Here is a 72,089-nt window from a genome sequence, read left to right as displayed (position 1 = left end):
ATGTACTTATAAGTATACGTATCACAATCTCGACACCCAAGATAATTACTTTCATGCAATCTGGTCATGCCCACCTGTTGCTGCTTTCTGGTTTAACTCAACTGCCAAGATATCAGGCTTCCTCGGATACAATATTCCTACCATTCCATCTCAATGCCTCTTAGGGGATCTCTCACATATAAACTTTCCCATTGAACACACAACCCCCCTCCTTCTGTCTCTAGCTACCGCCAAAAAAAAATATTCTGGTCAACTGGAAAAATAAAGGTCAAATTTCAATTACACAATAATTATAAATGTTAAGAGATCATGTCACTTAGGAGAGACAGGATTCCTCTTTTAAAAATGAACTGCATACATTCACACAACACTTTCCTCCACTTCTCATACCTTTAAAAATTAATATAACTTAGTTGGTGAATTGTATGACCCACATATCTCTTTTTCCCTGTATTGGCTTGGCGTGGATGTCTAGGTCCTTTGGATCGGGTGTCAGAACAGCAGGGGCGCCTGAAGATCAAGTGGAATGCCAGACCACTATATCTGGATTTTAAAAATAATTCAGCTAGGCAAACACCAGAGGCGGTAGCATCAGCAGACCACATACAGGTGGCCTGTGGGTGCGTGTCTTCACATCTGGCCCTAAAGGACATTGGAGCCAGATGCCCAGGTTGCTAAGAGAGACAACATGTTTGGGAGCCTGTGGGCGCGGGGTCTGTCTGTATATGTAGATGTTTTCTTTTTCTTTTCTGTAGTAAGTTGTATAAAAATAAAAATTAATACAAAATAAAACAAAAACAGTAATGGGATGCTTAAGAAAACAGAAGACAAAAATGCTGAATGAAGTAGATATTTACTCACTTTTCATTGAAACAAAACCTGAAGGTGCATTCAGTCTTCATGTGCGAGTGTGTGTGCAGTCTGTGAATGATTGTCTACTGCAGGTAAAGACATTTTCTAAATAAAGGTGTATCAAAATACTAACATTACATGAAAGCACTTATAATTACCAAAAATTGTAGAATCCAACAGAGTGCTTCGGAGAGCATGTTGAATATTTTGGGACTGCTTTTGCAGCCGAAAGTCAAGTGGACTGCGAAGTAGAATTGATCATGCCAGCGAATGACGAACAGATGCCAGAAATCGGGGTGAATGGGCATGACTTTGGGGGGGGGGATTTGAAAGGACCAGTCATGAATCCAGAATCTATTTCTTTGTTGATGAGGGCTTCTACTATGTTGGGTTTGGCTGTTGTGGACTGCAAGTTGTTGCAGATTAAACTGGAGTTGGGTAGGCTTTCCAGGCCAGGGTCAAAACCTTTTTCAGACCTGAAATGGGGAACTGGGTGAATTTTTTTTTTTTATCTGGGTGATTTTCTAGTTCAGTTGCTAAGGTGGAAGCAATAATTTGAAATTTTTATTGAGATTAGCAGAGGAGCGATGTATAGGACAAACAGAGTGGGCATGGGCTCCACCACAGAAATTACAAATGTGGAGGAAGCGGCACTGTTGTCCGGTGCAGCCTTAGTTGTTGAAGCTGTTGCACACTTGTCCGCCTGAGTTAAAAATGAGATTCTGGTTGCAGTCACTCCAGGAATAGGGGATGTATGAGGTAGACTTAGGAGCTTGAGGTGTTGCTGGAAGGGTTGGTGGATCTGGGTTGATTTGGGGGCATAGCGAAGTTGTGTGAACTATGGATCTGCAGATGGCGCAAGAGAGGCTTCGACATCCTAAGAAAACTCTATTGTAGAGTTCTAGGTCGAGTGCCCCCCCAAGATGGGCATTGATTCCAATGGGCAACACGAGCGGCACATTTTGCTGTGAAAAGCTTATGGTATGTGTTAAAGAGGCTGCCTCCAAGGGAGAGGCTGCGCTCTGCTATAATGGAGAGATAATAATTTAGCTCCTTGCGTCTAGTGGGAAAAACAGAGCATATTACTTCGGTAAATCTACCAAAAACTATGCAGAATTCTGCGAGAGCAAGCACTCGTTTGGTAGAAGGGGTTGAGTTTTTAAGATTGATGGTTAAGGGGCTGCAGTCGAAGGAAAGATGGGATTCATTAGTGGGGACTGATGTGAGCAGAGTAGGAAGATCTACGTCAGCACCTGATAGGATTAGGGAGCGGAGGTGGGTTGAGACTGGAGGTGGTTCCATGGCGACTGCGTGGTAAGGAGCTGGAAAAGTAGCTGCGGAACTGAGTGTATGGCCTGGCAAGCGAGCTGGAGCTGTAGAGGAGAAAGTAGGGTAGGGATAGAGGGAGGGAGTCTGAACAGGAAGCCTCCTTGCTGACAGGTCTTCAGCGTGCCCGGTAAGGGTTGGTGCTGGAGGAAGGAGGGTGGGGTAGGAAAAAAGGTGCGGTGAGACCGTTTGGAGAGGCGTCCTCGAGCTAGGAATAGCACCGTAAACATCTGAAGTGGAGTGTAAGGGGGGGGACCATTTGCGGAGGCAGCCTCACGCTAGGGTCTGCTCCGTGATAAGGGTTAGGGAGAAATGTAGGAACAGAAGGAAGAAGAGTAGAGTGTGTTGGAAGGTGGGCAGGACCACTTGTGGAGGCAGCCTCACGCTAGGGTCCGCTTTCTGCTTAGATGCAGAAGATTGAATGGAGAGGGGGAGCGGGGGAGTGATAGTTTGCGGAGGCATCCTCACGCTAGTGTCAGCTCCATATAAAGGATTGGAATTAAATGGAAAAACAGAAGGAAGAAGAGTAGAGTGTGTTGGGAGTGCTGGTTCTTGCCTGGAAATTGGAGGAAATGACATAGAGGGGTTGGAAAGGGCTGGATTCGTAGCAGAAATATTTTGAACGGCCGCTGTTTTGGGCAGGGAAGAAAGAGCAGTGGACGAGGAAGTGCGAGCGGCTGCATCCAGATTAGCTCACTATGAATGCGAGCTTCCCGAGCGCCGAGATGGGAGGGAGATGGAGGTGGATGAGAGCTGAGTTTTGCTCTTAGGAGGAATGTTTGGACGGTTATGGGAGCTTGTGAGAAGTTCATATAGTTGGATTTTTGAAGATCTGCGGGAGAAATGGATTCCGGAACTGGAGAGGGCTTGACGTAGGCTGTTGACAGACCAGTTTGAAATAGGGGGACATGGAGTAACAGCAAGAGAATGAGGGGATGAATTCCGGGCAGATGGGGAACGAGACACGGTTGAAGCTGGCTGTCTTGAAGGAGGAGGAGAGAGCAGTCTTCTGGAGCGTGGGTTGTAGGAGCGGATTGGGTTGGATTTTGCGGCTTTAATGCTCGGAAGGGCTATCCATGCTTGCAAAAGGAGGATCCAATCTCGCATGAGAGGAGATTGTTGGTGTGTCAGGAAGAATGGAGAGTTTGTCGTCTGACGGGAATAGCTGGATTTCCGGGAGGACGGACATGTTTCCAGGATGGAACGACCGGATGCTGGAAACAGCTGAGACTGAAGAGAGGTAAACAGCTGCTTACATACTCTGGCTGTTAATTGAAAGATTAGATGGACTCGCTCCTCCCAAACTTACGTTTAGGACTTTTTGACCATCGCTATTATAATTGACTGCATAAAGAAAAAGTTCCCAGACATAAGACTTAGATGACGCAGGGGGCATCTCTCTTGCAGCTTGTTTTCTCCGCTTGCCATTTTGCCAACTAACTTGTGCAGAACTGTGATGTCATCAACTGATTTAACATACTAACAGTTAATAGGACATCTTCTCTTTGTAGAAAGCTGACCCATGTGAAACACAGGAGTGTGTCCATCTACAGAGACATATAGGTGCATTAGCGGAGGTTACAACTGTGCATATCTATTTGGCACTTTATTTTCTTTGCCAAACTGTATGATCCAGATGCATTATTAAACTAGAGATGAACCGCGGAGCAAATGCTTACCGAACCATGGTTGGCGAACCATATGGTTCGTTTTTTTTTTTTTACCGTGAACCATTACGCCCCTATTAGAAACCTTCACTTTAAGGAAAAGTGGGTGTGGATATATGAGAAAGAAAACACAGCATGATTTGACGTGCGATAGGAGCAAACACACAATGCAAGAAGCATCATCTTGATGGTTGATTGGACCTCATGCATTGAAGTACTTGTGCGTAAGGACGTGCATGAATATTGGAAACTACTTCCCCAGTAGGAGAATGCTTAGGCATGCAAACACTGTGGTAACATTTGAGAAATGTGCACCTGTGCCCATGTGCCTGAAAGGTGTGGCCGCCATGCTGCAAAACGGACAATCACCTAAAATGATCGGTGAGAACCGAATGCTCTAGTAAAATGAATATCGCTGCTTGAAGCGATATTGATGCATTATAAAGATTAAGAAGAACAGAGGATTGAGAACTTTGGAAGCAGAAAACCTGAAACCCAATCTACCACCAGCTATTTGCATTGATGGTTGTTCTCTAAAAGAAGAATAGACTGAGGACTTCACGTATTTTACCGATGGAGACCGGCTGGTGAAGAGCGTGAACATCAAAGTGAGTGATCATCCAACCTGAAGCGACTGTTGCTTGGAGAAGCGAGGCATAATGTGTATCATGATGCGTAACATTCACTCTCATGTGCGTGAGTCAAAACACGGAAGTTTTCAAACAATGAGAGGTACCTGGCAGGCTTATAAAGCGAAGGCTGTATTGTGATTGGATGTGATACCTGATGAATGAATCCCAAGATCTTCCAGCTAGAACTGCACTTAAAACGCTTACATTTCTGATTAAGATAGTTGACCAAAAGAGGCTGGCTAGATAAGCTAGTTAAGAAGCCCCTTACAAAAAATCTAGTTCTGGCAAGCTTGCCACAAATTTGCCACTCGTTATTTCAAATGCAAATGAGCTTGTGATTTGCACGTGTTTGCCAGAAGTTTGCAGCTCTTCACTGGTAGTGGTGAACCGGCAGCAAACAAATTTGCCTCAAGTTTGCAGCAAAGCTCATTTGTATGTGAAAACAATCAGTGCCGAATTTGTGGCAAATTTGCAATAAACTCACAATTTTTGCATGGGGCCTGACACCTGGTAGGAACTTTAAGGGCATCCAAAACAGAACATACAGTATCCTTGTGTCATGGTCCTGTCACTCTCTCAGTTTGGGTTTTTGTCTGACAGGATCGTGGCATCATTTTCCCGTGTCTGTTTTGTGTTTCATTGTTTGTCTTTGTGTGAGCGTGCGGTTTCGGTTGAATTCCACCCCACTTTCTGTCTGTGTCGGACACGCGTTGCACTCGTTTGGCGCTGCGAACTGTCTTCACGTTGTGCTGAGGTTCGGTCACTCTGGTCTGAGATTTTGGGTTTGTGTGTGGCCAATCTCTCGCACAGGTGTCCTGTCTTGTTTTTGTTGCCTGTAGCGTGCATCGCGTGGCATTTGCCTCGTGATGTATGCTCAGGTTTTGTTTAGGGTGAGAATGCATGGCATCACTTTTTTTGGCGTTGCTACGCATTCTCTCGTTTTGTTTGTCGGTTGGCATGGGCTTATATTGCCTTATTGTCTTGGCGATGTGTGCTCATGCTGTTCGAGTATTTTGTTGTCTTTTGAGAGCACGTGGCTTTGTTTTGTTTCTGCATTGCTGCGTGTCTCTCTGTCTTACGTCATACCCCGCCTCCTTGTTTGCTAATTATTTGTTAATTTGCCTCACCTGTCCCCTGTATACCCATTTGATTTCTCTCCCTATTTTAGCCTCATCGTGTTTGCTGTCCAGTGCCAGTTTGTCTTGTGTACCTAGTCGGTCTTGTGTGTTCAGTCGGTCAGTCTAGTATATTCCCTGTCGGTCCTGTTTCCCCTACCTGGTTCCTGTTTCAGTCTGCCCCAGCCTGAATTACCCTTTTCCCCCTTCGGGGTAGTTTATTTTTGTTTTTTTATTTATTTTGTATTAATAAATGTTTATTTTCACTCTGCATTCGGGTCCTGAGCCTCATTATTCTTTGCTAATCCTGACACCTGGTGACTAGCAATGGTAATATTTTCAACAGTCACTGAACAGAGTTTAAGTAATAGCAACAATGCTAACAAACTAAAAGAGGGAACTACACATTTTTCAGTAGCATTCTGTTTTCCAAATGTAGCTTTTCCAGTAACAAGCCAACTTTTTAACTAGCAGTTAAGCCTGAAAACATCGCTGTCATGTGACACGGTATTGTGCATGCAGCCATATCACCAAGCTAGCTGAGATAAAAGTCAAAGATGCTCTTCTCTCCCTGTATTAGCAATGGGAAGTCCAATACATAGTTCATTTCAATGAACCAATACATTAGAGTCATCTATCAAAGGTGTTCCCATGTTTCCTACATTCACATTACATTGTATCTTTTATAATTAATACTATTAAACTACTTTAAATTATGAGTAACTTGGCAAGCTATAATTTCAAAATAGCTTCCCCACCGCTAATAGCTGTTTTTGACTAACTTTGATTAAGTATAACATGTACCTCATCCTGAGTAACACAAGTTAAACTAGTTTAACTATCTTGAGAAAGAAACAATGCAATAAAACTAAACCTACTGCACACCACCAGGAAACTCAAAATCTCATGAGCTGAGAAATCATCAGCTGTGTAAATACATACAGGACATCTTTGTGGAATGGAGGCATTTCTGAAACTTGGCTCTAGAGGAAATGTTCTTCTTTTGGATAATACCCTTTTCCCTGGATCAAGATGTTTTTATTGGCGTTTGCCATTTATAATATTATGTTTCGTGGTTTCCCATATTGTCGAGGGTTGTAGTATGGTTTCATCAGAATATTTTGCAAGAGAATTATGGGCCTCTCTTTCAGGATACTACTGGCAACATTATTGTAATCTTACAGTTTGTATATATATTGTTACATATGAGAATGATAGAGGCACGACCAAATAACAGGTATATCCAATACACTTTTTTTTTTCTTTTTTTTTTCAACCTGTAAAGATTTTTTGCTTACATGCCCCATGATGCTAGGATGTTATGGATGGTTGTGAGGGTGTTGCTATGCAGTTGCTTGGGTGTTCCAAGTGATTTGATGAGTGTTGTTATACAGTTGCAAAGGTGTTAAAGTGTGGTTGTTATGGCATTCCTAAGCCATTGCTAGGGTGATCTGGGTAGTTAAAGGGCAGTTCATTCAAAAATGAAAGTTCTGTTATCACAACTTCTTAAGTCTGAATGCATTTCTCTCCTCTGTGGAACACAAAAGGAGATGTTAGGCAGAACGTTAGTTTCAGCCACCATGCACTGTCACTACATTTGTTTCTCCATACAATGAAAGTGAATGGTGACTGAAACTAACATTCTCCCTAACTACTATAACTTTAAGAGTACCAGTCAATACTCACCAATTACATACATGGAGATGAGAGATTAACAGGTGTTTCAGAGTTTCTCTTCACCCTGCAGTAGGTTCCCTTCACCCAAAGTAGTTCTGGTAGCATTTTACACAAATTGCCTTTCTTGTCAAATGTGCTGTTTTATGACTTTGTGAGGGAGCGCCACAATAGACATCAAAACTAGATCCTGCGATGTCCCACGCTTGCAACATTTACAGCTTTGCTTTCTTGATTATAAACAGGAACGATAGATTTATCGCATCACTCGCTTACAGAGACGCGTTGCAATGGCATTTGCATATTGAATCTTAAGTTCAGTAATATGCGACATCCTCATGCTTGCTTGCGTGCTTACACTAACCTCAACAAGTGCAATGAGCTGCTGCATGAGAGAGGGAGAGAAAGAGGGACGCGGAAGAGCTGATTTACTTGCACAAATTCTGGAATTACATTTTGATACAAACACAACATTATTGATTTGATTTGTTCATCTGTATGGATTGGTTTGCCAATGCTCAGCTACATGTTAAAGTGAATAAAGATGTGTGGAAATTCCTCACATTATGATCATGGGACACATACGGGAATGATTAAATTTGCACGAAATGGCCGCAATCCCGTGCTGAATTTCAGGTCCTGCAGGTATCCTGCTTCTCAGTTACAGAACACACTCCTGTTGGACTGCTACACGGTGATGTCACTGTGAGTTCTTGCGTGTATTTGTGTGTATGAGGTAAGGTCCCTTTCGTTTCATACCAGCCATATTAAAATGCGCGCAGTGTAAAAAGCCTGCAGTTGACTTGGGCTGGCAAGCATTACGTTGTGTAAAATCTCAGCAGCGGTGCTCATAATTTAGCAGCGGTGGTGTGCTGCTGTTGAATGCATATAGGGGAAACACTGTCTTTAATACTGTAGGAGTTATAGAAACCATTGGCATACAATGCAACAAGGGGTGCTGTAGTTTTGCTCCAAAATCATTAGTGAAAATAGTCATTTTGCCCCCCTCTACAAAAGAATGAATTACTCTTAATATTGAAAAAATACTTAATATTGATCCATGGAATTTAATATTTTGCCTTTCATCATCATTTATTATTCTTTAGAAAAAGTATTAACAAAATAAATAAATTCAGCTGGAGAAGTTTCTGAAATTTGGTTGATTTGACATGGAATAATCAAAGAAGCATGAAGATCAATGCCAAATAGAAACCTCTCTCTAGTTATAAGTTAACACTTGATTTATGGGTGTATCAGGCAGTACAGACAATGCATCCATGCTATCTGAATTAAGGAGATCTACATACATCAGTCTTATGATAAAACATATGGCTTAGAACTGGCACCTCTTTGCTTTGACCTGTTCAGTCTTGATTGATTAATTTTGTTTGGCTTCCAATGTTGAAATCAGTTGGAATTCTTTGTTGCTTTTAAAATTTTTACCTTACCATCACCAGGGTTGGGGAGTAACGGAATACATGTATAGGGATTACGTATTTAAAATACAAAATATAAGTAACTGTATTCCACTACAGTTACAATTTAAATCATTGGTAATTAGAATACAGTTACATTCAAAAAGTATTTTGATTACTGAAGAGATTACTTTGCATTTTATTGTCATTTGTTTCATTTAATATTTAGTTCTTTCAGATGGAAAACATTTATACATATGAATGATGCGATCCAAAGTGCATTTGAACAGCGGTGAAACACTTTCTTATGATGTGTTACATTCATACGAGCAGACAGAGAAGTAAGTTTAAAGTAAGTTTGGAGCACAAGAAATAGAAATAAACCTTGTGTAAATTGTCAGCTTTACACTAAGCTAAAATGCTATTTCTAGCCATTTTACATGCACGTTACCAGGCACGATCATATTTTTTATCAAGAAAATTCACATTGGATCATAATTTCTTTTTTTCTAGTAAGACCTTTGAAATTAGGGCAAAAATTGTATTCGTGATTATAATTTTTGTATTGTTTTCTTGTAAAAATATCTTAAAATCCTTAAAACAAGATCAATTTGATTTATCTTGTTTTAGAAACAACACTGCATAAGATATTTAGGTTTTTCAGAGAATGTATTTTTAACGTGTATTTTGTCTTACTGTACTGGCAGAGTTTTTATAGTCAAAACAATGAAAAAATCTACCAGTGCTGAAGAAGTAATCCAAAGTATTTAGAATTCAGTTACTGACCCTGAGTAATCCAACGGAATACGTTACAAATGACATTTTACAGCATGTATTCTGTAATCTGTAGTGGAATACATTTCAAAAGTAACCCTCCCAACCTTGACCATCACCTCCATCTTTCTCTGTCTTAATTTTCATTTATGCTTGACAGACCAATGTGCTGCCAGTTCGGTGGGTTTTACGGTCAGCTAAGGCTCCAAAAGATTGGCACACCTTGACTTGCAGTTTATAGTTGAGTCTGCAGGAGCCATTATGGCTGAATGGACTGGCCAGGGCCCAACAGCAATGCACAGAAGATCAAAGGCTGTTATGCAATGATGTATTTTAGTTCCTCACAATATTTTGATCTCTCTTTACCACTCACCGTGATGTTTTGTCTCTTACAAATGTGTATGAAACATTAGCTGTTGTCTCTTTAAGATGTGGGCTTTAGATGTGGACCCTAGATGTGGACCAGGTTGGTCAGTTGTGTGACAAGAGGCATCTTAAATGCTGTAACAGACTGTTTGAGAACATTGAACCCCAGCAATGAACTGTATGGAGTGAGTTTATGGCTAAAGCATGCTGGAATACCACGAATATGACCAGCCGTCCCCATTGACAGAATTTCACGTGTTATCATCTTACTGATCACTTGCAGAGGGACAGACGAAATGAAAAAAGTGATCGCTGGGTGAAAAGTATCTTGTTCCTTATCCTACCATGAGGTTTACATTGATTCACAGTCTTGCTATTATTCAACATTACATAAGATGCTGCTAAACACCTCCCTGGTTTCCATGGTAAGGTGTCTCCAAATAAGATCTTCTTGTTTCATGAGCAGCGGAGTGCTAGGAAGCACCTGACTATCTTTTTACGCGAGGCACTGTGACAAAAGTTCTGGTTTAAATTTGATTATCAATCAGTTGATATTGCCATCACCTCACAATGACAACATATTACATAACAAAACATGCAGCCTGCTGTGTATCTATATCTCCTCAACATCTGTCATATAAATTATTGTCATCCTGTTTAACGCTTCCTCTGAACGAAGCTGGTATTTCAGTTATGGTGTTTACAACAGCAACTATATCTTCATACACATACAGCAGATATAGATAAATAGCGCTCATAAAGCTGCCAGGGTGATGGCATGTTTTAGAATTTGTTAAAATGTTTGGATGAATGCTGGACTTTCAGCTGCCCTCCAATTCAAGGACATTGGAAGCCAAGCAACACAGAAGAAACACGCAGCCTGCACAGCATGTAGCATGAACATTGCTTTTGCAGGCCCATTCGCCACGCTGTACTGTCTTTTCCAAGGGCGCCTGTCCAGTGGAAATGTTATCTGCACAAATTCACAGTATACATCAGTCACATGTAGGTCTCGTAGGGTGATCATAGGGTCTCATAAGAATCTTTCTTAAATTATGAACCATTATAAAGCATTTCAGTGTAGCTTACAGTGGGGGATACTTGGACTCTAACGGGCTTCAGTTGGATTCAAGATTTTTATGTTTGAGGTTAATAACTCAACAAACAGAACAATTCTTTGAGGAAAACAAGAAAACAAGCCAGGTATGTGGTGCTTCTGGATCATGGATGTCTGAAGCGTAATGGAGCATATTCTTCATATACTATAACTTAAGGGTGTTGTGCTTTTCTACAGAGGGTTCTGTGCTGTCCTTCAAGAAAACTGTGGGTTTCACAACAGTTTGTAAACAGTCTTCTCACGTGGAAAGAGGTGGGATCCATCAACATTGAAGCATGAGAGTAGGGAAACGAGAGTGTGAGAGAAAAAAAGAAAAAGAAAAAAAAGGGGGACCTCTCAAATGCTTTTTTCCACAGGAAGCAAAGTTCATTTAGGTGTGGCTCACGTGCATCCTTCAAAAGAAGAGTACTGAAAAATCAAAATGGAATGTTTTGGATGCTACAAAGGAGACCCAATAGAGCCAAAGTCAGTCACAGGCCTAATAAAGAACCTGTGGAGTGGAAAGACAGATTCCACTCCATCCAAGACCATTTATAACAATACACACAATAGATCGTTTTTATTATTATCTTGAATTAGACATGACTGAAAATAATGACTTTCTGTCAGGGGTGGAGCCAGGAGTTTTTCACAGGGGTGGCCTGGCAGGGGCCAGCGATCAGTCAGTAGTGGCACAGAAATTTCAGGCAGCATTTCCATGTCGTCGGGGGGTGATACATTGACACCCGGGACAGAAAGGCGCGGCGACCTTGGTGTGCGCACATGTTAAGACTCCTGTGTGTTGCGGTTGTACAGAGACAGTTCTACCTCTAAAAACTAAATTGTGCCCAAGACAAAAAATGACCAAAGCGGCAGTTGCGAGTGGGGTGGCCAATGGTTTCTGTTCAATGAGTAAGTCAATTCTGGTTCCGTTACTGGTTTCTTAACCTTTTTTTACATATATATTTGAGGAACCACACCCCTAAAAAGAAAAGAACTTACTCATTTCTGTTCAGTGAAAGTCAAAAACTGGTTCGAATCTATGAGTTTAAGACCATTTCTGATTTCTTTTGTTTTTTGTTTTGACCGATTCATTAAAAGAATGAGAAAATCGGACTACACTTGCTGTGCTATTTATTTGCTATTGTGTGCAACCAGCATGGGCAATGCTAATAGAAAAAGTTTTTATTGTCTTTGTATTATTTCACAGCGCCATTTTTCTTTATCATTTTCAATTCAGACTGCAAACTCACAACTTAAACTTTTATTATAAAATATTATTTTGAATGTAAATATAAAAGTTTCAGTAACAGTACAGCACCATCGCTAAATATTTTAATTCAGCCCGCATCGGCACAACTGTCAATGGAATAAAACTTCATGTTAATCATTCCAGTATTTTAAAAAATGCACCCTGGTGCAAATAATTTTATATGCTATTTTCACCCCAGTGCAAATTGTGGCAGATATTATTTGCACCCCAAACCTTTTGCAAATAATAGTAGAAACTAATTGCACCCTGGTGCAAATAGTGTCAGATACTATTTGCACCCATATTTAAACACTAACATGCAATATATGCATCACTGCAGTGTGTTTATTGTGTTTATTTAGAGTCCCACAGACACACTACATTAACCCCTGCCCCTAAACCTAACCTTACCCTAGAAAAAAAATCCTTGGTTTTACTACAGTAGCCATGGCTTCATGTGGGAACGAGTGCAATCGACAGACCCCGCCTCCAGATCAAACCCTTCTCTGCACTCCTTGACATTCCCCGTGACCAAATCACTTCGATGAAATCAACATTTATATGAATTTTTATCTATTATTTTAAGTAGTATTAACGGAAATATTCATAGTGGAAACAGGAAATCGGATGGGAAAAAGAGTGGGACACTACACATTCACACACCGTATTTACACCCTACGCCACTGCAGCGACATCTATTGGTTAGTTTGTTGTATATTTCTTTGGTTCCAACAGACTATAGGGGTACAAATAGCTGTCTTGTGTGGCAGATGCTGTTTACACCGCGGTGCAAATAGACACTCTGTAATTTTTGTTTTGTTTATAATTCTCAATTATAGTCGTTTTTTTTATTCCCAATTCTAGTACCAAAGTGTGCTCTGAGCCCAAGCTGTTCAAAGTGCATGACAAACTTAGCATTGACATCATTGGAAATGCAGAATAGTTTTAGTGTGGTTTCCAAACAGCTAATACACACTGGAGCATTTGCTTTCCTTGCCCAACCTTGGCAGGCACCATTTCTACATTTCACCCTGTCGTATTGTTTACGCCAAAGCACCCCATATTGTTTGGAGAGACCTGAAGTATTATTATTCATTGCTCATTAATGTAAAGTGGTTACATGAATGATTGTTAACGAATTATGGATCGACCAAAAGCAGATGGCCAAAAAAGGAAGTCCGGATCTTACTGCTGTTTCTGGAATTTTCCAGGCTTATTTCTTATTAACAGAGCATTAATGATGTCCACTGCTCAGCCGTCCCTTTGCTGGAAACAAAACCAAAACAAAATAGCGAAAAACGAAGAGGAAAACATTTATTTTCCTGCTCCCTTCCCAAGTCATTTAGGGAATCGTGCTGGAAAACCAAAATAGTAACTCTGCTCTCTATGTTTATCACACATTTGATACAACCCAGCCGAGGACTGGTTAAATACATTGAAACAAACTTTCCAGCTGTGCGTGGATGGAAATGTAATCACTCTGAAAATAAACATTTGATCTGGGAGGCAGTTTTAGAGACTTTTCTGTTCCCTTATCAGGGTAGATGGCCATATTACAAAGGCGACATTGCCAGCTGCCTCAAACGTCACTGGTCTTTGGGTTGGAGCTGCCTTACCATGTAATCTCCCTGCTTCAATGTGGTTTCAATTACTTGTCCTCTTATCGGAATATCTTAAGGCTCAGTCTGATGTTGTGTTGTGCTATGAACCGTGGAACTGCAGGGCAATGGGGCCTAGAGTGGAGGGGCCTGAAATGTTAAACTGTCACACACAAAGGCGTCCTGAACATTCTTGTGTGTGCCGTAGGGTAAACCTCACACTGAGATAAATCAGAAGAGGTTTTAAAAAAAAATTTAATCAAAGTGTTTGTCTTGAAAGGCATGTAAAGGGAAAACAGGAGAGAAAAGCAACACTTCAGCACACATTTTTGGGTCTGATTGATTATGATTTATTATTCTACCTTGTGTTGAAATTGTGTCACTGTTTGAATGCTTCATCTGTCTTGGCATTCACTGTTAAAAAAGTGGTTACCGTCATGGTTACTTTCATAACCTCCATTCCCTGATGGAGGGAACGAGATGTTGTGACAATGTACTGACACTAGGGGTCACTCTTGGGAGCCCCAAACACCTCCGCTTTTTTGAAAAAAGGCCAATAGGAATTGGCGAGTGGAATTTGCATGCCACTCCCCCAGACATACGGGTATAAAAGGAGCTGGTATGCAACCACTCATTCGGTCTCACTCACAAAACCACTCAAGGTTTTATGCTGAGGAGCCGAGACCAGGTCCCGGCAATTTCAGCGGGTAGTTCACAACGTCTCGTTCCCTCCATCAGGGAACGGAGGTTACGAAAGTAACCATGACGTTCCCTATCTGTCACTCACTCGACGTTGTGTCGATGTAGTGACACTAGAGGTCCCTATAAAAAACGCCACAACTATCTGAACTGTGTTACGTGAACTGGCGGTGCGAGACAGGCAGACCGCTGTGTGCCTCGTAGCCAGCGCGCCAGGCCGTCACGTAGCCTCCCCCAACACTCTTATGAGCGTCGAACGGTCCTTCAGGAACAAGTCGACTGCCCAACAATAGGGAAAGGCTAGCCCAGCCGAGGCCTCTTTTCCTCTTTTTTCTCCCCAAAAAGAGTGGAATTTGTTAACTGACTGAGAGCCATAAGTGTCTACGTTGGGGGCTGTCCCTCCCAAGGGGAAGACACCATGGAGACCACACCCCGCCCAAAAAGGGGGGGGGGGTATTTTGAGTGGAATACATCACATGGTCTTACCAAGTCTTGTCGGAAGTATGTCATGTGGAGAGGTCACATGGTAGGTCCTATCTGAAGGGGAGTTTCTACAAAGCATGACGACCAGCCTCTGCCCAAGGAAGATGCAGTTTACCGACAGGGAAATGATTCTGCAGAAGATATCACATGGGGTCACCTTCAGGGAACCAGCACATGTGGAGCACCTACCTCAGTACAGGGCCTCATTAGCGCAAGTACTGGGCCAGCAGCGAGTTTCTCCGCAAACTCAGCTGCCAGAGGGCTAAGGAGGAAATTCATCCAGGGATCACAGTCTGTGAACACGACCGGGAGTCAAGATCGCACGTCTTCACCTCAAGGGAGGGGAAAGGCGCTATGCGCAAACAGTACACCTGGCCAGCTGTGCCGGAACTTACCTGCTCGTGCCTGCCAATACACGGGAGGAGACCGACCCAACCCAGAGATTGTAGAACCTCGCAAAGGTGTTGGGTGCTGCCCACTGCTCTGCAGATGTCTGCCAAAGACGCGCCACTGGCCAGGGCCCAGAAGGCCGCCACGCTCCTGGTAGAGTGGGCTCATAACCCTGCAGGGGGTGGCACATCCTGAGCCTGATATGCCATCGCTTTGGCATCAATGACCCAGTGGGCGATCCTCTGTTTGGAGACAGCACTTCCTTTCCGCTGTCCACCAAAGCAGACATAGAGCTGCTCAGAGCTCCTAAAGCTCTGTGTGTGATCCAAATAGATGCGTAAAGCTCACACCGGACACAGCAACGCCAAGGCTGGGTCTGCCTCCTCCTGGGGCAGCGCTTGCAGGTTCACCACCTGATCCCTAAAAGGGGTCATGGGAACCTTGGGCACATAGCCCGGTCGGGGTCTCAGGATCACATGAGAGTAACCCGGACCAAACTCCAGGCATGATTCGCTGACAGAGAACGCCTGCAGGTCCCCTACCCTCTTCATGGAAGTGAGCGCAGTCAGGAGGGCAGTCTTCAAAGAGAGTGCCTTAAGCTCAGCTGACTCCAAGGGCTCAAAGGGAGCTCCCCATAGACCCTGAAGGACTACAGAGAGGTCCCACAGGGGGACGAGGTATGGTCTGGAGGGATTCCACCTCCTAGCACCTCTCAGGAACCTGATGATCATGCCGTGCTTCCCCAAGTACTTACCATCTACTGCATCGTGATGAGCCGAAATAGAGGCTACATACACCTTCAAGGTGGAGGGGGACAGCTGCCCCTCCAGCTTCTCCTGCAGGAAGGAAAGCACCGATCCGACTGCGCATCTCTGGGGGTCTTTGCATCGGGAAGAACTCCACTTAGCAAACAGACGCCACTTCAAGGCATACAGGCGCCTCATAGAGGGAGCCCTAGCCTAAGTGATCATGTCTACCACCGTGGGTGGTAGGCCAATTAGGTCTTCCACATTCAAGGGCCAGTGGTGGAGATTCCAGAGGTCTGGTCACAGGTGCCAGATGGTGCCCCGCCCCTGAGAAAGAAGGTCCTTCCTAAGGGGAATTCGCCAGGGGGGTGCTGTCGTGAGGAGCGTGAGATCCGAGAACCACGTCTGGGTGGGCCAGTAGGGTGCTACTAGGATGATCTGCTGTGGGAGCAGCAGTGGGAGGATTCCTGGGAAGCAAACAGGTCTACCTGTGCTCGACCGAATCGACTCCAAATCAGCTGGACCACCTGGGGGTGGAGTCTCCACTCTCCCCTGAGTGTAACCTGTCATGACAGCGCATCCGCTGCGGTGTTGAGGTCACCCGGGATGTGAGTGGCTCGTAGCGACTTGAGGCGCTGCTGACTCCAGAGGAGGAGACGGCGGGCAAGTTGTGACATGCAACGGGAGTGTAGACCGCCTTGACAGTTGATGTACGCTACCATCGCTGTGTTGTCCGTCCAGACCAACACGTGCTTGCCCTGGATCAACGGCCGGAACCTCCGCAGGGTGAGCAGTACTGCCAACAACTCTAGGCAGTTGATGTGCCAATGCAGCCGCGGGCCAGTCCAGGAGCCGCGGGCCAGTCCAGGAGCTGTGTGCCTGTTGCATACAGCACCCCAGCCCGTCTTGGAGGCGTCTGTTGTAACCACGACGCGCCTGGAGACCTACTCTAGGGGAACCCCTGCCCATAGAAATGTAAGGTCAGTCCAAGGACTAAAGAGGCGGCAACAGATCAGCGTGATGGCCACGCGATGTGTCCCACAGCGCCATGCCCATCTCAGGACTCGAGTCTGAAGCCAGTGCTGAAGCGGTCTCATATGCATTAACCTGAGTGGTGTGGCCGCCACTGAGGATGCCATATGCCCCAGAAGCCTCTGAAAAAAATTCAGTGGAACCGCTGTCCTCCATCTGAACGCCTTCAGACTGTTCAGCACCAACTGTGTGCGCTCGTTCATGAGGCGCGCCGTCATCGAGACTGAGTCCAACTCCAAACCAAGAAAAGAGATGCTCTGAACCGGGGAGAGCTTGCTCTTTTCCCAGTTGACCCGAAGCCCCAGTCGGCTGAGGTGCCGGAGCACGAGGTCCCTGTGTGCACACAGCAACTCTCGAGAGTGAGCTGGGATTAGCCAGTCCTCGAGATAGTTGAGGATGCGGATGCCCACTTCCCTTAGCGGGGCAAGGGCTGCCTCTGCGACCTTCGTGAAGACGCGAGAGGTCAAGGACAGGCCTAATAATAGACCTTTTTCACAGATTGTGATGATGCGTTTCTGCTTTATGTAGCAGTGTATATCTGGGGGGTTCGATTACAGCTGCTGAGAGTGTGACAGTAAATTTGGTATCTTCTCCCATCTGACTTGCTTAATCCACCATTCTCTATTTTTTCCTCTTCTGGAAAGTCATTCAAATATAATAGTGGATTTTTTCTTTTGCTGTTGGAGCAAATGGGTAAGTGAAAATAATATTTGCTCTGATCTCCCATTCACCGCTGTCAAAGTTTACCCTACAAATGTGTACTTCCGTGTTCCAAAACCAAGAGTGTGAAAAAGGTCTATTCAAGATGCACAGTGAAAGTGTGCAACAATTATGGTTTAATTGAACGGCAAAGGTGATATATTAATTAAAACCATTGTGTCACATGTGAAGGGGGAGGAGAACGTGTGCATCAGGTGCTTCAACCAAAAAGACTTTCACATAGGATTCTCCTGTTCTTCCTCGCTCAAGCATCCTCAGTAAGCTTCCTCCATCCTTGCGGTGCATTTAGAGTATTTATATGTCCTTCATAATGGCAGACTTTGATCGGTTTCTGGGTCACTGGCTTGAGGACGGAGGAGCGAGGAAACGAGGATGCACAATTTAAGAAATGAGAAGCATCCTGTGTGTTGTAGTGTGCATCAGTGTAATGACTCTGGGCGGACACATTGCAAAGGTTCTGCCCTAGTCCCACTAGTGTTTTTGCTGGTTTATGCTTTATTAATGGTAAATGCGTTAATCGTGATGAAGAAAAATGAACGCGTTACATTTTTTAATTAATCGCATGCGTTAACGCATTTTGTTCACGGTTTCTCCATGATTTTTTTTTTTTTTTTTTTTGCAGTTTATTATTTACATTTACATTTACATACATTCATTTGGCAGACGCTTTTATCCAAAGCAACTTACAAAAAATTATTGTTAAGTAGCACACTGACATAGTGATTGATGTGTCATCTTAAAAGCAGACACCCTCTCCTCGATATCCCAACACTGCAAAGAAAGAATGAATGGCCTATGCCACAACAACAACTGTGTTTACTTAATAATGGAAGTAACACTCACATTTCATGCTAAGCATCACGGGACATAGGGGAAATGGTGGATAGTGCCATTCACAATACACATTGTTTCAAAGCAGCTTTACAGAAAACAATGTTGTTATGTCTTTAATGTCTTAAAGTCCTTGTTCAGCAGTTTCATTGAAGAACGTCATTTAAAAAAAAAAATACGCCCCCAGTGAGCAAGCCAAATGCAACTGTGGCAAGGAACCCCAAACTCCATGAGATGTTAGATAATGGAGAAAAAAAATATGGAAGACCCCAGGCTCAACTGGGGGAGCCAGTTCCCCTCTGGCTATACATCATGAATATAATGCCAGTAGTCGTTGTCTTTATGTGGGTTTCCATCCAACAATTTTTATGTGCATTTTGAAATTGTGCATAAGATATCCTGAATGGAAATGCTTGATATGCGAATAAACTTTCTACATTTGCTTAAAATGTTATGTGCTAGGAAGAGGTGGATTTTCTAGAGTTTCGCATTAGTTAAAATGCGCATTAAGTTAATGGAAATGGTTTATTTTGCAAAACAATGACGTGTTTTGACCATTTGTGCATGTGTTATGAGTGTGCGATAGCTTGAATTGACTAGCCCACTGAAAGGTCTGACCTTGGCACACAATATTTTGAACATAGCGCTTGTCATTCAGAAGTGTTTAACCCACAGCTGGTCGATAAAGTGGGTCCTCACAATCCACCAGAACAGTTTTGAGAGCGGGTGCTCCCAGATATGCAGAGACTGGTAGTGTGTGGGCATCACAGCTATTTCAGCCCACATTATATCAGATATTACACTTATTCTGCAGTGTCTCATGGATGCATTTAATAAAATGAAATATTTGCTCCAATCTTGCAAATAAAACTGTCCCCAAAGCAGGGAGAGGTCATTCAGCTGCTCCATCATGACGAGGTGGCTCCCTCATGAAAATGTGCATTACATAGTGGATGGTAACATGCAACAATTCATATTTTCTTAAGCTGAATTTTTAGAAATGCGCTTAAAAAAAACATTTTGAATGGAAACCCAGCATATGTGTAACACAAGCAAGTGATGAGTGTGTGAGACATGGGTTCTGGTCCCACGGAAACCAGGAAGTAATTGCGTTCATATAAACAAAGGTAAATTTGATTTACAGGTTGCATTTTCACCTAAGATTACGTTTTTACTCCACTGATGATTGGGTTTAGGGTTGGGTTTGGGTTAGGGTGTATGGCAGACATCATATGTTAATAATTGTGACTCAAACATTGCTTATAAAACTGATCTTATCTCACTACTGATTTAGATATGTTGTTAATTTTCTAGCTTTGCAGTAAATAGATTATTTCACTGGTAGCTTCCTGTGTTGGAGATTTCAGCTGCCTGGTACAATAACTACACTCGTTCCTTCAACAATTAGTCAATCTCTCCTTCCCCTGCTGCTTCTCTCAATTTTCCTTGTGTGGTTTTGTTAAGGTCTGTCCAATTATTGGCTTCCCCATTCCATAATTTACCTCAGACCCTGTGGAGGGATAATCCAGAGATCATGTTTAATTGGTTTCATACACATTCACCTGCTTTAACATTGTAATGATTAGATTCCATCCAATGGTGTGTATTTGTGTGTTTTCCAAAGCAAAGCTATTACACACTTGTGACCGAATGGTTGCTATTGTAGCCAATCAGTTGCATCCAGAGGTATCATTATGCTACTGAATTTGGCAGCTTTACACCTTGGCTCCTGTCCCTTTGAGGGAGACACTTAAATGCAAAATGTTTCTCACAATGAGGAAAGAACACACAAATTAATCAGAAGATGTATTTCAGGCATTCCACAGTTGGACATCCTAGCATTTTGACCCTTAAAGATTCTAGAAAAATATCTGGGAAAGCAATCATAGGTAACACTTCATAGATTTTATTAGTAACTTTAAAAAAATATATATATATTTTATTGATATTGCTCATACTTAGGGGTAAGAGATTTGAAAAACAAACAAACAATACAAATCTTACCCTAAGTATTAAACTTCATTTTGTCATTTTTCCCATATGTTGAGTAGAGGGTATTGCTTTTCTGAGCAATCAGACTGATTTTTGCCTGGTGGACAATAAAACAGCTTAGAAAATTCCATACAGTTATATTGGAAGAGGCATCCAAGCTATAGCTAGTGGCCAGAATCTCATACAGACTAAGTGTGAGCTATTTCGGCCAATAAGCTACCACTTAACAGCCACCAAAAACTCCCTATCAGTGACATACAGTAGCAATTTGCAGTACCACTAACCCAGCATTGTGGGCCAGTACAACACACATTTTGTTCAGAAAAGCATTATTTTGATCAGTTAATCATATAATGCTTGCTAATGACTTCTTGGTGAACTTTATTATAAAAAGTTACCTGCTTTACTTCAGATAGTATAACAAGTTGGACATTTGGTGCCTGTCATTGTGTTTGTGTCTGTCACAATGGCACACATTTACCCCCAACCCTGAGAACTGTCTTTACACCAATACTGTATCATTCTCGAATCTAATGAGTACCAGGTTGGGAAAAAAGAGCTCACAAAACACGCATTGTCAAACTCCCTGCTTGGATCACAGCCACTGCCGTTACTGCAGAGTGATCACTGGTGTGACTTTGTGTGATTCCTCTATTAAATTATTTAAAGGCCTCTTGGAAGATCTGCTCTGGCGTACTGTAGCCGCACACTCACATTATTTTCTCATTAGCTTGTGCTTAATTATATTTATACAGTAGCAATTACCACAATTAATCATGTCCCCTGATCCATTCATAAATTCCGTAATAAGGCAGATTCCTACCATCAGAGCAATTCAAGCTTGATGTACCACCTTGATGTTTTAGCAAATCTGTGGCAGTAGGGGGCAGTCAGTGCAACTCCAGTACAGGCAACACACCTTGTCAAACCAACAAGCAGGCAGCATACAGCCTTCCACAGATGACATGCTCTTGCACTTAAAGACAGCTGGACTGACCACAACAGAATGCTGGGGTCTCGAGATGCATTTTTCAATGTTTTAAACTACATTTGACACTTGACACTGTGTCTTTAAAAGCACTGTGTTTATGACTAGAGATGCTGAAAACTAACGAGACGTGATATATTCGATCTGACACGAGTACATAGACCAACAAATCAAAATAGTGCCGACAGATTAGGGCAATGATAGGGTTATGTTTAGTTATATGGAAACAAACAATATTTCGACTTCTTAATCCATTTTATGTATTGTCTACTCTAAAAGCTTTACTTTTCTCTTGCCAGAATATATAAGTTTTGAGTTTAAATTCTAATGGCCATTTTAATGAATTATTATCATTGCATTATATTATCTAATATTTATAATTATTTTAATTATTAAATACTAAATTATCTTTATTTGGGGGTCTTTCTCAGTAAATATTTATATATGTGAATAATTACAATTAAATGAAGGCAAATGCTATTTGCAATCTGGTGCAAATAATGGTATATGCTATTTACACCCTGGTGCAAATAGTGGCAGATATTATTTGCACCCCAACCCTGGTGCAAATGGTAGGTATTAATTTCACCCTGGTGCAAATAGTGTCAGATACTATTTGCACCTATATTTAAATACTAACATACAGTATATGGGCATCACTGCAGTGTGTTTATTGTGTTTATTTAGAGTCCCACAGACATACTATATTAACCCATACCCCTAAACATTGCCTTAACCTGTACCTTAGAATAAATAACCTTGGTTTTATTACAGTTACCAGTTTAAAAAAGGTATTTTGTTGTAAATTTACAGTAACCACAAAATTAACCATGGTTACTATTATAAACAACATATTACTGTGGTAACACCATGGTTAATTGCATTAAATCTATGGTTTCTGCCAAAACACATGGTAACTACAATATTACTATAGTATTACAGTGATGCAATCTACAGACAAGCGTTTGGTAAAAAAGCGAGCCGTGGGAGCAAGTGCAATCGACAGACTCTGCCTCCTGATCAAACCCTTCTCCGCAGTCCCTGACATTCACCGTGACCAAATCGCTGCGATAAAATCAACATTATATTAATTTTTATCTATTATTTTAACTAGTATTAAAGTACATATTAAGAGTGGAAACAGGAAATCGGATGGGAAAAAGAGTGGGACAAAAGGTGGATTCAAACCGAGGTCGCTAGGATAACAGAACATATCCACACCTTCATTACACCGCACGCCACTGCAGTGACATCAGTTATCTAGTTTGTCGTATATTCCTGTGGTTTCACCAGACTGCTGGGGTGCAAACACCTGCACTGTGTGGCAGATACTTTTTACAACGGGGTGTAAATAGTCACTCCATTAATGAATCGGCACATCATGTAATTAATTCTATAAAAAATTTGAATTGATTGACAGCCTTAATATGTATACTGTATGTATATATTTACATGTGCAGTGGGCCAAGCACATAGTTCATCCACACTGCCTGATTCAGTTTGGCTTCTAAAACAGGTCATAACATAGTAAAACAGGCTGTGACAATAAGGAAGGATTACTGCAAGAGATTGTTTAGCATGATGCGATTGTAAAATAAGAATAAAAAAAACTCTCACATGCCGGTGCCTGTGTAAAGACACTGGCTACCACTCCTGGAGTTCGCTAGTTCGAATCCCAGGGTGTGCTGAGTGACTCCAGCCAGGTCACCTAAGCAACCAAATTGACCCAGTTGCTAGGGAGGGTAGAGTCACATGGGGTAACCTACTCGTGGTCGCTATAATGTGGTTCGTTCTCAGTGGGGCGCGTGGTGAGTTGAGCGTGGTTGCTGTGATGAATGGTGTGAAGCCTCCACACGTGCTATGTCTCTGTGGCAACGTGCTCAACAAGCCATGTGATAAGATGCGTGGGTTGACGGTCTCAGACGCGGAGGCAACTGGGATTCGTCCTCCACCACCTGGACTGAGGCGAATCATTATGCGAACACGAGGACTTAAAAAGCACATTGGGAATTGGGCATTCCAAATTGGGAGAAAAAGGGGAAAAATCCAATGATTACCCCTTCTATCCAATATTGGCAAGCATGCCTAAAAAGATTGCTGGCTCTTTGGTCTAAAAATTTTAGGCCCCTTGGCCTAAAAATTCACTGACAGGTCTTCAATACATCTTTCTTTTTTGAGTGATGCATTTAAACCCCCCCTTCTGCTCACCCCTGTACTGTATTGTATGGCAGTAATATAAGAAATCCCACCGGCTGATTCCAGACTCAGGAGAGTTTGTGTAACTTTTTCCTTGTTGATGAATGTATTGCTCGTCCATGATTTGCTGGTTTTCTCAGTAACTTTGTTGTGATATGGTGTTGGTCAGGGGGTGATGCAAGGATGATTGGTGACAGAATTGCATCTTTCAGCAGTCTTGAGAGACAGAGAGATGTTTTTGCGGTCTGTCATCATTCACAGCACTCTAGAGCTCCTTGACGGATGGAGCGCAACATGTCAACAGCACATGCTGATCGGGTTAACAAACTCACACAAACAGGCCTATGTTGGCGTGTATGTTGGCGTGTACACACAGTCACAGATAAATTCACATGATCTCATAAAAAAACATTTCTGCATTGAATGTTGGACATAGACACATTACAGCGGTCGCACAGAAATGTTCACCCCTTCCCCAAATCAAAGAACTTTTTATCTTGCACTCTCAATACTTGGGCCAGTCCAAGCCCTCAGGAGAGAAGTCTGTATGTCATTTGCTTTCTGGATCCGTTCAGCCAATAAACTAGCTCATAGTTTTGATTCTTCACGGGCACGTGAGAGGAGAAAAAGAGAAATAGTCCAGCCACGTGCTGCTGTCTGCCTCTCTGTCTCACTCTCCCTGCCCTCTGCTAAGGCACTGTAACTCTGCTTAATATCACATACTGATTTTTCTGTCTTTCTAGTTTTTACTTGTTTCTTTTTTCGGCTAAACTTCACCATGGCTAGACAGCACTTTGGACTCCATAGAGTCAGTCAGTCTGTCTGTCTGTCTTCTATCAGCCTGTATGTCTACATATGTATGCCTATCGGTTGTTTGGTCTGTCTGTCTTCAGTAACCAGGATTCTAGTAGCTATATGGAAATGATAAAAAGCTTTACATTTCCAAAGCATTAGCAACAATATTATAGTTAAGTAACACACATTTACACATTTCTTTTTGAATGTCTGTCTATCTACCTCTCTGTTTCTTGCCTGCCTGTTTCTTGCCAAATTGTTAAGCAACTGTATGTGAAGGTAATTTGTTCCATATAATGAAAACACCTGGAGGATGTGACTGCCCACCTAAAGCAGGCCGCGTAGTGATTCGTCTCTCAGTAACTGCTCATACACATGCATACACAAACAATCAGGCACACCAGTCATCACTGTACTCTGGACCATGGACTCCAGGAGGTTTCTGTGCTGTTGTTGTACTCATGTACTGTATGTCCTGCACTGAACATGTGAAAATTAGCACAAAGCAAAGTCTGTCTGCAATGCACGTGCAATAAATGCCACTACAGAGACCCCCAGTGGCAGGTATGTATTAACACAAGTCACAATTCTGAAACAATTTCACTCACTACAATTAATGTTCAAATGTTGCAGTCATTTTATCTAATTAATAAAACATTGCATTTCGTACAAGTTTGGTATAGTGTAATTTGCATACCCAGTGATATGAAAAAGTCAAATACCTTGTCCAACCATTGTTTTTATTCTGTTTTCGCGTTCACTAAAACCATTTCCTACAAAGCCACCCCTACTGAAATAGAAAAACAGCTAAACCAGCTTACGGTAGTTAGCTGGTCTCCCAGCCTTGCGAAACTAGTTAGGCTGGTCTGTTGGGGTGCTATTGAAGGGTTTTGGGCACCTGTCATCTAGTCAGGCTGGGAGACCAGCTGGCCAACCAGCTAAAAACCAGCTTAGCCAGGCTGGGAGACCAGTTAAACCAACTAAGGCCAGCAAACCACCTGACACAGTTTAAGCAGTTTGTTTTCTTTCAGTTAAACACCAGCTTAGCCAGGCTGGGAGATCAGCTAATTTAGCTTAAACCAGCAATCCACTTGCATTCTTATCCAGCTAAACAAGCTAAAAACCAGCTTTGCCAGGCTGGGAGACCATCTTAAATCAGCTAAGACCAGCAAACAAACTTAGGCTGGTTTAAGCCAATTATTTTTCAAGCTAAACCAGCTGAATACAAACTTAGGTTGGTTTATTTGATTTATTTTTTACAGCCAAACACTAGCTTGGCCAGGCTGAGTGATGTACGTAATTTGAAAGCGAAGAGCGTGAGATCTTGCTGACGAATTGGCTGTCATCACTGTCGTTATTGCCATTGAGAAAGAGACCCTTATGGATTTAAAAACCTAAGATGTTCTGCATGATTGTGCGATTGATTAATTAAACAGGAAAGGAGGACTGATTTTCACTTCAAGCAAATTGGTAAGTGCTTTTTGCATTGTTGTAGCAACATCAGGAGTTTTCTAAATGTAAATTAGGCTGCTTGAGCATTCAGTGTCGGATCAAGTTTTGAAAAGTAACCGTGTACCCTGACGACACAACATTTAAATCGCAAATATTATTAGAGAGATTTTTCTTGGTATTAGACCTTCTTGGTTCTGGCCTTCGTGTGTGGACGTGTTTTTAAAATGTCAGTTGGTATTATTAGTTGACTGTCACCTAATGTATGATGGGCATACGGCGTCTTATTCATTGTGAAACTGTGTTTTCTTAATGGCATGAATCGCACTGAAGGCCTAGACTTAAAATGTATATATGTATATGCAGCCAGGTTTTGATTGCTGGCTCAAGAAGCATGCCTTACATCAAGGAATTTATTGTATCCTCAGCCGTACAAACTCAGCATTCATGGCCTTATCTTCTGCAAATCAAAATCCAGACATCTGCACAATGGACATAAGTCAGAAGAAAACAAGCCAAAATATATCCCAGGTTTACAAATAAACAGCCAAGGGAATGTTGATGCTGCGGTTTCTAATCCCAGTGCTAAGGGTTTGATGAGTCAACTTCGTCTTACACTCCATAACATTTTTACGCTACGCAAAATAACAATTCACCCATCCAGCTGCTTTTGCAAATATTCTTCTTTCCCACATGCTGATTTGATGTCACAATCCACTTTTAGATATGCGTGATTTGAAACACTACCACTTCTCAGCCTCTCCCTGTCCGTGTTGTGAATGCGTTGCCATAGCTCTGCTATAACTGTTCATAAGGGGAGACGCTTCTTGGATCAGGGTTGACTGTAAATGTGTTGTGGTTTTGGAGGTCTAGGCAGCATTTCTTGCATTTCATCCACTGGAGGCAATTGCCGGCAAGGTCAGCACTGAGTGACAGCTCCGATCATCTTCATAACGCTTGCCATTTTTCCAGAATCAGGCAACAGCTGAGTTACTTAATGTTTTTATGAAAGACAAAGACAGAGAATTGGATCTGAGATTTGGAAGTTTAGAACATTAGATATCCCAAGGAAGCTGCCTCACCGTTTCCACATTATGGTGTCCTCTCAGTGGGAGATTCCCTCTTTGTCTTTTTCTCCATCTTAGGGCCTGTGTGGAAGGAGACACACATCGCTGTCATTGTACATAAAAAAGATTAAGCCACTTATTACATGGCAGATTTATCTAATTATTACAGTGCTGGCACAAGTACTGTAGCTGTTTCACAAGTTCGCCTGCCCATATAATCGTTGAGTGGTAAAGGGCTATATAATCTGCCAACATATAGGACAAATAGACTTAAGAACTCACTTGTCCCAGCTGCCATTAGCTTTTTAAATAATGCAGTGTGATTTTTTTTGTTCATGATGTATCTATCGTCCATTTATTAATGTTTGTCTGATGGTTGTGTGTTTACTGCAGAATGTACAACAAATTGCCCCTTGGGGACAATAAAATATCCTTGAACTTGACCTTGGGTAAACCTATTTCACTTGCTGTCCACAAAGAAGAGGCTCGAGTATAAGGCTAAAATCAAACTCTAATTTACCCCCCTATAGGACTACTCAATGGATGAAGATAGCTATAGGACAGAATTTCTTAAAAGAGTACGGAAAGAGATTGGAGGTGGTGGGACGTCAGAAGGACTGTGGGTAGAATGCTCTAACTTATATTGTAGCCTATATTCTATTGGATGTTTGGAAGATAAGATGAGCAAGCTCCTCCCGAACCTTCATTTAAGAACTAAATTTTACGAGTTTGCCTGCCCATATAATTTTTGAGTGGTAAAAAGTTAAAAAAGTATGTGGCTTGCAGACTGCAAAGGATGGCCTCAAGGATAAGGCTTAACTATAAGGGCTCTTAAAACTAGTGCACTTATACCAATACCACAACTACCAATAAATAAATTTAACTGGCTTGTGTGGGAGCCATGAGTTGGGCACTGCAGCAGCAGTGACTGTGAGAAGTAGCTCCAGTGGGAGCAGCGTTTGGACTGAAGGGTTTCGGCCTCCTTGTAACTTAGCACCCATACCACTACACCTGCAACATGGAGCCCATGAAACATGACAATGTGGTAGCTCGCAAAAATCCTAAATGGGATGGGAGCTCTCTGACCTCTGAAAGTGCGGAATGACTTCATCAAAAAGGCATAGCCAACTCAATGGCAAAAGAAAGGATTCCATGGTAAATATTAAGCATGGAGCTCAAGCCTCCCCCGAAAGTGAGGGTCAGAGCTATGAATGGACGAGCAGGCCTGCTGCAATCAAAGGAAAATCTTTTGAAACCTCCAGTTGCAAGGTGTCAAGACGGGAGAGCTCAAGCTGCAATTCGAACGGGAGAGCCTATAAAGTACATAACATGAAAGCTCACACTGCATTTGAACAGAAGAGCTCACACTGCATCCAAATGGAGGCACACACTGCACAAATGGCAGAGCCCAAAGTAAATAACATAAAAGCCCATACTCCATTCAAACAAAACAGCCTGTGTTGCATTAGATCAGGAGAGCTTTTATTGCAATTCTACTGAAAGCCCTTTTTCAGAGGAAAGAGTCCTTCCAAAAGTAAAGTTTGATACCTGTGGATGCTGAATTGAGAATAAAATAGATGGACCTTGCCTGGACTCCAAAGGAGCAGTGGAGTTTCCAGAGGATTTGGAAAATTTGTCATAAGAGTTCGATCTCATAGGAATCGGGCATAGTTTTCGGATTGGGATGGGGCCAAATGCCGTAAGGACTGTCACTAGAGTCAGGTAAGCAGTGGCTTATTGGCTGATTAGCAGATTAACTAAGCAAGCTCCTCCCAAACTTCATTTAAGACCTCCATTTTATTGATGCTACTTGCCGAGAGCCTTCTTTGCTGAAAAATTTAAAATGATTTAAGCCAGCCTAAGCTATTTTGCCGGTCTTAGCTGGTTTAAGAGAATCTAAATAGTCTCAAAACCCAGCCAAGCCGGCCATCTGGTCTCCCTGCCTGACTAAATGACAAGTGCCCCAAAACCCCCTAAAACCAGCAAACCAGAAAAGCTGGGAGACCAGCTAAGACCAGCACACCAGCTTAGACTGGTTTCAGCAGGAACTGTGTTCAACAGTTGAATGGAAAATGCAAAGACAAAGAATGTTTTTCAGGAAACCCAGTCCCTTCACTGACCTTAACGTTCCAGTCCATCTCAGGATAAACAGGAGTTGTGACTGAACTGTGGTAGATATGAGATCACTTCCCTTTTTCCACATGCACGTTCAACCAATATTGCATAAGCTCTGAGTAATGGCTTTTTGAGATGGAACTGTGATCCAAGTTAGCATGCATCATCAAAACATAGGAAAAAGTAGGTTGATTTGGTATAATGCCCAAAATTTGTTTTGTTGAGTAATCAATGGGACATTCCCGACAGGGGAAATCCATGTAATATCAAGACACCCACAAGTTTCTCCAAGCAAACTGGCTCTGTAATAGGTGGCAGGTAATGTAAGTAGCTGTAGTTTAGACAAAAGCATTAGTTAAATTACAAATTAGTAAATCCTAATAGATTGTTGACCACTTGGCTAGACCACCCCCATTGGTTATTTACTATTTCTGGGCTGGTATTTGAAACATTACAGGTGTTGAACCCTGCAAGGGGCAATCAGTGAACTTGATCCCTGGAGTAAGCACCCCAAGTTGATACAAAGGTAGTCTTGCAGAGCCAGACTTTTAACAGTTGGCATGCAGCTTATTCAGGAAAATAACTTGCCCACCTAGACAGCAAGAGACTGTTTGTCTGATATGTAGTGACCAACCAAAGATCACTTTGTTTTTTTCTTCTGCTTTTTAGTGGTGGGTCAGTCTGAAATCAATCATACTACAACAGGTGTGGATAAACTTAAGTACAGCAGAAAACACTAAACAAATGCGTAGACCATGTGACTGCAATAAAGTTATGTTTGTCCATAAGTTACAAAATCAGACAAAAACCAGAAAGCAAATCAGAATATGTAGTAGGGGTATATGTTTATGTATATTTAGTTAACTTGCTACCAAGTTCCTCAAACAAACTTTGATTATCTTTCAAAGGATTGATTTAACATAACTTTGCAAACTTTTGCTAATCCAGTTTTTAGTTCTTCCTCAAAAGCGCTCAATGTTGACATTTTAAACGCAATTTTGTTTCCCAACAGACTACTAAAAACTTGTGCATTCAGACTTGCACTCTCAAAAGTTGTGTAGCAGTTATGTAATCTGTTTCAAGCAATCTGTGGGTGTTCATTTTGATTCTGAAAGTGGATGATAGGATTTATCACATTTAGCATTGCTAAATTTAACTATTCATTAGTTAATAGCCACCTCCCGCAGTGCTACCATTTTAAGACAACTTGTCCTTGTCATTGAGTAAGCTTTTGGCAGACGCCAGACTGGCCAGTGTCTAGCCAAAGATGCAAATGTTTTTTGAAGGAATTAAACAAAGAGCAAAGGTTAATTTGACAAAGAATAGATTCACAGCATGTGAAAGAGCTTTCCATCACAAGTTAAAATAAACATACAACAGATAGCTTAGCAAAAGTTTAAATTAATAATTGTAACCCTCACAGCACAATGAAACGCATTTCAAACCAAACTCTAAAACCTTTTTTTCACACAGAAGTGACTTAAATTTTTCTACTTTGCATTTGTGGCATGTAAAAAAAAGGGACAGTTTATTTACAGATTTGAAAAACATACATCCAATTATTGACTATTAGAATAATTTCACACTGTTAGGCAATGATGAATCAGCATTAAACCTTGTGCACTATACTTTATTCAGAAAATAGAACTTGTGCTCTGACCATTATGAAAATCATTGTGGAAATCAATAATAATACAAATATAAATAAATAGAACAATCTGCTGTGATGGATGTCAACATTAACATTTAAATACATTTAATACACTTGTGTGTGTGGCAAGTGTTTTACAAAAGTAGAAAAATTAACCACTGCACTGTGTTCCCTAAACACAAAAAAAATAAAAAAAATTCTAAAAGAAATATTTGCAAGTTTAAATAAATTCTATTTGCTGAAAATTCATGGTCAATAAGCTGTGTATTTGCAAAAACATTGCAGTGAGGGCTAAAAATGTTAAACATGGTTAAATGTTATGATGGAACTAATCTGGTCTGTATTTAGCTATCAGCAAACGTTCTCTCTTAAGTCAGTCCATGTTTCAAGACACAACAAATTATGTCCCACATAGAAAATATAAAAGAAGAGTAACACTAAAGTAAAGGCACTGACCAATGAAAAGACCATAAGAAAGAAAAACTGTCTTTCCATTAAAAAAGAGAGAAACTTAAAGATCTATAACGTTGCCCATACATATAGTATATAGTGTAACTAGCATGTGTTTAAAAATATGGCCATGATAATGCAATAAATCAGCCCATTGGTAAAAACAGTAAACAGGAAGACCCCATGCAAAACATATATTCTTAATCCACATTTAGAAAAAAAAAAACAAAAAAACAACAACAACACAAATACATGTTTACTACATTAGATTATAATTTGCTTAATTCTTCAAATGTCAATTCTTAATCGTGATGGCTGAGCACTGGTACATAACAGAATAAAGTCAAAACTTTAGTCCATTTACATTATCAAAAAATATCTCCCTGCAAAGTCCACCATGGCAAACGAGAACCTCTTCTTGCATTCAAGAAAAAAAGGCAAGTATCTGCAAAAGACAACCAGAATTACATTCAGCATGTCTGTGCAATGTATTTGTGTGATGCCAAGCAAAAGTGTTATTACTGTGCTTAATGCTTTTTTAATGACCTAAAATCTAAATACATAAAGCTAATATTTTGTAATTATTGGGTTCAACTGAATGAACATCATGTGTCGACTTGTTACATGTTTTGCTTCAAAAATTGTCATTTAAATATTAACTTAAAGGTACACTATAAAATTCTGGGCTCTCTCGACATCTGTTGTTCTAAATTCTAAAATTCTGATTGAATAAGTCATGGCAGAATTGGTATAAACGCACACCTGTGATCACACATTGGACATTATTGCACCAAATAACTACACGACTTGGCAAGAGGTGAATGCTAGGCGTCTGAGTACAGGGTGCGTTACCCAAATTTCGTCATCAGCAGAGTGCTCGAACACTGAAGGCATGTAGACTGATTTTTCTTACCGCGCACGCACCTGGAATTATTTACACTGATTAGTGGGTCCACAAGGTGGACACAAAGTCACAAAGAAGTGCTAGAAGATGTAATCACCCGTAAACAACAGGAGAAAGGTTGTAACAAAAACACTGGAGGTGCATGTCAAGAACGTGTGTGAGGAGGTCAGGAGACACCTGCATTTGTATAACTTGAGTCTGAAGGAAAATAAAGAAAAAAAGATTTTATAGGTCTAAAACTCCTCTGGAGAAATAGTCCAGTGTCCCATAGCAGTCGTAGCATGCATGCGCCATCTGCCTGGTAATAGGCACACAAATGAAGTATACTTTGAATGGCTGAGCGTTCGACTGTACGCAGACGCTAATTTACTTTGGTCTATAGGCATAAGAACTATATTACTTGGTAGACTTTAAAAAAAATTCTGTTTATAATAATAAATCAACCTGTTTACAGTTGTGCTCAAAAGATTGCATACCCTGACAGAAATTGTGAAATTTTGGCATTGATTTTGAAAATATCATGCAAAAAAACTGTCTTTTATTTAAGGATAGTGATCATATGAAGCCATTTATTATCACATAGTTGTTTGGCTCCTTTTTAAATCATAATGATAACAGAAATCACCCAAATGGCCCTGATCAGAAGTTTACATACCCTTGAATGTTTGGCCTTGTTATAGACACACAAGGTGACACACACAGGTTTAAATGGCAATTAAAGGTTAATTTCCCACACCTGTGGCTTTTTAAATTGCAATTTGTGTCTGTGTATAAATAGTCAATGATTTTGTTAGCTCTCACGTGGATGCACTGAGCAGGCTAGATACTGAGCCATGGGGAGCAGAAAAGAACTGTCAAAAGACCTGCGTAACAAGGTAATGGAACTTTATAAAGATGGAAAAGGATATAAAAAGATATCCAAAGCCTTGAAAATGCCAGTCAGTACTGTTCAATCACTTATTAAGAAGTGGAAAACTCAGGGATCTCTTGATACCAAGCCAAGGTCAGACAGACCAAGAAAGATTTCAGCCACAACTTCCAGAAGAGTTGTTCGGGATACAAAGAAAAACCCACAGGTAACCTCAGGAGAAATACAGGCTGCTCTGGAAAAAGATGGTGTGGTTGTTTCAAGGAGCACAATACGACGATACTTGAACAAAAATGAGCTGCATGGTCAAGCTGCCAGAAAGAAGCCTTTACTGTGCCAATGCCACAAAAAAACCTGGTTACAATATGCCCGACAACACCTTGACATGCCTTTGGAGTGACGAGACCAAAATAGAGCTTTATGGTCACAACCATAAGTGCTATGTTTGAAGAGGGATCAACAAGGCCTATAGTGAAAAGAATACCATCCCCACTGTGAAGCATGGTGGTGGCTCACTGATGTTTTGGGGGGTGTGTGAGCTCTAAAGGCACGGGGAATCTTGTGAAAATTGATGGCAAGATGAATGCAGTATGTTATCAGAAAATACTGGCAGACAATTTGCATTCTTCTGCACAAAAGCTGCGCATGGGATGCTCTTGGACATTCCAGCATGACAATGACCTTAAGCACAAGGCCAAGTTGACCCTCCAGTGGTTACAGCAGAAAAAGGTGAAGGTTCTGGAGTGGCCATCACAGTCTCCTGACCTTAATATCATCGAGCCACTCTGGGGAGATCTCAAACATGCGATTCATGCAAGACGACCAAAGACTTTGCATGACCTAGAGGCATTTTGCCAAGACGAATGGGCAGTTATACCACCTGAAAGAATTTGGGGCCTCATAGACAACTATTACAAAAGACTGCACGCTGTCATTGATGCTAAAGGGGGCAATACACAGTATTAAGAACTAAGGGTATGCAGACTTTTGAACAGGGGTCATTTCATTTTTTTTCTTTGTTGCCATGTTTTGTTTTATGATTGTGCCATTCTGTTATAACCGTCAGTTGAATATGAATCCCATAAGAAATAAAAGAAATGTGTTTTGCCTGCTCACTCATGTTTTCTTTAAAAATGTTACATTTATTACCAATTCTCCAAGGGTATGCAAACTTTTGAGCACAACTGTATTAAACATTTGTGTTGTTTATCATAGTGATGTTGCCGTTGTTTAATAAAAGCCACTCAAGTCCATACGTAAGGGTTGCTCCTGCCTGACGTGAAGCAGCGCATCTTGCTTTATTTTACAATTTATTCATTTGCATAAGATATCTAATATGTATTAAATTAATAATATTCTATGGATGTCATGATATGCTTGCCTTCAATGTTGTCTAACTATGCACAGTTTATCTTGTTTCTATTTTCGTGCCAACACAGCCCATGAAAAAGATGCGTCTGGTTATCACTAGCTGCACTTCAACAGGTCAGTGGCAAATGGGGTCAAAGTTGAATTATTATTATTTATATATATATATATATATATATATATATATATATATATATATATATATATATATAAAATTGTCACATTACAAAGCAACAGTATGCAAGTCATGTGAAAAAGCTTTGATAAGCAGAAGAACTTTAAATACCTTGGGTTTAGCGGTGAGCATTCTGATTTGCTGCTTTAATTGGAAGAGCTCTCCCATCTAGCATCAAGCACCCTATAAAAAGACACACAAAACTATTTTTAAAAAGGTGAATAATACAAAGCTCATTCATTTTAATTACAGAAAAAAAAAAGGAAAAAAAAAAAACAGTTTCAGGAAAGCAGCCTGTTTTAATGTGACACAGAACCAATCAGGATGCCAGCTATGATTGTCTTGACTGATGGAAATGAACTCAGAATTTAAGCTTTTCTGCCAGGGTTTACTCTAAAGCTAAAGAATGTTTGTGGTTTGCTGTCAGACATGGATTATGTGATCGGTTACACTTGTGTATGCATATACTGATTATCATGCTCTGTTCCAAAACGTAGTAAACTGCCTGGCTGCCTACTACCTACAGAGACAGCTGCCTTCTAAGGCATATGGAACCTCATAAGTGACCGATTTGGAACTCCTCATGTGAAGCACATGAAAGACTAGACTCAGAATTGATTTCAGTAATGTTTGATGTTTGCATGCTGCTAATCTAATGACTCCAATAAGCAAAAAATTCATAGCACACACAAATATTGAGTAAAATAGTCCCTTTTTAAATCAGATTGAACAAATTTGAACTATTAAACTATATGTAAGGAATAATTGACGACGGGCCATTGAATTATTGAAAAATAATGCACAATCGAGGAGGTAATGCAGCCACGACGGGCGTGCATTATTTGTGTGCATTATTTTTTAATGATTCAACAGGCCAGAGTCATTTATTCCGCTTATACCATGGTTACCACACCTTAAGACATCGCTCAGGGTTTTATCTCATGACATTTTCTGGTTTTCATCCCTAAAACACTTTTTTGATTTGAACTACATTCTTCTGCCACGGATTCAGCGTCTTGCTTTAAATACAGTCCAAGCCTTCATTGCTAGTTCGAAAACGTCACTTTAGAACTAGCAACGGAGGATTGCAAACCTTGCGCTGCTTTACTGGAGCACTTACTGGAGTAATAAGGTAGTGCGTTTGTGCATGTGCGTTTATGTTTTGAGTGATCGGAAGAGGGCGATTTTCAAATGAAATTGAAATAAATTTAGGATATTGTTTGTCATTCTTACCCGATGTACTTAACTAAAGTCTTTGAATTAGGTAGCCTGTACGGCTCTTTAAAATAACAAAAATGTGTGCGTTTACTGGAAAATAATTGCACACCTTAGAACGTCTGTCAGCCAATCAGAATTAAGCATTCAACAGACCTGTGGTATAAGTTTTGGCATTGAATTAATTATATTTATAATAGGGCTGTCAATTGATTAAAATTTTGTAATTATTTCTTTTTTTCCCAAGATTTGTTTTTTTTTTTAAATCGATGAAAATATAATTACATGATATGCTGATTAATTAATCACATATATAAATATTTGCAGAGTGTGTGTGTGTGTGTGTGGCCTAGCCCCAGACTACAGCGAAAGACCTGTTCTGTGCTTACAGCTGGTATGACAGTTAACCATTACTTAACCCCATCCTTCATTTTTCAGTCTGGTACTCTCTACCTGTCTGGAACTCTATACGACACCTGGCACAGGTAGAACACGCCTGCTGTCTGGATCTGTCTTGCCATGCTATTGTAGCTCATAACACTGAGCTCTTTTAAAGATGTATTAACTACCAGTGCACAAAGAGTTCAATTCATTTCCAGAAATGGACTTGAAAAGACATACTTCTTCATGAAACATATCTCTGCTCTTCAAAGTCATGAAATGTATTCTTTAGTTTACACCTTAGTATGAAATATTTTGGATATACCTTGCTGAAAAAGAAGCTTGGTCTCCCAGCCAGGCTGGTCTGATGAATGGTTTTCGAGGGGTTTTGGTCAATTTTTAGGTTGAAAGGGAGGCAGACCTTTGAACCCATGTGCTGTTGATGTCATGCTTTACTGGATGACAGAAGACGTTTGTCTTTCAGGAAATGATTTAGTGGTTCAGCTGTCTTTTATTTGGCTCAGGCTTATTACTGGCTACCAAAGTGCTTGTTAAAAGAAAAGTTAAATGTTCAATTCGAGTTAAGCTCTGTCGACAGCAGCTGTGAGATGCTGTTGGTTACGGACTAACAGAATAATTCCCAACTCGTCTCTCAGTTTTCAAAAACAAACATTAGTAGTGCTTACAGTAATGCACTTACAGTGGAAGTCTATGGGGCAAAGTGTTCCGGAGGGTTTAAAAGCAGAAATGTGCAGCTCATATTTTTGTTGAAGCACTTATATTGATTCTCCCACCAAAAAAAAATTGTTATGTGAGCTGTAAAGTGTGTATTTTAACCTTTATCCCAAGGAAATGCCTTGCCCCATAGACTCCTATTGTAAGTGCATTACATCTAAAAACAGTTTTCGTTTGTTTTTACAAAGTGAGGGACGAGTCGATATTATTTTCTGAGGTAATCAACAGCATGTTGCAGGTGTGTTCCATTGAGTTTAGCTTGTATTCATTGTGGAACATTTCTCTTAACGTTCATTCTGGGAGCAATGCCTTGCCCCATAGATTTCCATTGTAAGTGCAATACTGAAAAAACACAATTTTTGCAGTCAGAATCATTGCATGTGTGTAATCGACAGTACGTCTTGAAAGCGCCACAAAGCCACAGAGTTTACACTTTTTGGGCAAATCAATCTACAAAAGGTTTACTTATAGCTGTCTCTGCATGTTAAGCATGGGATAGAAGAAAGTAGTTTAACACTGCAATTACAAATTACATCTTTTTCAGCCTGTATTGAATACAAAACATTGTGATGCCCTATTTTAGGTATATTGTTGTCATCCTTGTCCTCTGTAGTGTTTTGAGCAACACACACTTTATACACACTTACACTTGGTGCTGCCGGATAAAATCTGCAAACTGGCGGTCCTTGGCATAAAGCTCAATAATTCGGATACGGTCCTGGATTTCCTGTCATGAGAACAAGGAAGAGAAAAAAGAGAGATAGTTGTATAATAAGAGGAGCTGACCTCACTGCCCCAGACCACCCTCCACTTATAGACATCTAGATCAACCCTGTCCTATTAAAACAAGAGCAAAGTTGAGACACAGAATCTTAAACACAGGAAAGAAAAAAGAAATGCAATACATAAAGCAGATATTTGATTATCAATTATTTTACATGTTACCATCTGTCCTTCTGCTATAAAATGAGACTAAACTGAAGACAAAAAGAAAAGAAAAAAAACTATTACATAAGGATTCATTCCCTACATATGATTTATCATTACCTTAGAAGCATTGTTTTGAAAACAGATTAGGGGAAATATTGGACAATTCCCCGGCCTTTACACTGCCAGGATTTGTGAATCACTCTCCAGTTTCATTGCTACAGGGACTGCCACTTTAGTTTTGTTTTAACATTTGAATAATATTTTCTACAAACATTTGGCACAGTGGACAGTATTAAAAAATATTATGTAACAATACAGAACTTTTGGAAAAGCATGCAAAGACACAGAGTCAATCTGTGGCCAGTTGTGCTTCCAGTTTTATAGCAGCATACAATCAGTGTTTTCTTATCATTACTATTATTATTGTTGTTGTTGTTGTTGCTATCATTATGGTGCATTATTAATTATTATATATTTTTTTAAATTATTTAATTTATTTATTCTTATTATGCATTAATTATTTAATGTTTTAATAAAATTATTTAATTTTTTTATTATTATGCATTATTAATTATATATTTTTCTTTTTATTTAAACACTCATTTATTATTATTATTATTATTATTATTATTGATAATAGTCAGTCTTTCAATCTAATTCTGCTCTTTCCACACGCTCCAAACAGAACTTACGCATTCCTATCATCAGCCACTTAGTCTGATCTTTCTCTAATGTGTAAACAACTTATATCTTCAAGTGTGGCGCTTTTATTCACCAAAGAATCAAAAATGACCATCCTACACATTGACAGCAGCCAAGCTCAAAAAAGCTCTCTAAAGCAGTTTAACTTGTTTGAAAACTTCGTAAAAAGGGGATAAAAGTAATGCAACAAAAGAAACAACTGAGATTGCAGTGACATTTTTCAGGTTTCAAAGTTAACATGAAATGACATTCGCACATATTTCCGAGCGTAGAAGGATTTTCGATAAAAAGGAACGTTTTCATGTGGATAAAAGATTACAAAGTCAAGCATTTGTTTTTTACTTTGGAATAACATGGAACGTTGAATCGTGCACAATAAGGCCAGAAATGTGTGTTAAGAAAGTTAGTAGGGTACATTTATGATTTCAAACTGAATTCTACGCTGTCAAGGCCTCTGCCGAGTGGTCATTTAGCACTTCGAGACTACAGGCTCACTAGGCTTTTTAAAGCTTATGAACATTATTTGTGAAATTAAAATTGATGGCGAGGAGTTACTTGAACGTGTCAATGCAAGAAGGATAGCGAGTATACTTCAAATATGCAAGTAAGATGTAATTATTAATTAATCAGTTTGCTTCAATTTAGTGTGCTTTACTGCCATGATAAAAAAGTACATTTGTACTGCCAAAGCATTTGAGAAATTGTGCAAAGTAATCAGTCAGTGGCATTCTCTCGTTGGGCCTCATTCATGAAACATAAGCAGAACTAATTTCTGTATAAATGGTTCATAAAACCATTCTTACGTAAATTGTTGCATTCTATTTCATGGTGGTCAGGTTTCTGTGCGTACCCCGAGATGAAATTCTGCAAGCACCCCTGTCTGTGGCTTACAGCTTCTAGTTACATACAACTTAGAAACAGCCTTTAAAGACCTTAGTCTGAGTAGACGCCATACTGTATTTAATTTGTTGTAAAGTCTCAGAGGTTGTCTTAAGGCCCTGTGCCATGACTAATTTTCACAACCCCTGTTTTCCAGTTTTGTTTAAATGCATTTTCCATGTTTCATAAGCTGCATAATTGACAACCAGGTACAAAACAACAGCACATATCAAATGGACTGTATGTACCGTATACGGTAAAAGACTTCAACCCACTAAAACTGAAAACGTAAGTTTAATTGCTGCTTTAAAGTAAAATCAAATTGGTAAAGTTACAATCTTGAGTGATAAGTTAACTGACTTTGAATTAACTTACTGGTAAACTTAAATAAAGATAAAACTCTTAAAACTCAAGTCAAACCACGTCAAATTAAATCTGGCGTATACTCTGCCTTCGGTTAATAAACTCATACACACCATTACCTCTTTGGTCAGTTCACTGTTCTCATAAATGTGTCGGATCTCCTCGCTGCTGAAGTCTGTGGAGGTCTCCGCGCTGCCAGTGCTGTAAGCAGGGGCTTCTGGGTAACGGCGATAATACTGATGATAGCCCATAGTCGCTTCACTTTCAAACATGGGGTTGTACTTAGTGGCTCGCTCTAGAGATGGCACGCTGTCGGCATGCCTGCAGAAAATGACATAAAAACAAGTCAATTTACGGACAACAATGCCGATACATCAGAAAAAAAGAAAAAAAAATATATTATCTGGGCAAAATCAGTATGGTCAAAACCGTGGCCTAGCTCTAGGGGTTTATGCACATACTCTAGACATATTAAACCTACTTAATTTACTCTATCGCTACATTAAATGTAATTCAACCTGGTCAAGGTGCCACAACAACAACTGACTTTATTCCCTTTCACACAAATCTCAAGTAAAATGCCATATGATCAGTTTACAAACACTTCACACTTACAACACAACACAACACAACACCATTTAATATAATATCAATGTATATTTCAAAGTAAAATAATTATTACAAAAGTAAATATAATTTTAATAATATATCAATGTACAGTATATATCAATAAAAGTTAAACAATGAATCACAATTTATCTCATAGTTTTTGTAGCTAACTTGTTAATGCATTCAGTTTCTTTCACATTCAAGAAAATAATGTTAACATATAAATAAGATTCAGATAATATGATAATATGCTAATAATTTGTTAAGCCATTCAATATTGACACATGTCCTGCTGCTCTTGCTTAGATTTCTACTAATCTTTGTAAATCACACAGAAATAAATGAAAAGGCTGTAGGCATATGTCAAGGTGAGTAAGGCATGAGTGTGTTAAACACTGCATTCATGCGTCAAACTTCCAAGCATATTAAATTAATTGCATTAAATCTGCAGGAATTGTGGGACAAGTCCAACAGGGGCTGCTGGTTTTCTTTGGAACCAAACACTGCTGTAGGATCGTCAAAGAAGGTGATCGTCCCATCTATTTATATCTGTCCCAGGGTCAGATAGACAGCTACGGAAAAAGTGAGTGGATTATCCAAGCCTCTCTGAGAGTGAGAGCTCAATGTTTAATTCAGTGTACGGTCATTCATTCCTCTATAACCTGTTGATCAGGATCACTGATAGATCCCCTGCTGAGACATTACGTCATCTGCTGTCTGCCAGGATTTCCCTGTTTGCCCTGGATGTTTACGATGCAAACAAATCAATTTACCAATACTGCAAAAAGTCGTTTTCTTAACCGATATTTTTGCCTTGTTCAGTAAAAATATCTAAACATCCTTAAAACAAGACAAATTTACTTGAGAAGCAAAGTTGCTTAAGATGTTAAGACTGTTTTTTTATAAATATATACATTTTGTACATAAATTGAACAGTTTATTTTTCAGAACCAATTGGCAATTTTTTTCTTTTTTTTTTTTCTTGTTTTAAGCATGAATCTATGTGATCATAAAATCAGTGAGGTTTATGCTTAAAACAAGAAGAAAAAAGAAAACTATGTGTGAGTGCAATAAGAAAAATACACATAATATATTCTCTGAAAACGAGTCTTATTATCTTACACAATTTTAAGTAAATAGATGTTGTTTTAAAGACATTTAAATATGTTTATTATAAAACAAGATAAAAATACTTGAAGATGACTTACGCATGTGTTGTTTAAGTTTACACATAAAGATGTAAAACTGAGATAATTTTTTTTTGTTTCAATAAAGAATAATTAGTGGGTTTAGACCGTGTTACAACTTATTACGTGCCAAAAAAAATTATGTAGAACCGAAGCATATAAAAGTTGGCAATTTGTGATATCACTATATTAGCATAATTATTAATTGGATATAAAATTTAGGGTTCAAGATGAAACTTACGACAGGAACATCTTGTTCGAAAAGATAATCCAACATGCACATAACATGCATGAGAGCATTCTGTCTCTCATAGCAACCAAAAAGAACATGTTGTCTCTTCCGGCTCTTTTATAAGTCATACAAATTAAATATGAAATATTTGCCATAAAATATTGCCCTCCCATTCAATGTTCCAGTACTTTTTAACATAATCAGAACTGAGATTTGTTTTTTGTATGCCTATATATATATATATATATATATATATATATATATATATATATATATATATATTAGGGCTGTCAAAGGATTCAAATATTTAATCGCATATTTTATTTTATTATTATTATTATTTATTTTTTAATTTTTTATTGCGATTAATCGCAGTATCTTTATAAACATGAGTGGACAAAATATGCTTCATCCAGATGTATTTTTCAGTCATCCACACAAAACCTATCCCACCAACAGAGTTGAACAACAAAAAATGAACACAGCATAACTCAGTTCAAATTATGTACAAAATATGGTTGTTGTAAGTGTATTATGACAGGATTCATTTACCTCTTTTTTTTTTGGAGTTTTGACAGACATGCAAAAAGGTCTGCACTGTCATTTACAATTGACAACTCTGTGCAAAATACATCAAGAACTCATTTTAGACCCCGGTCACAACTGTAACCGGTGGGATAAAATGGGTTAATGACAGTGTAGATTACCTGCAGGGTTCAAAGTCTCCAACTTCTGCATTGGCTAGTGGACTATCAAACAGAGACACTGTGACAGAACCTTGGAGACAGCAGCAGGGTCTCCATTAGCCAGTAATCAGTACCACCGCTCCCTATACGCATATTACACAGTCTACGTAAGGCCCCAGCTCCCAAGGGGGGCACCAGAAACTCCACCGGCTGCCCTTACTCACACGTTGTATGTTATTCAAGGACCCGGTAGCAGTCGCGGAACACAGACGATCACCTTGCACTCACACTTTCACTTCGCGCTCGCACCACGCCTTGCAGCTTTGCCTCGCACCGTGTCTCGCAGTGCAAGGCAGGGGTTCAAATGGCAGCTGTCTTGCTGCTGCAATGATGTTACAATGTTAGGAGCTCTATCTGTGCTTTGCGGGCATGTTCTACTGCTGTGTTACATTGATAAAATGCTTGGCGCTGGTCTCAGCATAATGTCTCCCACCATCTGTTTTCCCAACAGTCAATGCATGTGACATTTGCGCGACGTTTGCGCGAATTGACTCACTTCTCATGAACGTCTCGGTTACATACGTAACCTCGGTTCCCTGAGATGAAGGGGACAAGACATTGTGTGCTAACGCATATGGGGAGTTGTCCTTCCACAGGACCTAGTTGAAACCTCTCTACAATAACGCCAATATTCTAATATTGGCTATGGTGTTTGAGCCCCGCCCTTTTAGGTGAGAAGCTGTCTATAAAAGCAGGTGCACAAACACCATTCCTCAGAATTTTCTGACTGAGGGACAAGAAGTGCATCGCTCGCACCTCAGAAGAACTCCGAGTCTTGTAGTGTGGCCAGCATTCGCAATGTCTCGTTCCCTTCGTCTCAGGGAACCGAGGTTATGTACGTAACCGAGATGTTCCCTTACGACTCAGTAAACTTGATATTGCATGCTAATGCATATGGGGAACAGAATACCATCACACTGCACTACACAACATAACCTTCCAGAGAGGAAACATGATGCCGCAGTCCCGCGGGACTGTATGCCACAAGTGAGTGACCCTCATGTTGGGCCAGGAGGGGAGCACTCAGAATGTATATATGAACCATAGTCATATAGTATGAATTAACCCCTTTCACGAACCCAGTCGCAAAGGGAGTTTATTTATAATGAAAGTGCTTGTGACTTTATGGTAAATTACAATGGCCTGATGCAGGCAGTAGTGTAAAATGATGGGGAGCCTGTACTTAAGGGGAAGGGCATAAGTATATGTTTGGCAAATTAAATAGCAAGCGCTCTAAACAGAGAGGACTTGTGAAGAGAGGGACATTACGTCTAAGTTGTAAAACATTGCGAATGTGTTTTGAAAAGACCATCCTGCTGCAAAACATGTCTTGTAAAGACACACCGTTCGTCCATGCCCATGAGGAGGCCATGCCACTAGTTGAGTGTGCTTTAACACCAATTGGGCAGATCTTACCCTGTGACTCATAAGCCAGGGCAATCACATCAACGATCCTGTGAGAAAGTCTTTGCTTGGAGATGGACATTCCTTTCGTGCATCCTCCATAGCACACAAAGAGCTGATCAGACAGTCTGAACTGGTGGGTGCACGCAACGTATGCATGTAGCGCCCGCACAGGGCATAACAAATTCAAGGATTGTTCCTCAACCAAATTAAATGGAGGAGGGAAGAAAGCTTGAATGTGAACCACCTGCGCTCTGAAGGGCGTAATTAGAACCTTAGGCACATAGCCTTTTCTGGGTTTGACAGTGGCTTCTGAAAGACCGGGTGTCAAACTCCAGACATGAATTGTCAATTGATAGTGCATGTAAGTCACTGATCTGTTTTACTGAGGCCAGAGCCAGCAGTAATGCAGTTTTAATGGAGAGCATGTGCAAATCAACAGAGTCCAAAGGCTCGAAGGGGGTCCTGCGAGCCATTTAGGACCAAAGTTAGTCCCAAGTCGGAACTGTAGCCAGCTGTGGTTGATTTAATCGTCTTGCTCCTCTAAGGAACTTTATGATTAAATCATGCTTGCCTATAGTGGTGCCAGCTTCAGGTGCGTAATATGCCACATAAACTTTGAATGTTGACGGAGTAAATCCTGCGTCTAATCGCTCTTGAAAAAATATGAGAATCTCATGTATGGGGCAGTTTACTGGGTCTTTGCCATGTGAAAGACACCAATCAGTGAACACATTCCATTTTAGAGCATAGAGGCATCTCGTGGATGGTGCTCTGGCCTGTAAAATGGTGTTCGTGACTGAATGCGTCAGTTCTGGCGTGTTTAGCCTGCTCTGTTCAGGGGCCACATATGCAGGTTCCACAGCTTGGGCTGGGGATGCCAGATTGTGCCTTGCGCCTGAGAGAGGAGATCCCTCATCAGCGGTATTTCCCATGGAGAGTTGAATAACATCTCTATCATTTCTGGAAACCGTGGCTGATTGGGCCATTTCGGCGCAACCAATAGAATTGTTTCCTTGTCCTCTCGGACCTTGCATATGACAGAGTGAATTAGGCACACTGGGAAAAATGCATATTCGCATTTTGCCGGCCATTTGTGGGCCATTGTGTCCGCTCCCAGCAGTGCTTGGGACTTTGAGTACCAGAGGGGATAGTGGGCATTCTCCACTGAGGCAAATATATCGATTTCTGCTTTGCTGAATATTTCCTAAATCTTCAAGACAGTTTGAGGATAAAGTCTCCATTTGCCCGGTATCACCCCTTGGTGTGACAATAGGTCCGCACCATAATTCAGATGGCCTGGGACATATGTCGCTCTCAGGGAAAGGAGATGATGCTCGCTCTACAGGAGGAGGTGACGCGTCAGTCTCATTAATGGTGGTGAATGAATTCCACCTTGGCGGTTTATATATGCCACCACTGTCATGTTGTCTGAGCGAATCAGAACATGATAGTTCACTATTTCTGACTGAAAAGCCTTCAAGGCTAGGTGCTTGAGCAGCTATACAGCGGTGAGATATAGTGATGCGCACGCGCCCATGGTGCCAAGCATGTCTTGGCACACGGCGCTTGAGCCAGCACTGAAGAGGTCTTATGTGTAAAAGACAAGTTCAAGTTCTTTTATTTATATAGCACATTTAAAAACAGCATCAAGGCTGACCAAAGTGCTGTACAATACAAAATTATACAAACACACAACGATTCAAGACCAGGACATTACATACTATTAAAAGCCAGTGAAAAGAGATGAGTTTTAAGAGAGGATTTAAAAACAGATAATGAAGGTGACATTCTGATACTGATAGACAAACTATTCCATAAAATAGGAACCACAAACGTAAAGGCTCTCTCTCCTCTACACATTAGCCTCGATCGTGGGACATCGAGGAGATACTGATCACCGTATCTCAGACTTCTAGGTGGATTGTAAGGATGTAGTAAGTCTGACAAGTAACTGGGAGCTTGGTTGTGTAGCGATTTATAAACAAACAAGAGAATTTTAAAATAAATTCTAGCTTGAATCGGCAGCCAGTGAAGTGATCTTAAAATGGGGGTAACATGATCATACTTCCTACTTCCTTTGAGAAATTTTGCTGCTGTATTTGTAACTAATTGGAGTCGAGCAATTAGAGATTTGGAAATTTCACAATAGAGAGAATTACAGTAGTCCAGACGAGAAGTGATGAAAGCAAGAACTGCTATCTCTAATGTTTTCCACGACAAAAAGGGTTTAACTTTAGAAATTAGATGTAGCTCAAAGAAACTGGAACCTATGACAGCACTAATATATTTGTCAGATTTCAGCTGGCTATCAAACTGGACACACAGGTTCCATAAGATTTCCGCAATAAGCATTACTGACATCAAAATTGTCTGTAGGACCAAAGACAATCACTTCTGTCTTCATTCAAAAAGAAAACGTTTTTGGCTAGCCAACTTTTTATTTCCTCCAGGCAAGCTAGAAGAGACTGTATTGCTATGTGATCATTTCATTTAACCGGTAAGTAGATTTGAGTGTCATCAGCATAGAAGTGGTAGGAGATTCCATGCTTTCTGATAATGGAACCCAGAGGGAGCATATACAGAGAAATAAGAACTGGCGCAAGAATAGAGCCCTATGGCACACCACAGGTAAGGCGGGCCACAGAAGAGGTAAATTTGCCCAGCTTGACAGGGAACGTTCTATCAGTTAAACAGGATTTAAACCATTTAAGAACATTCCCTTTTAAGCCCACACATATTCTAGTCTGGAGAGCAGTATAGCATGATCAACAGTATCAAACGCTGAAGTCAGATCTAAAAGAACTAAAATCACAGTATCACCTGAATCTGTAGCTACTAAAATGTCATTTAAAACTCTAAGAAGAGCAGATTTTGTGCAATGTGAAGATTTAAAACCAGACTGAAAGGTTTAAAAAATTTGGTTGTTCTTGAGAAATACTTGAAGCTGCATAAGCACAATCTTTTCCATTATTTTGGAGATAAAGGGTAAGACAGAGATTGGTCAGAAATTATTTTAAACAGATGCAAGACCTAATGGAATGACCGCAGATGCCACCGCTATAAACCCCAGTACGTTTTGTAACAGCTTCAGTGGAAGTGTTCTCCCCAGTTTGAACTGCGACAGACACTGTAGAATGGCCTGAATGCGCTCACTCGTGAGGTGCGCGTGCCTGCTCTCGGAGTCAAGGCGGGCTCCCAGAAAGGAGATTTGTTGGCTGGGGGAGAGCTTGCTCTTTGCCCAGCTGACATTGAGGCCCAAGCTGTTTAGATGCTGAAGCAGTAAGTCTCTGTGCTGGCATAATAGAGCCTCTGATTTGGCCGGTAACAGCCAATCATCGAGGTAGTTCAAAATGTGCATGCCACTTAGTTTCACAGGGATGAGAACCACATCGATGCACTTTGTGAATGTGCGAGGAGCCAGAGACAGCCCGAAGGGCAGGACTTTGAATTGATAAGCTGTTCCCTCGAACGTGAATCTCAAAAACATCCTGTGATGTTGTACAATTTGGACATGAAAGTACGCATCTTTCAGATCAATCGACGCAAACTAATCGTGCGGGTGGACGTGCGATAAGATCCTTTTCTGAGTAATCATTTTGAATGGTTTGAATTCAAATGTCTCAGATCTAGGATTGGCCGAAGACCGCCGTCTTTCTTTGGGACAAGAAAATAACAGCTGTAAAACCCTTTTTGGGTTTGACAATTTGGAACAATCTCTATCGCGTTTTTCATGAAGAGATTGTGTATTTCTACTCGTAACACTGCCGTGTCTTCGGATGAAACCGTGGATGACAGAGCGCCATTGAAACGGGGTGGCCGGCATGCAAATTGGATCATACACCCATGTTCGATCGTTTTTAGCACCCAATCTGAAATACCCATAAGGGTTCGCCACACACCCGCATTACGGGACAGAGGGCAATTTGGTTTGTTCATTGTGTGATATAATGCGCCGCTCGCCAGTGGGAAGTGGTTGTGCACAATGAGTGGGCTTTGAAGAGCAAAAGAGCTGTTTATTGAGAATGTGTGAGCGTCTCGTACATGTGCAGCAAGTGCTGTATTCTATTTTGAATTTATTGCATTTTTTTATTGCATTCATACAAATGTGAGACACAGAAACAACATTTTGAACAATACTGTGAACAGCAATATTCCTTTCCCGACAACCAACAGTGGGGAGATGGGGAAAAGTGTTGTGTCTCCAATCGAGCCTTTTTGGAGCAGACAGCAAACTCTGCATTCAGCTTCAAAGGGCTGTGCCCATCAGGAGTGCTTTTGCTGCACGGTGGGTTTGTTCCGCCAACACGAGGCAAGCATGGCCTCATCGGTGGCTCGGCGGCAGCAGGTGGCAGCACTGAGGCAGTGGGCATGGGGCTTTTGGCTGGGTGCTGGCTCGAAACAGAGCAGGAGCGAGCCAGCTGTGAAACGTTACTCCGTTTTGGCATAAAATGTCTCATGGCCTGTGATTGTTGCTGAGTCATGACGTAATGCTCTGTAAACTTATCCACAGAGCCGCCAAAAAGGCTGGCTGGAGACACTTGAGAATCCAACAGAGTGGCTTTTTCCTTGTCACGCATGTCCGTGAGGGTCAGCCAGATGTGATGATCCAGAACTACCAGGTTGCCCATTGACTTGACAATGGCCTGCGCAGTGACTTTGAATGTCTATGGATTGTATCCTTGCTCGTCAATTTGCTTGAGAAGCTTGGCTTGAAAGACCTGGAGCATCCCATCGCGTGGAGTGCTGAACAAGCTTGGTCCGCTGCTGAGTATGCTCTTCCAGCCAGTGCGGACGTCAGTCGACAGGGCTTGGAAGGATGAATGGGCCATGATTTCCATGCCCTGCTACTCGCTGGGCAGAGGTGTGCTGCTACCGCATCCTCCACAGGGGGTAGTTGGGCATAACCGTTTTCTTCCCTGTGATCCACATTAGAAAGTATGTAATCGCTGCACGGGCGAGCTGAACAGGATGCTGAAGCGGCCCATTCATCAGCGAAGCGCCAGTCGGCGAGGTGGAGTGATGTTCTCCGGAGCATGCAGGGGAGAAGAGAGTCTTCTCGTTGCGATGAAGATTCCGCCCACTGACTCGTGTAGTCAACGGCAAAGCAGTAGAGGGCTTCTAGACGAGAGATGAATCGCTGTCTTGAAGGAAGAAAATTCTGAGAAATTGTGTTTGTGCACCTGCTTTTATAGCGGACAGCTTCACGCCTAAAAGGGAGGGGCTCAAACACCATAGCCAATATTAGAATATCGGCATTATTTTAGAGAGGTTTCAACTAGGTCGTGTGGAAGGACAACTCCCCATATGTGTTAGCACACAATGTCAAGTGTACTGCGTCATAAGGGAACTACGGTTTATTCAAAGGGTCATATTATGCGTTGTTACGTTAACTTCGACAGCAGTAATATATATATATATATATATATATATACACACACTGTACAGTATATGTATGTATAATGTGCTTTTATTCAATTCAAGTGTGCTTACAAGGGAACAGTAATGGCAAAATCTTTTTTTTATTCTTCTATTTATCACAATAGAACAGCGATAATTGTAACTGTGCAAGTGGTTCAAATTAAATGAACTGTTCTTAATGTTCTACTTAGCAGATTTGTAGTCCACTAAGGAATTCTGTTTGTACTAAGTTTAAAACATATCTCTTAATTTCCTCCAAAGAATATGATCTTATGATTTATTGGGAGCAATTGGAGTGTTCTGTATTTGTTCTGTTTTAAGTAGTTTGTACCGTAAAGGGTCTTCTGAATCATCTGTGTCATATTGGTCTCGTAGAGTTCTGGCAAGGAAGAAGATCACACCCGACGCCACGAGGAGGAACCCAGCCACTGAAGCAATGGCAATGCCAACCACCAGAGGTTCAGACACATACTCCTCACAGTGTTCACCACGATACCACCAGTTCTCACCAACACGACACCTAAAAACACCACACCACAGTGTTGACCAATCACAAAAGCAGGACTTATATTATGGCCTTCAATTTGCACATTACTTTCACATAATTATCGCAAAATTAATGCAGTTATGAGGTACTGATTTGTGTTCACATCTTCTTAGAACTTGTAATTACAAGTTGTAAACTTGGAATTCTATGAACGCTCAAACTTGACATTCATGATGTCATGTAAAAAGAACCAATATGGCAGCATACTTAACAGTTAAATGTAGTGAACGCATATTTCCGTTTAAGGTGCCATTTTATTATGCCATTGTTCCCTGGAGAACTTTCTTTGTTCTTAAACATTTAGCAAGAACATATAGAGGTGAATTAATTAATTAATGTACAGATAATATTTTTTATATCAACAGAACTTGTTTTGGCATTATGAGTATTGTCACAGAAACATACAGTACTTCCGAGGTCCGAGGACGTGAACAGATCCGAGTAGAATCTCCAAACTTCCATCTCGTAATTACGGTAATTCCGACACAACATGAACACAGCATAAATTACAGCCCTATTGTAAACATTTTTAACAGATACTGTGCCCTAAACGGTTCCTGCATTTGTTTCTTGACAGATATTTAATGCACACACCTGCAGATCGCTCCTTTGCCAGGTATGATGTCACATTTCCCATCGTTTTGGCAAAAGTCTTCCTGTATGTCACAGATGCTCTGGCATGGCAAACCATCAACGCTAAAATAGCCAGCGTTACAAACACACTCTGCCTCGCCTGACCACCGATTCACCAAACATTTTGAGAATTCATTACATGCTTGGAACTTGCATGGATCAGCTTTTTCACCTACAGACACCGTAAGAAGGAAGACAATTCAATCGTAAATACACATATACACTTTATATATCATTATAAGAATGGTGATCAATTATAAATCAACCTGCTTGTAGGAATAGCACAAATGACAATGAGATTCAGCGCTATTTATCTAATCTAGGATTAGGGTGGAATAAGCTGAGGTTAAAAGTTCAACTGGTTGTTTGAGCTATTTGATAACATGTTTACATTTGCTACAATTGTTGTATGAGCAACTGTAAAAAGTTACAATGCATTACAAATGCGGCATCAAAACGAAGTTAATTTTCTGATTTGAATGCTAGAGTGAATCAACATTTGGATGCTAGAGTAGTTGTGTAGTGACAAAGTAGCTCAGACAGAATTTACAGCTTATAAAGAACACATGAACACACATATACAGGGACACAAACAAACAAAATGACTTATTTCCCTGACACATGGAGTGCAGCACGTTTCACTAGAATTACTTGCTAATAATCTGGCTGCTGCATGGAATCATTCATCTATCAACCATTCAATCTAGGCTTCACGTTTTCCAAAACTAGACTAGAACAAACCTAAAATCATGTTAATTTCAAGATTCTACAGAAGAAAATGTGGGTTGTAGAAAACTTGCTAGGCTGTATAGCACAATGGTAAGCTGTTGTGGGTGCTTGCCAGGGCATTGCTATTTGGTTGCTAAAGTGTTCAGATAGTTTTTAGTGCATTACTGTGTGGTTGCAAGGGTGTTTTGGGTGGTTGCTAGGGTGTTGCATACTGGTCCAAGTTAAAAGACCCCATCACCAAGTCTATGATATTTTAGTTCCCGGATATGGCTCAAGTCCCTCCCCATTATGGGGTTTTGTTTTTTGCCCATTTTGGCTCAAGAACTTTGGACATGTTGAATTAAGATTTGTCCAATAGCCTTTTAGTACTGCTATCAGTTGTAGAAACGTGTCTTGCCAATATAGTCTGACCCTTGTAACATGTATGAGTCACAGACTCCCAGCGTAGCACACAAAACAATTAGATTAAAAAGAGAAACAAAGCTACTGTAACTCATAATCTTGGGCTCAAAATATGACAAATTAAACATTGGCAGTGCACAAACTGGTAATTTATAGTAGTATTACATTCCACTCAAGGCTGGAGTTTATCATTTTAGAACTTAAAAAATGACTGCATCTGCAAATATGCATAATATAACTGCAGGCAATCTGTCCTTTAGAGAATCAAATAATGTTTAGTGAATAATGTTGGAAACAGTCAATGCCAAAACCTTGCTCATCATGCTCATGCAATCGTCTTTCCTGACCTGTATATGCTTTTATATGTTTTGTACATTTGTGCATCTGCTATGTATTACCTGATTCAACATCCAATGAATACTTGTCTATTGCAAGATTCATAGTCTGGTATGCGGTATTACAGAAGTCCTCAAGGATAAGGTACACTGTAGTTGTCACACCATGGGGAACTGGTTTTCCAAACTTCATCCTGCTGTTAACAACAATGCTGCCATTCCTGAAGTTCAAGATCTCTAAATTTTGGAAATTGCTGAGGTTGGACTGTAGATATGGCACAAGCTAGATTGAAAAGTAAAATTAAACCATATTCCAGTTAGCAAAGGTACAGAGCTCATTCCTCACACATACTATCTAGTTACATTAAAGCAAGTCAAGAAGGTGAAAGAAGATTCTAAGTCCATCAATTATCTCATTAGTAAGTGCTCATAGGAACAGCAATGCTAATGGAGTTAACGGATATCATGCAAGTCTTTAACAAACCCTCCCAACATTCTACAAACCACAACAAACATTGACAAATCTCAGCTTGTGTTTTACTGTTTGTACATTTAGAATATGCTTAACTCAGTCACACTCGTATTTCTATCTGAACAGCAATTGGTTGTGCATTGTTTTTTTGCTGGAGTGTTTCATCTGGTTTGCTGGCTCCTTAAGGTCATTACTGCCTAACAGCATGTGTAAAGACAGTGGCCATTAATAACTTATGACCTTCTCCCAGATGATTTGCTTTCCATAAAGTAGTGCAAGGTAATTTCCTTATCACATTTAATTCCTGGCTTATTCCTGTGGTTAGTTTTAAGCACCCAAATATAGGATCACCAAATAAGTGAGACAAACATATCTTACCAGCTCAAGAAATCGTTGTTCAAGAGCCTTGTATTCTGTAGAGCTTTTGTTGAAAAGATCCTCTGAAAACATCATGTTGGTAACCCTGAGACTGAAAAACACTATTAGTGCCCTGCCAGGACTGGCTGGCAAGGCAATGCTGGCCATGTCAGTTCCTAGAGCGAACCCACTACCTTCATCTTCCTTGTGGCTTGGCCCATCAAATGGGAAGATGTCAAATGAAAGATCAATTTCTGTTACATTAGGGTTGACTGTAATAGGAACTTTCACAGTAGTTCTTTCAGATTTCACTGGTTCCATAGGTAAAATTACACCTGTAATGTCAGGGCTTGACTCTACTGTGTCTCTTTGTACTGAATCCTTTGAAGTATCTCCTTCATCATGAATCAGATCAGTGGGTCTGAAAGTTGGTTTATAAAACTGTGGTACTTTGGTGGAACCAAGGTTTAATTCTAAAGTTTCTGAAATATTTGGAATGACAGATGTTGTGGCACGAAATATTGTAGTTGAGTCCCAATCGTCAACCTTCTCTGACAAAATAGGCTCCTCCACAAAGGTGAGGCGAGTTACAAAATCAGTATGTACAGCATCAGTTTGAGTCTCTGGAGTCATCTCTTCAAGAGTGGAAAAAGTAGAAGTCTGGGCAGGTATAGTTTCTGAATGAAATATTGTAGTTGAGTCCCAATCGTCAACCTTCTCTGTCAAAATAGGCTCCTCCACAAAGGTGAGGCGACTTTCAACATCAGTGAGCACAACATCAGTTGGAGTCATCTTTTCAGGAGTCGAATAAGTAGATGATTGGGTAGGCAGAGGTTCTGAATGAAAAATGTTAGTTGAGTCCCCATCATCAACCTTCTCTGACAAAAAAGGCTCCTCCACAAAGGTGAAGCGGGTTACAACATCAGCATGCACAGCATCAGTTGGAGTCTCTGTAGTTGTCTTTTCAGAATTTGAATGAGTAGATGAGTGGGTAGGCAGAGGTACTGAATGAAATATTGTAGTTGAGTCCCCATCCTCAACCTTCTCTGACAAAATAGGCTCCCCCACAATAGTGAAGCGAGTTGCAACATCAGTGTGCACAGCATCAGTTGGAGCCTCTGGAGTCATCTCTTCAAGAGTGGAAAGAGTAGTAGTCTGGGCAGGTATAGTTTCTGAATGAAATATTGTAGTTGAGTACACATTGTCAACCTTCTCTGTCAAAATAGGCTCCTCCACAAAGGTGAGGCGACTTTCAACATCAGTGAGCACAGCATCAGTTGGAGTCATCTTTTCAGGAATCGAATAAGTAGATGATTGGGTAGACAGAGGTTCTGAATGAAATATTTTAGTTGAGTCCCCATCTTCAACCTTATCTGGCAAAACAGGCTCCCCCAAAAAGGTGAAGGGAGTTGCAACATCAGTGTACACAGCATCTCTTGGCGCCTCTGGAGTCATCTCCTCAAGAGCGGAAAGAGTATAAGACTGGGTATGTAGAGTTTCTGAATGAAATATTGTAGTTGAGTCCCCATCATCAACCTTCTCTGACAAAAAAGGCTCCTCCACAAAGGTGAAGCGGGTTACAACATCAGCATGCACAGTATCAGTTGGAGTCTCTGTAGCTGTCTTTTCAGAATTTGAATGAGTAGATGAGTGGGTAGGCAGAGGTACTGAATGAAATATTGTAGTTGAGTCCCCATCCTCAACCTTCTCTGACAAAATAGGCTCCCCCACAATAGTGAAGCGAGTTGCAACATCAGTGTGCACAGCATCAGTTGGAGCCTCTGGAGTCATCTCTTCAAGAGTGGAAAGAGTAGAAGTCTGGGCAGGTATAGTTTCTGAATGAAACATTGTAGTTAAGTATCCACTGTCAACCTTCTCTGGCAAAATTGGCTCCTCCACAAAGGTGAGGCGACTTTCAACATCAGTGAGCAAAGCATCAGTTGGAGTCTTTGGAGTCGTCTTTTCAGGAGTCAAATAAGTAGGCAGAGGTTCTGAATGAGAAATTTTAGTTAAGTACCCATCTTCAACCTTATCTGGCAAAACAGGCTCCCCCAAAAAGGTGAAGGGAGTTGCAACATCAGTGTACACAGCATCTGTTGGAGTCTCTGAAGTCATCTCCAAAAGAATGGAATGAGAAGATGATTGGGTTGACAGAGGTTCTGTGGTTGGATCTAGTATAGACTCATCTTTATCTAGAGATGAGTGTGATATACGAGTGAACGGAGACTCCTTCTCAGGAGAGAAGGAAGTTGAATGATCTAAACTTGGTCTCTCTGTGACTATTGTTGGCTTTGCTGTTGTTGCAACCATGATCTCATCCTCAACTAAATCATCTTCCGAGAGTTCAGTTGCTGGGTTTTCTGTAGGAACAAGCTTGATGTCCCCTAACTCATCATCTAGAATTTGTACTTCTTTATTTGAACCTTCCACCTCTGGCCATAAGACTGCCGGTAACTCTGTCTTACCTTCATTTACAGGTTTCTCATCAACTTCTGAAGTAGAATGACCTTCCGTAGATATGGTATCAATGTCTAGAGTCACAGGCAGCTGTGTAAGTGAAGGAATATCATTTGATTTTATTGTTGTTGAGGTCACTGTCACAACTGTTGTACCAATATCTTCTTGATGCTTTATGTTGCCTTTTGAAGAAGTATACTCTTCTGTTACCTCTGTGGCTACTGCTGTGCTTGCTGGGATCATAGTGGGAGTAACAAGCCATTCTGTGAAGTCCTCATCAGCAGGTGTACTCTTAGTAGTATCAGGACTTGGTGATCCATCCAGATTTGGAGTTTCTGCTGCTGTGTAGACATGTAGCAAGGGTCGGTTGGTCAATTGTGTACCCAGAGTGGTAGATTCATCTGGAAAATAATCATATTGTTCAGGGGCTACTTGTGTCTGCATAGAGAGCTCGACAGTCAATGTCTCCATTGTCCAGAACACTGGGGCTTGGTCAGTCGTTGTATAGTGAGGATGGGTACGAATGTCTTGTGTCACAAGAACCCTGTCCAAAAATGACTCATCAGGGGTCAAATCTTGGTGAGGAGGCTCAAGCTGTTCCTCTATATGTTCCTGATCCTCCTTAGGTTGATTTAGATCTTTAGCATCTTCATCCAAGTCTTCATGTAGTGTTCCAGACACCCAAGGCCATATGTCTGGGATAAGGCCATCCCCAGAGAAACCTGAGCCTGAACCAAGGTCTATCAAATCATGCTCAGGAGTCACCTCCACACCAGGAGATTCCACAGGAGGAACTGGAGTCTCGTCTGTCTTGAGTATTGATTTTGTAGGTAAGGCATCTTCAGTTACTGTGACTGTGTTAGGACTGGTGGTAGTTGCAGTCTGCAGGAATCCCTCTTCTACAAGAAAACCATCATCTGAAACAAGAACAAAAGATTTAGAACCATGTTACTGTCTTTACAGCAAAATATTTTACAGGAGATAAGACTCACTTTCTGAACCAGGAGTAGGTGCATTGGTTGATGTCTCAAATTTAGAGGTAAGATCAATTTCCAGGTTCTTCAGAGATGTTTCTGCTGGAGACAGAGTGGAACTTTCCTCAAATACGATTACATCATTTGCGCTTGTGCCCTCACTCTGTCCATCGATCCAGGGGTCAAAAGAGTGAACAGGGTCAAAGAAGTCTTCTTTTGTGATGAAGATGTCATTGCTGGATAATTCCTGCTGAAGAATATCTGGTGGTTTCTCTGAGGCAAGAACATTACCCTAGGGTTTAATGATTGAAGGACAAGGTTAGTTACACTCACTGTTTAATTAAAGAGTAAAGCAAATATACTGTATACAATATTTTATTCTACAGGTCATTAGCATAACATATTTTAGATGTTGCAATCTTCTGCCAGTATACAAATTGCTGACATAAAGATGAGCCCAAAGCCATTTTTCTTAATGTATTTATACTGAAGAAAGATGTAAACATTATACAGCATTGCTGTATTGGCCAACATGTTCAATATGTGGCTACCCTTATCTAGCTTACTGTGTAAAAATGTCCAATAAGTTGTTTACTACATATATCCTTACATTATAAGTAAGGTTGTCAGGCAGTCAAATTATAGAAATGAGTGTCAAGTTAATCTCTGCTCTGTAATTCCTGTAGAGAAAATGCTGGCAGAGCTACATGGAACTCACAACCCTACACATTCTTCATGTCTTTTAGTGGGTGTTGGCTTATATGTGTCCACTTAATGTATGTGGTTAATGAATGTGCATATGTGTCAGCTGTTAAAATGAGGTATTACACCATTTTAGTTAATATTGTTTGACTTAAAAAAAAAGGACACAAACACATGTCTAGAGTCAAAACAGTTCACTCATGGTCTAAATTTAACAATTTGTTTCCCCTAAACTTCTTACTGAATTGCAGTGGAAATATATCTCCTGTTTTCCAGAGACTTGACAGTGGAAAAACTGCATAGGCATACTGTAAAAAGCACACCTCTGTATTTCACACTATCCCGAGGGCCTAGTCCTACAGGAGATGGGTATCTGGATGATACAAATTGATCAGACCATATGACCAGAGAACACCTTTTAGCTGTATCAGCAATTAGCTTGTGGCAACACTTCATGTGGCTTATATTATCTTTAAAGAATAGTTCACCAAAAAATTATAAAAAAGTCATTGTTTACTCAACATGGAAGACATTAGGATGAACTTTTTTTGGGGGGGGGGGGGGGGTGTTGTTGATGAATTAAATTTTCATTTAAAGGTAATATATTAAAAATGAGAGCAACACAGAATATCAGAATATATTTCTGTGTAAATCATTCGGAAAATCATACTCGCTTAAATTGTGTTATTCAATTTAACAATTTACACAAGAATGCTTTTACAAATAATTTACACAAAAATTAGTTCTGCCTGTGTTTAAGGCCCATTGACCACTTAATACAGGACAAAAGGACCAAATAACCAATAACCCCTCAGAACTAGTTTACTCTACTACACACTCATCTCCAAGCCATGATTCCAATGTTGCATCCTCCACATTAACAGCCGATAAGCAAAACTCTATTTGCCAAAAGAATAGCAATAAAAATTGGTCTTAAACAGGTTGAAGCTGATAGAATTGACTTCAGATGTGTAACTATTAGTAACTAACATGTGTCTTTGCAGGCAGGCATTCTATTACCTGAGGGAAAGAACACATGTTCTCAGATTCAAACTTGGACATAGTGCCCCAACTAAAACAAGACAATAAATCTAGTTAATAAGGGTTATGCAAAAAGTGCCAGTTTTGTCAAATATAAGGGGAAAACCCGAAGGAGTAAATGATTCTTGCCATGTTTGGTGTTCAAATGTGCCTTTCTAATAAAACTATGAGTGTGAAGAAATAAATATATAATATAGGCCTCTGCAATAAATATGTCACTCTGAGATTGAAAATATTTCATAGTGAGTGAGCTAAACAATTTTCCTAAAATAGCATGCTTACTTATGTCTAGAGAATACCTAAGCAGGAACACAGACTTGAATAGTTTTACAGACTCGCCATATTATCCCTTAGCTGTGCTATAATCTGTTTTAATGACATGCCCTGAAAACCCATTTTATGTGCAGGATAATCTTCCTTGTCGTGTAGCAACAAAAACCTACATATGATTGCCATTAGAATGACACATTTTTCATTGAACAGCATTTCCAAGCTTTTTCTTTAGAGGGATTCACATTCACACTTGAAAGTGGTTGCACTGTATCGAGGTGAAAAGAACCCATGAAATTTTAAACTGTAGCTCTGCATTAGGATGCTGGAATGGATTGTCATGTTTACCCATTTACTAGGTGGTCCTGCTAATGACCATTGACTCACCATCATGTCATTGGAGTCAAGTGGTCTGCTGGTTGGTTTGGAAGGTGGCAATGTCTCCACTAGGAAGGCAAAACAGAGACAAATAATCCAAATTATATTTAAAAGGACTCAAGCTCAATTTATACCCATACTAGCATTTCTTCAAGAGAGATTGGCTCTGAGAGCCGCAAGATTAGGCTGCCAAAACCAAAGATAAGATGCAAAAAGGGCCCTTATTCTGCTAAAACCCACATATGGCCAAGTAATGTACCATTGTAAAATTGCACCATTGTCAACATACTACATTTCAGGTTCATTTAGCTGCAGAATGCGATTAACCACTATGACAGAATACAAACATTAACCCGACTGTTTAGACTGTTAAGACCATTCAGTTGGAACATTGAACACTCTGAGAATTGGGGTTCTTGATTAAAGGAATAGTTCACCCAAAAATATTTACAGTACATACCGTCATGTCATTCAAACCTGTATGACTTTCTTTCTTTATGTGAAACACAAAAGGAAACATTTAAATTAATAGTCTTTTAAATACAATGGCAGTTGATAGGGACTCACTTTATGGTTCAAAAAAGGAAATATAAGATTATAAAAGTAGTTTAAGCGACTTGTGCATCATATTCTAAGTGTTCTGACACCATATTAAATGAAAGTTATTTTACAGTGTAAACCTTGACGTCCATTGCACATTCACGTGTGCATAAAAGAAGCTTGTTCACACTAGTTGTTTTTATCGCTAAACAATGCAAATTCTCGCATTGAGACTTGAGCCACAGTAAATGAGCTCTCGTGAACATGCAATTGATGTCAATATTTTCACATATAAATGACTTATATTTCGGGTTGTTTGTCATCAAAACTCAGCATATGCTTGGAAATTTGGCGCATGAAGCACATGGTCTACTTTTATGATACTTTTGCATTCTTTTTTAAGCTTTAAAGTGAGTCCCAATCAACTGTCATTGTATTGAAAATACAGACCAAAATATTCATTAGAATGTTTCCTTTCATATTCTGCATTAGAAAGAAAGTTATACAGGTTTGGAGCGACAATGAGGATGAGTAAATATGAATACGAAATTTCATTTTTGGGTGGACTAAAAATGTTATGGATCCACAGCATGCCTCTATCTCATGGAGGACATCTTACCATTTTCCAATTGCAAAGAATCAGGGTCCACATCCAGAGTGGTGTTTCCAATGAAATTTTCCTTGTGAAGGGCTTCAGTGATGTAGTTTCGGAAGTCTGTGATGGTGTAGACCACAGTGGGTAGCTCATCAGGATCTGTGATGGAGTTCTCAACCATATTGGAATGCAGGTTTATGTAATCCATGGTCTCATTACTTATTCCTGTGCCATCACCCTCAAGAACAACAGCGTAGTGCACCACCACTGCCAGTCCTCTGAAGAATGAAAAGAAAACATATCATATCAAAGCAGTGGCTCCTTGCAGTCAATAAACTGTCATAACATGTTCCATCACTGGGTTCACTGGCTGTATCTGGCCTCACTGTTATGCATTTAATGATTGCAGCATTTACAAATAAATGAACAGTTTCACTTACTATGAACTGAAGGAGTGGAGTTTGGTGGCGATATGGTGGAGTTCACTAATAATGTTGTTTTGTCTGTTTGACATATTTAATTATAGTCCTACTCTGTTCACTCAAGTCTATGGTCAAACTAGCACCCAAATGCCACAAAACCTTCAGCAGCCAAGTTCTTGGAGACAGGGGAAAATAAAAACAAATTGGGAGAGAGGAGAGCTGACCTAGATTTATTCGCCTCATATTTTTCTACGAGGGTTAGAAAACCTGGTGAGTTTATGACCAAGTCAATTTTCTCTTCTAATCTCTGTCAGGTTTCAATTCCCTAGAATACCAGAAACTGCTTGCATGCTAATAAGCTTTATATGGCTTTAAGAGAGAACAGCTCTGAATTCAGGTGATTTAGGGGCCTCATGGAGCTCACAATATGCAGTTTTCAATTGTTTGGTTTAGCTGAGGCATTGCTAATATTGATAAACTACAGTGAAATTTCATCTTAATGGTACTTGAGAGCAGATCCAATTTAATGTTTAATCCCATTGTGTTCACCAACTGGGTATGCATTTATCACAGCTACTTATACCACAATTGGCAATTGGCAATTAAAGACAAATGAATCCTTTGAGAAACACATATACAATACACCTACATGTGGTGTGAATATGACCATCTCTTCAAACGCTTGATTTTGCAAGGTTACCAAGAATTTAGCCCATAACCCCACCAAGAAAACACTCCGAAGATGATTTCAGAGCAATGCTCTATAAAACGGTTCATATGGTGGGTGGAAAATTCAGGCATATGAAATTCTTATTAGGTGTTTTGGAGGAGATATGGGTCATGCGGCTGAGTGATATGGCAGGATGGGAGATGGATTTATCAGGCCAGGGTGTAACATCACACTTAACATTATTTAACTTACATTTATAACTGTTTTCTCCATTTTGAGATGTGAATTATGAACTGTGATTTATAAATGCAATTTATTTCTTTTGAACCACAGTATGAATTTGAATGAAAGTTAAAACAGGTTACTCACCCTTCAATGTCCTTCTGTGGCCTGGGATAGCAACAACATTATGTTAAGAAATTAAACCTACTTTATACCCATACTTAAAAATGTTTTCATATGTATGCAGAATTTCATCAAGCTAATTACTGTTAAAAATTCCTACCTGAATTCAAGGACAAACATTTTCTTAAAACCAGGAAGCCTTTCAAAAACCTCTTCAATCTTTAAGAAAAGAAAGGGATGCTATGAAAATACAAATACGCACACATATATACCGTATATATCCTGATATTATCCTGAGATTATAGTTTTCATAATCTTACAGAGATTGTTTCATTCCCTGCACACATTTGTCTCTTATACAGTGGTGGGCAAAAATATTGGCACCCTTGGTAGATATGAGCAAAGAAGGCTGTGAAAAAATAATCTGCATTGTTTATCCTTATCCATTGTTTTAACAATCACAAAAATCGAACTTTTAGTTAATGTAAAACACCTGGCAAGGGATATGTGACTATTCCTCTGAATTTGAAGAATCTGAAGAGATTCTGTATGGACGAAAGGTCTCAGATCCCTTGCAAGGTGTTCTCCAACGTCATTAGGCATTATAAGAGAAGACTCAGAACTGGTATCTTGGCAAAGGAGGTTGCAAAAAGTATTGAATAAAAGGGTGCCAATAATTATGGCCAACATGTTTTGGAGAAAAATATTTATTTAATAATGAGATATTTCCCCGCTTTCAATTGTTTTACTGTAATTAAAGGTTTGATTTTTGTGAATTTTCTAAATGAAAGATCAAAAGGATAAAAAAAAATTCACAGCCTTCTTTGCTTATATTTACCAAAGGTGCCAATATTTTTGCCCACCACTGTATGCAAATGATAAGTATGTTCAGTATACCTCTTCTTACCTTCTCAATGAACTGCTCAGATAGATGTTGATAGTAATAACTTTCTGGATCTCTTAGAGCATCATCATAACTCTCTCCTTTCAGCTTAATGCTGAGCTCAACAATATGGTCTCCCACAGGACGACTCGGTCTGGCCAGGATATCATCAATTTCATTGCCAATCTACACACGAGAAAGTTTTATATTCCATATTCACATCTAAGATCAAGAGAAGCTCACAATTATTGAGTTGATGTAAATTATGCCTGAATTGGAAGTGCTCACCATGTTGTTTTCTCCTAAAATGTCATTGGAAATGTCCTGTAGTGAGGTTTGTGATGTGGTTGAGAAAGTCTTTTGAATGCTGGTTGTCAAGTCATTCGGTTTAATCGTGATGTCCTCCACTTTGAAGGCTGGAGTTGGGGTCTTATCCTCTGCGAATTCAGGTAGCACCACAGGTAAATCAGATATCACGTAAGGGGCTTCAGATATTCTCTTAGGTGTCTCTGAAATGTTCTGAGATAAAAGCTCTGTTATGATCACAGGCACCTCAGAACTGACCTCAGGTGTCTGAGACATGACTTCACTAGACTTAAGTATAACTTCAGGTGCTTCAGATATGGCATCAGCTGTTTCTGTAGTAACCTCAGATGTCTCTGATATGACTCCAGGTGTTTCAGGTATGGCATCACCTCTGGTCTCAGGTACTTCTACTGTGACTTTATGTACAATTTTCTCCACAACTTTATGTGTTTCCTCAGAAATCTCAGATGACTCTGTAATTTCATGCATGTCCTCATCTTTGGCAGCAGTCTTTATATGTTTTACCACCTCAGTAACAGTAGGGTCTGACAATGTGTCTTCAAAAACTTCAGTTGTCTCCTCAGCACCTTCACCAGTTTCTTCTTTAAGTACACCTTTCACATCTCTGGTTACAAACTCTACAATGTCAGTTTCAGGTGTACCATCCTGAAAATAATTTTCAGTTGTGACTTCAGGGGTGATTGCAGTGGTGGCCTCAGGTGTGATCATAGGTTCTGGTGAATTCTCTTTAACCAAAACACCTGCTGTACCTTCTTCAGGTGTTTCCTCCAAGATGGCAGCATCAGTTACACCCACTGATTTAACAGTAGTATCACTTGAGTCTCCTCCGACATCTTCAGATTTGCTTTCGTGAACTTTGTCTGTGTCAATGTCTTCAAGTGTGACCCTAGTAACTTCTGTTGCACCTGTCACCATCTCACCAGGTTTGTATTTTACAGTGATGGTCACATCCTCAACTATAGGTGTGCCTCTCTCTGTAAATAGATTTTCAGAAGGAGTCTCTTCATCTTGGAAAATATCAGCAGTGCCTTCCTTCTTTGTAGCTTCAGTAGTTTCCTCTGTAATTTTGGGTGTCACCTCAGCAAATTCAGGGGATTCAGTCATAATATCCTCTTCCTTACCTAAATACTCCTCCTCAACATTAGGCTCATGTGTTTCCATCCACACTTTATATGCACTCTCTGTCACAGTACCTGGTGATTCTGCACCTGTTGTTTCATCTTCTTTAGTGTGAGGTACCTCTTCCTCCTCGAAATTGTCAAGTAACGTTACAATTGCAATATCTTCAGGTTTGCCCTGCATTGATACAGTAGTGGTCTCCTCAAACAGGTCTTCAATAGTTTTAGCATCTTTTGCAACCCCAGGTAATGTATCTGCAGGGGTAGTGGGTGACAGCATTTTAGGCACAGCTGTCACAAATGCGATTTTGGCAACATCCTCATCTGTCAGAGCTTTTGGCAACCCTTCTGTGGTGGCATCAGATGAAACCTCTGTATGTTCTGTGCGGGTTGTCTTTACAGGCTCCTCTGTTGAGATATTCTTGACATCTACTTGAGATATTTCTAAAGGATTACCAACTGGAGTCCTATCAGTGACCATTAATGTAGCCTCTAAGACAATATTAACTTCTGCATCTGCTGTTGTAACATATTTTCCCACCTCAAGTTCGGTTTCTGAAATAAGGTCTTCTATGAATTCACTGGTGCTTACCGTAGGAGTAATTGTACTAATGCCTGGTGAGTCTTCAAAGGTTGTGGGAGGATCAGGCTCATATTTTTCAGAGGTGGGATCTATTGGAGTCTCATCAGTGCCCACCAATTTAGCCTCTGAGACAACATGAACTTCTACACGTTGAATGGTCACATCTGCTGTCTTAACAGGACTTTCAGTAGCGTCCTGTTCCAACCCCAGTTCAGTTTCAGAATTAAGCTCTTCAGTGGATTCACTGGTGACCACTGCAGGAGTATTAGTACTTATCCCTCTTAAGTCCTCAAAGGTTGTGGGAAGATTAGGCTCATTTTTTTCTGAAGTAGAGTCTGGGGTTCCATCAGTGGTCATTAATGTAGACTCAGAGATGGTGCCAGCCTCTACATGTTGAATGGTAACATCTGCGGTTTTAACCAGGCCTTCATTAGAATCCTGTCCCTCTTCCAGTTCAGTTTCTGAAATAAGGTCTTCAGTTGATTCTCTGGTAACAACAGTAGGTATAGTTGTACTTATTCCCGGTGACTTCTCAAAGGTTTTGGGAATATCCAGCTCAAATTGTCCTGAACTATAATCTTCTGGAGTTCTTTCAGTGGTCATTAATGTAGGTTTTGAGACAACATTAACCTCTACATTTTGCATGGTAGCATCTGCTGTCTTAACAGGACCTTCAGTAGCATCCAGTCCAACCTTCTGTTCAGTTTCTGAACTATGTTTTTCAGTGGCCTCTCTTGTGAATTCTGTAGGAGTTTTAGTGCTTATCCTTGGTGAGTCTGTGGTAAGATCAGGCTTTGGGGTGACTCCAGGCAGGATTTCAAGCTCTGAAGCCATAGTGGTAATTGGGATTAGGTCTGCAAAGATCTGCGGTGTGATATCCTGTGATTCTGTTACTGCCTCAGGAAGCAGAATACTGACTGGGTGGGGAAAGAGTGGAATATAGTAAGAGAGTGATTGAAAGAGAAAGACAGAGATGATGTGAAAGAAAAGAGAACTCGTGTCATAACAGGATGTTTGCATCAAATTAGAATCGTGCATGTTACTCTACTGTTAATTCCATCCACCATGCACTTAATTCCTCACCAGCCTTCCTAGCCTTTTTTCAGACTAAGCTGATGGTCAAACATTTAGTTACACTTGACTAAATGGCAGCGCATTGTCTGAAGATCCTGGCACCTTTACTTCATTAGCAGCCATTGAGTAACTAAAATGTATTAACGCCTACTCTGAGACCACTGTACTGCCTGCACCAGGGAGAAGTAGGCCTTTGTCGATGTGACTGCATAGTCTGATGCAGAGTGTAAAAATACAGATGAATCGGAACATGGCTTAAATAAACAGCCCCCAAAAACCAGTCAGTGGAAATAAGACATTCTGCTAATGCAGTACTCTGTTTACAAATACTACCAAATAAGTAGTTAGAGGCAATGGGGACACAGCTCCATTGTTTAAAAGGAGTTTATAATTGTAGATCACAGTGTCGAGAACTATACTGACCTAGATGTGTTTTGGCCACATTTGCTTGTGTTGGCGAAGTAGTCGTCGTCTGATGTCTGTGAGAATGAAGACAATCATAAATGTTTTCGATGGTTTTACAAAATTTTAACTTCTTGTTGGCAAAATAATTCCATTTTTCTCAACTGCTCAGGAAAATAACTGAACTGGAAGGACTGCTATGTGTCTAAAGCTAGCTGAAAATGAACTAGCTTTAGCAGGAACTAAAGGCAACATACAGTATGGTCAACATTTTCACACTCTTAAGTCAGGGAGCTGTATCCAGCTTTGGGTACTGTAGTTCTGACTGCAAAGTACCAGTGTGTGTTCACACTTAGCTACTTTAGCTGCTTGGCTAAACATGGGAAAGTATTTGTGTTTCAGATCTTTGAACTATATGTTAATTTACAACTCAAAACTGAGCTCCACACTGGATTTTTGCATGTGAGTTTATCAAACTACAGCCAAATGATGTTATGAATTCTATGGTTCAGGATATTTAGGCTGCAGAGCAGTACTACAAGTATGTAGCATTGTGTTGCTTTATGCCCATTAGCAGCCCATGGGGTGAAGATTCTTACCTGCACTCAGGTTGTCTTGGGCTGGTGGGTGCACTAAGACAAATATAGGTGTTATATGATCATACTTTTACTTTAGGAAAAGTTGGATGTAGTAAAGTGGGTTCCTGTTTGTGTATTTACACATTATTGTAAGAAAGATAACAAAGACTGATACAGACAAAGACAGTGAGCCAAAATATTTTTATGATTATTTTTTAAAATATATGCCATAATCTCTATGTGACAGAGTGCACAGTAGTGTAACATTTTTACGTACAAATATTACCCTTACAAAAATGACTGTGGTGATAACTGGTGCACTAATGGTATCAGATGGTTCTGAATGTTACTGAATTATTACTATATTCATGTACTATTATTTGGTATTTGATTGGTATTTACATGATGCAGCAAGATAAATGTGTAAGCAGCCCGTTACAATGTGAAATCACCAGAGAAGCAGTTCTCACCTTGTTGTTGTCACTGAATCCACCCCTAACCTCTGAAAACAACATACAATTTATTTCACTTACATTTTTATTTGTAAAAGTTCTCAGTACCTTAAGACTTTCAAATTACATGATAATTATTTTCCATAAATGAGAATATTACATAAATGAGAATATTTCCCTACTCACACTTGTAACCAGAGCAAGGTGCTCAGCTGATTGGCTAAAGCTCCTGCCGATGTCGAACACGCTGACACTACCATTTTGGCATTTTCTCATCCAGTTCGTGGTACTCGTCTTTTTCCGGTAAACGATCCCAGAAGATCTTAAAGGCCTCCCACACTGTTTCCTGGCACACTGGGACACACATACAAATGAAAACATATACAGAAAGGCACCAGCAGTCTGGACCTTTTCAACTATATTAAAATTAAAATGTGTCAATTTTGACATAATCTGATTAATTGATGTCCACTTCATTGTAGTAAACATTATTTCAATAGTTTGAACTCCTGCTGTTTAAGATCAATATTTTCTGAAGGTTAAATACCACTTTAGGTTAAATTGACCATTTACTAAAAGAAAAAAAAAGACTGTATTTTTAGAGTTTCAGGCCTGTTTTGTACCCTATTTGTGTTAGGAATAGCAGTCTTTTTGAGCGCCAACATCTGGTATAAAATCAGGTCAGCAGCCAGCAGTTTTCACAACATTGAAAAATACTGTCAAACAAGCTTTGCGATGACATTGTGTACCTGCCCTGTTCCACACAGAGGTGAGGATAATCTACTGAAACACCAGCAATGAACCATGCTCTAGTGGAAATTGGCATTTCTTATAATGGACACCCCTTTCATTTTAAAAAAAGAAGAGAGAAATAACGAAAGTAATAACTAACATAATGGAAACATTTATTTTCCTTATGCACACACGTCACTTGTTCCAGACAAATTTAGTTTTCTTTCATTTCTCAGTTTGTGAACCAAAATTGCTTTTTTGGTATGTGCCGCATACTTTCTCAATGTACCCTGCAAGTGGAAAATTAAATGTGCAGATGGGAGATGTTAACCCTTGCTTAATTTTTGCGGCTGCATTCGGAATGTTCTACATTTGCCTGCCATACCTACTCGGCATGACAACTACCAGAACTATAGTGCATAGAAGGGCAGAGTTCACCTATTTTCCAGGCAGAGCAAAGGATCTGATCACTGCAGAAGTGATGCAGGAGCAATGGGGACTTCAGGAGGCAACTAAAATGTTTATTTTAAATTAGAAAAATACAAAAAAGATGCATTTCACTAGTGGTCTGACGTTTGGACCCCACTGTCCATGCAAATAACACCAGATCAGTGTCCTGTAATAGGGTGTCGTGGCCAAATTTAATCAACATTCCCTTGACTCATTGAATAACCTTTACTGTATATAAAATAGCAACACTTACTGTAGTTCTTGAGTGGTGTTTAGATTAGCTAGGGTCATCTGGGTCTTACAGGGAGACCAGACATTATAACCAGCGGTGGTCCCCAGTAGGATTTAATACTTTAATTATGGCACAGACAAAAATGTTATCTTTAGAAAGAGCATGATGTGGACAAATCTGAGTATTTGTGCATGATTATATATGAGAGAGACTAAGAGACACTGCTTCTGGAGTTTTGAAGTCATGTTTGAATTACTGTATACAGTATGTTGTTATTTGGAAGCTGATGAAATTGGTCATCATGGCTTGGATTATTATTACTGATGTAAGGTAGAGCTGTACGGGCACATTTTTCAAGCAACTCAGACATAGTGAGCTATAAGAGCATCCATCTATAATATTGATCAGTGTTTCCCAAACTCTTTTAGTATTATGTACTCCCATAGCCCCACTGGTAAAGCTCAAAGGTCAGGGTCAGGGTAAGGGTTGGGGGTTTATCAACACTAAACCTAAAATCTTTTAACACATTATCCTGGTGATATCATTTTGTATTTTCATTAACATTATTAAAATGGGCATTATTACATTGATTAAACTAAAACCAATTGATACGCTGGGTGAAAAACACTCACAGAGTAGCACATATATTCAGCCACAATTCTGTTTTCTTTCTTTAAATTGGAACTGAAAAAAATCATGATTAATCACAATTAGTTGTCGTTTTAAATTATTATAAGTTTAATCTGTAATTTCTGTTTTATAAGTTTTACAAAGCAATCGAAAGTCAAGTACCCCCAGGAACCTACTTAAGTACCCCTGGTTGGGAATACTGATCTACTGTATACTATAGACAACTTTTAAGAAGTCATTTACAACCTATATTAATAATGATCATTTCTGGCGATTACGCCAGAATCAAATGCAGGAAAAAACACACTGAATAAAAGTTAACCGTTTGGTTCTTACCTCGCAGGTGAAAGTAGTTCCGATGATTCTGTATTGCCTGTTGCACGGTTTCATGAGAGCAAAGTTTAACTCCATTGGGGAACAGGAGGTCCCTTTTTCGTCGGGATAGAGCAGATTTCCCTTGATTTCCAGACCCATATCCCAAAGTCTTCCTGCTAATTGAGACCACTGAGTGATTCAAAACGTCATATCCATCCAAAAATTTTGTATATCCATTTGCTAAATAATCCTCATGGCTTCCGCCAGTTGCATCTGGTGAAGAACAAAGAGATGATCATTATAACAATATTGCAAGAATAACAAAACTGTTCAAGGCCTTGATGTTACAGTAGATACATACCTGTATCTTGGTGAAAGTGTCCTGTCAAAAGCAGTACAACCAAAGCTCGCCATATGCATTTCAATGGAAGATCATGCATTATAATTCCTTATTCTTTCAAATCTTTTAGAAAGCTTTGGCAATTATTCATGCATCCCTCCTTGCACAGCCCCAAAACCTGTTCTATAGTTTTGTTAATTAGTCTGCATTGTCAGGATTACCTTTTCTGGCTGCGGAGGGATGCAATCACGTAGCTTTGAGCTGACGTCTCACCATGCAGCTTAGCAGATGGCTCTTTGGAAGATTTTTCTTGCTCCCTAATCCTATTTGTTAAGTCTTCTGAGGAAGCTTGTCGAGAAGTCAGTGATACACCTTTATTGCCCACCTGTAGGATCCGTCTGGATGCTGAGATGTCCAGATAATGAGGTAGACAATGGATGTCGATGCATAATTTCCAGTCTGATCCTTTGACAAGTTCAATTAAAAGAAAGGCATCCTTGTATTCAGTGTTGAGTATAAAGGGATTTCAATCCAAACAGGGTTGCAATGATTGCACTAGCACAATTATTGATTTACTGGACAAATTACCATGATGCTCCAAAGAGAGATTCTTGTTGTATTTTCTTACTTTTAGAGTATGTATTGATTTTAATGAAGAAATTATTTCTCGACTATTGATCAAGGATGTGTTTTAGGTATGCAGGTGTATAGTATGAATATATTCCTGGGCATACTACATCCACCAAGTTGGGATTGTCCTTTGGCCTATAACATACTAACAACCACGAAAGTAATATACTTTGTTAAACAAGTACAATTTAAGCACAAGAACAACTTATTAATACAGTAGCACTTACACTTGAAAAAAGCCTACTGTTATAGTAGCCTATTCATACAGAGGATCCTTTTCTTTTTTCATACTGTTTTTGCACACTACATAGTAGGGAAGTATGGATATTATGGGGCATAACTGTTTGGCATCTAGGGTTATCCCTCTTTCTACTGAATGGGTTCATACAATTTGCCACATGCAATGGCCATCCAGCTTAAGTGACTTCATCTTTGTTGGGTTTTAGATGCATTCCACCATGGCTGGCATAGTGATAAACTTGGCAAAAGCATGGCCCAAACAATACCGGGTGTTTGTTAAGGTGTCAGTGGCTTGTTGGTGGTTGCTGGAGGATATACCACAGCTGTTAATATTGTATATAGAGTTAAATGTACTCTAATTTGTAGTTTTTAACTATGTTGTTAATTGGAAACGGTTTGTCAAGACACATTTTGAATGCTTGCTTGACAAAGCCTTGTCTGAAAGTAACAGTTAAGAGGTTAGTTTAAAGCCAGTAGTTTAATAGTTTAATTCAGGGCTGTCAGTGAGGGACAGCCGGGAATGTTATCCCAGGCTCTGTGATGAAGGTGACTTACTAAGTTCCTCCATGGTATAGCTTACACATTATGCCCAGGGGAGAGGGCGCCCACCCAGAAAAATTTTGTCCCAGGCCCAGTGACTTTTAGTGGTTGGCCTGGTCTTATGTAATTTGTTTACTTGGGGCTCTTTAAAGATTTAGTAAAGAGTCAACAGTTAGAAAAGAAGAGAGAGTGGGTTCATAGCATGATTTCTACCAACGTGGAAAGGATTTGCTGAGAATATCTCTTTAGGCACGCCAGTGTGAAGACTGCCAGGTGGTCTGGACAGTGAGCTGACGGACTTGGGGCTCAAATCCGTTTTGTTTGATGGGAAAGGGTATTTGATGGGGGCCAGACAGGGGGTTTGCTGGGTGGATTGAGGATAACAGATGTGAAAGGCCAAATCCTGCGTGATATCTGAAGCTTTGCATTTTTCTCTCTTGCTCTCTTTCTTTCACTCACTTCTTCTTTCATGCTTTCACTCATCTAACAGCAAAACATCCAAAGTGTCCCTATTTATCATATTAAGCAGGTTTTAAAATATTATGGCTTTCAATTTAAAAAAAAAAAAATTATAATAAAAAAAAAAAAAATCATCGAAAAATTATTATTATTATGGGAGGACAAATTATGCTGGAAAGCTGAGGAGTATTTCTTGGAATAGACTTTTTGTAGTCACCTTATCGCAACTACTTACTTCAACAGGAAGTTGTGTAAGTGTTTACGTAGCTTTGGCTTTGGGCATCAGTTTGTTTCTGGAATTAAAGAACTAATAGAAAGTGATGGGAAAGGTTGGACCAGGTCATAATGGGCAGAATTCCAACACCTCGACCTATCTATTGAATTCAGGCAGGAGAAAGAACCGATTCACTCTTCCTATTTATAAAGCAAACCTTGATCTCTGCACTTGAACTGCACACATTGAGCTTTAAGAGTCAGAGTTAGTGGCAGACAGTGACTGTGACATTACAAGCAGGTTTAATTGACAACATTAAATATATATTTATTGGATATAATGGTGAGCAGTTGAATGGTCACCCTGCAATGGTCTGGGCGACTTTCCAGAGAGTCAGTTAAGGCATTAATCTACCAAACAGTTGGCTTCACAACCAATTCCAATCACATTTACTTAGCAAACATGATTTAGCAGAAAGCCACTTACAGATCTTCTTAAAGGGATAGTTCACCCCAAATATTTGGATTGAGA

The 72,089-nt window shown here is 40.2% G+C and overlaps 1 protein-coding gene across 1 annotated transcript; it reads right to left on the bottom strand.

Annotated features, from left to right (window-relative positions):
- Nucleotides 1–37,660: 37,660 nt before the first annotated feature.
- Nucleotides 37,661–71,356, bottom strand: LOC127438875 (uncharacterized). The gene is given in 20 exon segments (XM_051694791.1): nt 37,661–37,744; nt 40,011–40,212; nt 49,822–50,010; nt 50,632–50,842; nt 52,200–52,419; nt 52,987–56,339; nt 56,415–56,688; nt 58,797–58,855; nt 59,947–60,200; nt 61,384–61,404; nt 61,520–61,578; nt 62,267–62,428; nt 62,531–65,187; nt 66,346–66,378; nt 66,965–67,058; nt 67,060–67,130; nt 69,157–69,408; nt 69,749–69,880; nt 71,099–71,249; nt 71,345–71,356. Coding segments are annotated over 20 exon segments (8,490 nt in total).
- Between the last annotated feature and the right edge of the window lie 733 nt (nt 71,357–72,089).

This window comes from Myxocyprinus asiaticus, chromosome 50 (genome assembly GCF_019703515.2).
Source record: "Myxocyprinus asiaticus isolate MX2 ecotype Aquarium Trade chromosome 50, UBuf_Myxa_2, whole genome shotgun sequence".
Classification (NCBI taxonomy): domain Eukaryota; kingdom Metazoa; phylum Chordata; class Actinopteri; order Cypriniformes; family Catostomidae; genus Myxocyprinus; species Myxocyprinus asiaticus.
The sequence above is the reverse complement of the archived record's forward strand: the minus strand, read 5'-3'. Positions and strand labels throughout refer to the sequence as shown.